The sequence below is a fragment of the Protopterus annectens genome, chromosome 14.part0 (assembly GCF_019279795.1).
Source record: "Protopterus annectens isolate FY-2018-M chromosome 14.part0, PAN1.0, whole genome shotgun sequence".
Classification (NCBI taxonomy): domain Eukaryota; kingdom Metazoa; phylum Chordata; order Ceratodontiformes; family Protopteridae; genus Protopterus; species Protopterus annectens.
Window position 1 is genome coordinate 17,107,338 of NC_056748.1, and position 72,089 is coordinate 17,179,426.

Below are 72,089 nucleotides of genomic sequence, written 5' to 3' on the forward strand. Positions count from 1 at the left end.
GGACCATAGTCATCCCCCCCCCCCCATAACTCCTGGATCTTGTCTGAATGTGAATATGGACATCTGTTTTTATGGATGTAATCCTGGATAGTTTCTCTGCCGATAGACTTTCAGTCTATCTCCAGAAGAAGAAGAATTGAAGAGCTTGGAAAAAGTGAAGTGTTTTCACCCTAGTTAGGCTGTCCAGGTAACTTATTACCATAGCTGTTGGCACAAAAAATCTGGACAAAACCAAAAGTAATGGGGGACAAAGCCCCAGCAATGACAGATTTTAAATATTACTCTTATGAAGTGAGAGGATGCCTGAGGAGTGGAGAAAGTATTTTGGTACCGATTTTTAAGAAGGGTGATGTGCAGAGCTGTAGTTAACTACAGAAGGATAAAACTGATCAATCACAGCATGACATTATGGGAAAGAGTAGTGGAAGCTAGGTTAGGAAGGGAGGTAATGATTCGTAATCAGCAGTATGGTTTCATGCCAGGAAAGAGCACTACAGATGTGATGTTTGCTCTGAGTGTGTTGATTGAGAAGGTCAGAAGGAGTTACATTGTGTCTTTGTGGACTTGGAGAAAGCATATGACAGGGTGCCTGGAGAGGAATTGTGGTATTGTATGAGGAAGTCTGGAATGGCAGAGAAGTATCTAAGAGTGGTACAGGATATGTACAAGGGTAGTGTGACAGTGGTGAGATCTGCCGTGGGAGTGACAGATGCGTTTAAGGTGGAGGTGCGATTACATCAGTGATCAGCTCTGAGCCTCTTCTTATTTGCACTGGTGATGGACAAGTTGACAGACGAGATCAGACAGGAGTCCCCATGGACTATGATGTTTGCAGATGACATTGTGATATGTAGTGAGCGTAGGGAACAGGTTGAGGAGACCCTGGAGAGGTGGAGATATGCTCTAGAGAGGAGAGGAATGAAGGTCAGCCGGACTAAGGTGGAATGTGTGTGTGAATGAAAGGGAGGATAGATGGTAAGGATGCAGGGAGTAGAGTTGGCGAAGGTGGATGAGTTTAAATACTTGAGATCAACAGTTCAGAGTAATGGCGAGTGTGGAAGAGAGGTGAAGAAGAGAGTACAGACAAGGAGTAGGTGGAGAAGAGTGTCTGGAGTGATTTGTAAAGACTAGTAAGAGTGAAAGGGAAGGTCTACAAAAGGGTAGTGAGTCCAGCTATGTTATATGGGTTGGAGACAGTGGCATTGACAAAAGGCAGGAGTCCGAGCTGGATGTGGCAGAGTTAAAGATGTTGATTTGTGCTGGGTGAGACGAGGGTAGACAGGATTAGGAATAAGTATATTAGAGAGTCAGCACAGGTTGGACAGTTTTGGAGACAAAGCCAGAGAGGCGAGATAACGTTGGTTTGGACATGTGCTAAGGGGGGATGCTGGGTATATTGGGAAAAGGATGCTAAGGATGAAGCTGACAGGTAAGAGGAAAAGAGGAAGGCCTAATATAAGGTTTATGGATGTTGGAGAGGACATGCAGGTGATTGGTGTGACAGAGCAAGATGCAGAGGACAGGAAGAAATAGAAACAGGTGATCTGCTGTGGCGACCCCTAACTGGGAAAAGCCGAAAGAAGAAGATGAAGACTCGAGTTGCTAGAATGAAAGGTCTTGTTGCAGAGCATTTTTTGAAGGATATGAAATCTGAAACTCTAATGCCTGTCATTATTTAGTGAATTCAGTCCCATTCAGAAAGCCACAGGTTTTGAGGAACAGACCAAAAATATGAGGTGAAAATCTGGACAATTGAGAAGTATACTTACTACTCTCACTCCATATTTTTTTTTTTTCTTACAACTTTTTGCATAAGAGTTGTACCTGTTCTAATATTAGTCTGCATTGTGGATGAAAACTAAAACTTTTAACTTCTGACTAGCCCATTTTTAATGGTCTCCTTTCTTACCCAGTCTTTTGAGAATCGCCAGTGTCTGTTCCCTCCATTAAAACCTGAGCATTCAGCTTAACGTTCATAATGTGCTCCTGCGCTAAACCTGTCTGACAAGATGTCTGTAACTCTCTCGTCACACTGTCCACTCCTTACCTCATTTTCCTTTCTTCTCAGTATTACTACTAAAAAAAAAAAAAAAAAAAAAAAAAAATAATACATGCGTATATATAAAGGAAATCTCATTTGTTCATACCTATTCTTTTAAATGTACATAATACTAATTTTATTTTTCTTGCAGTGATCTCCGTGATCTTTACTGAAATGCTGGTATTTTTTCTATTTTGACCTGTATCTACTAGAAAACCATGTTGAAGACTTCTTTGTATAGACAAAGTAGTTGATGTGTATTCTGTATCTTACTATATCTTATTATATGTATACTTCATTATGATTATAAGTTAATATTATCCCACAACCACTTAATCATGGCTTTTTGTAGAAGAAAATATGCCAATCTGTATTAAGTTTGAACTGTTTTCTGGCTCGTTGGTGTTACAGTAACTTAACCGGTCTGTAAACATTCAACACTGTTTTTTTATGTAACATGAGTCTGTTTGCATTTAAAGGTAGCCTGATGATTAAATTGCAACCAGCTCCATTTTTAAAGTGTATATGCATCCCTGTTCACCAGTATAAAGTAGCCAGAGTTCTGTCTCACTACATAACTGGTCAAAGGTAATTCAGCTGAAGAATCCCTTTTCCCATCAAACCTGTCTTTGGATTTTCCTCCCAGTCATTCCTCCCTTCTGACTTGAACTCCACTCCACTCATCTCTTACAATCCTACTTCATGAAGTGTGAGCAGTATAGCTGTCTACAAGCAGGGAATGTTACACTGGCTCTCCTGTACATAGTTCTGTAAGCTCACTATTTGCAGATTTCTAGGGACATCCATCTGTTGAGCTCTATTCTTAACTCCTTCCTCCTTGTCTGCATAACTGTAATTACTGCCATTGTTTGACATGCCCATGTTAACTGTTATATGCACTTCCAAAGGCAGCCATCTTCCTTCTTATTTAAAGACTGACTTCTTTTTCAAATGTTTCTGTTCAGAATGTAAATACACATTATGAACAAGCTGCTTGGTGGGCTGTGGTTCCCCAACCCTACTCGGAGACACCAGATAATGCAACTGGGGGAGTTACTGTTTTCCAACAGCTCAGCCCCTGTTAGATTTTCTGCAGGCCACTTTCCCTTTTCATACAGGTCCACCCCCTCTTTATTTTCACTATAACTGTTTTTGCAGAAGAAATCTAGTTATGAGATGAGAAAGTAGCAATAACTGTTCAGCAAACTCTCTCTCTCTCTCACTCTCACTCTCTCTTCCATGTCCCACTATGTTTAGTTTGTCTCAGTAAATTAGCCATGCCTCTAAAACAATTCCATGTCTTCCCTTTGGTTATTGTAATTTACCTCTGAATTCTATTTTAGTGTACCTCTGAATTATATTTTAGATGTACATTGTCACAAAGTTAAGACTAACTATATATTTGTAGTTCTTTGGTGATCCACTAGTCTGTTACAGATGGTACAAGCTCTTCCAAGATTGTTTCTACATTCTTGGGTAGTACAGTCTCCTGTTTTGAGAGGTGCTAACTTCCTTCTGCCTGGGTTCATTTTCCTTAAAAACATTGAAATGATTTACTGGTAACCCCTCACTTGGTGGTGCTGGCTGGGAAGAACTCTATACTGTTGGTCACATTTCTTGGTCTTTGGTTGCTTGCTGAGACCTGGAATTCTAGAGATGAGATTCCACTGGTCTTGAAATATCTGGATCTGAAAATCTTTGCTAAGTAGAAGTCTGAATTGCAAGATCATTCTGTTTACAATATTTCCTTCCATATCACTGTTGCAGTATTCTTTACATAAGTGATTTCCTGCCAAAGGCAGCCCAATGTCTGGCCAGTGTACCAAAGCCTTACGAAATTGTAGACTGTTTCATAGTATAGTACTAGGCTATTTGCCCTGGGGCATTTGTAAGTCTAGCCATAGTGATGTGGCTTTTGCCACCCCATGAAATGGTACAAAAAATGTACAGAATAAATTTAGAATACTGTGCCTCTGTCTAGTAGTGACACAGTGAAGGTCCCCTTATATAATAGAATTAGTTTACTGTGTCCCTGTCTAGCAGTGACACAGATGTGACCCCTGGGGTAAACTTACGATCTCCCATCCACTCATCAAGATTTCTCTTGAAGAGAGTGAAGGGCTCTGCCTAATACGAACTGGGATCTTGTTCCAAAGCATGGGAAGCCTCTGGGTTATGAATCTATCCCTCCAGCATGTCCTATTCATACTTGTGCCGAGGTTTAAGTCTTTAGCTCTCGTGGTCCTGATGGATTTGGATTTTTTGAGGTGGAGCATGTCTATCAGATCCTGATTGGACATGGCCTTGTACATCAGGCAGAGATCACATCTGAGCAGGCGGTATGCTACTGAATAGAGCTGAAGTTTCTTTAGTCTGGCAGAATAAGACATATGTTGGAGACCCTTGATCCTCTTGGTGAGGTACTTTTGTGGTTTCTCCAGCTGTTGCAAATGCCGGGTGAGGTACATACCAAATGGGGCATTGTACTCAATCATGGGTCTGATGAATGAGGAATATAGGGGTACAATGACATCCTTGGATCTGGATGTGAATCCCTTCACGATGAGGTGTGCAAGGTAGAATGTTTTTCTAACCACTTTGGCAACGTGGGTGTCAAATGAGAGGTCGCTGTCGGCTTGGGTCCCTAGGTCTCTGATTACTTTTTCCGTACTCGATGGGTTGCTGTCTATGTGATAATTTGTGGGTACTTTGTTTTTCCCAAAGGGGATGACTATACATTTTTTGGCATTTAGTTTAAGGCCGTGACTCCGGCACCAGTTGTCCATTTCTGTGAGGCCTTTTTGTAGGATGTGTGTGTCTGCTGGTGTATCGACTATGGCGCCTAGTTTGCAGTCATCTGCGAACTTTGTCAGCCACAGCCCTCCCATGTTTGCTTTAACATCTGAGAAATAAATGCCGAACAAGAGGGGTCCCAGGACAGATCCCTGTGGGACACCACTTGTGACTGGCTTTGAGTCTGACATTGCTCCAGCGATTTTAACTTTATGGGTTCTGTCCTTTAGCCAGTTTGCAACCCATCTAGTGACCTAAGGGTTTACTTTTAAGCTGTTGAGCTTATCTATGATGCCTGAGTGGGGTATTGTGTCGAAGGCCTTAGCCAAGTCCAGGTATGCTGTATGGACTGCTTTGCCCTCATCAATGGCTCTAGTGACTGTTTCGAAAAAGTCAACCAGGTTTAAAAGGCAGGATCTGCCCTTTACAAAGCCGAACTGGGTGGGGTTAAGTGTCTGTAGGTCCCCTATGTCTCTGTTTATGAGTTCCATAATGATTCTTTCCATAGCTTTGCAGACCAGGCTGGTTAAGCTTATGGGGCGGTAGTTTCCAGGGTCTGTAGAGGCACCCCCCTTGTGGAGTGGGACCACTGTTGCTGTACGCCAGTGTTCAGGTACATATCCCGAAGTAAGGCTAAGGTTAAATAGCATTTTTTTGTGTGGGTTTAGCTCCTTTTGGAGTTCACGCAACCAGGGATACCGTTGGGTCCCATTGATGCTGTGTTTTTTGCTTTGTTTAGGGCGGTTCTCACTTGGACATCTGAGATGACAGGGAGATTACATTCAGCTGGGATAAGTATTTCTTCTTTTGGGGGTGAGGGAGGGGAGAAATTTGCACTGAACCCGTCAGCCAGAATGTTGGCAATATCTGTGGGTTCAGTGTATTTTTTGTTGTTGTGAACCAACTCTGAGCATATCTGAGGGTTTCCACCCAGGTTTCTAATATAGCTGAAGAAGGCTTTGTGGTTATCTTTAGTGTTCTTAGCGATTTTTCTCTCAAAGTTTGCCTTGGATGTTTTTATGAGAGAACGTAGTTTTCTGCTAATGTTGATCAGAGATGTCTTCCCTTCATGGGATTTTGCTCTGACGTGCAGTAGCTTCCTTCTTTTGTTATACAATTTGTTTATGGCTGAGGTCCACCAGACAGGGCGCTTACCTTTGGTGGAGAGGGACTTGGATTTGTTTGGGATTGCGTGATCCATGCATTCTTGGAGATGTCCATAGAAAGCATTTGTGAAGGATTTGGCATTGTGTGATGTGGTATCCACTGGCACAGTGGGCTTAAAGGATACCATCTCAGTCTTAAGAGTGAAGTCTGCTTTTGAGAAGTTTTTCACTGTGGTCTTTTGTGCTGGGGGTGGAGGTGGGATATGTATATCCAGGGTGATTAGTTTGTGGTCAGATCTCACTAGTGAGGGGTATACTTCCGGTGTGGAGCATTTTGTCCCCATGTTTGTGATGTACCTTACTTGGATAGAAGGAAGTTTCTTTGCTCACCAGTGGGAGTGGGGAGCCTTGAGCAGCCTACCTGTCCTTGGGGGAAGTGACCTCAGCACAAGAAGCTGTAGTAATTGGTTGTTTGGGACCATTTCTAGCTCTTTTGTAGTTCACTGTTTAAAATCCACCTCTAGGCGTTCTTTTCTGGCTATACCGCTCAGACAACCTGCACGAGGGTTTACAGAGTGGTCCTAGCAGCAGGGAACTCAGAAAAGCGACTGCCTTCTGGATTTAAGTATCTTTGCTTTTTTTCACTTGAAATAGCTTCTGTAGCTTACCTTGAACTAGCCTGAAACTGTTTTTTTAACCGATTGCTGCATTATTTTAAAATCTGCACTTAAAGTTACATTTTAGTCGAATTTGATCGAAAGTTTGCTTGTTTAATTTAATTTAACTGTGGAGGCTGCCCACTAAAGTGTGCTAGCCTGTGTAACTAATTTATCACTGTTTCTGCATTTTCTGTGTGTTTCTACCAAAAAAAAAACAAAAAAATAATCCTTGTTTTCCCACCTTCCTCGACTAGTTTAGACTAGTTTACAGGCATTGCTGTATTCTGGGCTGTGGTGTAGTTCCTTTGTTGTCCATTACCTTACTTGGATAGAAGGAAGTTTCTTTGCTCACCAGTGGGAGTGGGGAGCCTTGAGCAGCCTACCTGTCCTTGGGGGAAGTGACCTCCGCACAAGAAGCTGTAGTAATTGGTTGTTTGGGACCACTTCTAGCTCTTTTGTAGTTCACTGTTTAAACTCCGCAGTTGTGCGCATAGCCAGTTAAACAAGCTTAAACTTTTTTCTGGCTCTGCCAAGTCTGCTCTTCAAATTTTCCCTTAAGGAAGCTCTACTCTTAGTATAACCAGACTACTCACTGTATTATAAGCCTAGCACTTGTTCTCAATACTTCTCTACTAAGTAAGCACTCTCGTACTAAGTAAAGCACTACATCTACTTACCACCCCTGTGAATATCCACTTCCCTTAAAGGTATACCACTCCCTTATACTGTTCTAGCATGTCGAGTGGTAGATTACTGGCGTAGTCTCCAGTTCAGCTGGTCAATCTGGGTATCTTGAGACAATGCTGCAGTTGTCTCATGTACACAGACAACCCTCTCCTCTTCCCAACAAACACAAATACATGTGAGAGATGCAACTATATAGCCAAACTGGAGGCTGAACTCTCTCAACTCAGGGCTGGCATGACCAGACAGGAGGAGATGGCAACCACACACACAACAATCCCAGTCCCACATCCTACCACAACTGCAAACCAAACACATAAAAACACAAAGACATACTCGGAGGCTCTAATAAAAAACTTACCAAAACAACAGAGGCTCCCAAAGCAGACATCCAAAAATCCACCACCTCAAAACAAAACACATGCAACACATACTTCAATAAATCAGTGTGTCGACCAATCGCAGCCCTTAAGGCCAAACACCTTGCCTGATACACTAGTAATAGGTGACTCCATAGTCAGACACACTGATGTCCCACTGACCAGGCTGAACAAGGAGAAGGTGACTGTGAGCTGTCTATCTGGAGCTAGGATCCGCCACATAACACATGCACTCAGGTCACTCCAAAGCAAGTACAAATATGACTCCGTCATTGTCCATGCTGGTGTGAATGACCTGAGACGTACCTCCCTGGAATACATGAAAAGAGACACAGAGGAGCTCTCCGATTATGTAGCCCAGACTGGTATGACCCTGACCCTGAGCAGCATCTTGCCCTCACCAAGAATAATACCACAATACAAAGACAAGATGACCAGCTTTAACAATTGGCTCAAGTACTGGTGTCATTCTAAGGGGATCCAATGTCTGTCTGCCTGGGATGATATGTTGGACAAGCCACGCTGCTTCGCAAGGGATGGCTTACACCTGTCACCACTGGGCTTCCAGATATTGGCTAAGGCTCTTGCCACCCCCATAGTGCCTTTTTTAGGCAAGGCTCAAAAGACAAACCCACCTCCTTAGAAAACAAAAATGGAAAAAAACTAAGGGTAATGCTGCTCAACGCTAGAAGTCTAAATCTCAAGATGCAGGCACTGGATGCACTCCTCAGCATGGAGAACATTGACGTCTGTGCAGTAACTGAAATCTGGTTCAAGGCTCCTGAGAGCACCCCAGCGCTACCAGGCTATACCTCGTATCATTCTTTTCGGCCCCAAAACCCAGGCCGAACCACAAAGGGAGGGGGAGTGTCCATATTCATAAAGGACACCCACACCTCCAGGTTAGTAGCAACACATGAAGCGTCAGAGACCATACAGGTGCAACTAACCATAGGCAAAACTGCTATACAACTGGTAGCATGTTACAGACCACCCTCCCAATCTCAATAACCCCACTCAGCCTTCCTGAAGACATTGGAGGATATGAATGTATCACAAAATACCATCATACTGGGAGACTTCAACTACCCAAACATAGATTGGGTACATTATTGTAGCCCTAATACCCTAGCCCAAAAGTTCCTGGAATTCATAATTTCAAATGCACTGGAACAACTAGTCACCTCTCCCACTAGGGGAGATAATATACTAGACCTGATCATCACAAACATGGGGACAAAATGCTCCACACCGGAAGTATACCCCGCACTAGTGAGATCTGACCACAGACTAATCACCCTGGATATACATATCCCACCTCCACCCCCAGCACAAAAGACCACAGTGAAAAACTTCTCAAAAGCAGACTTCACTCTTCTTAAGACTGAGATGGTATTCTTGCCAGTGGATACCACATCCCACAATGCCGAATCCTTCACAAATGCTTTCTGTGGACATCTCCAAGAATGCATGGATCATGCAATCCCAAACAAATCCAAGTCCCTTTCCACCAAATGCAAGCGTCCTGTCTGGTGGACCTCAGCCATAAACAAATTGTATAACAAAAGAAGGAAGCTACTGCACGTCAGAGCGAAATCCCATGAAGGGAAGACATCTCTGATCAACATTAGCAGAAAATTACGTTCTCTCATAAAAACATCCAAGGCAAACTTTGAGAGAAAAATCGCTAAGGACACTAAAGATAACCACAAAGCCGCCTTCAGCTATGATAGAAACCTGGGCGGAAACCCTCAGATATGCTCAGAGTTGGTTCACAACAAATACACTGAACCCACAGATACTGCTAACATTCTGGCTGACAGGTTCAGTGCAAATTTCTCCCCTCCTTCACCCCCAAAAGAAGAAATACTTATCCCAGCTGAATGTAATCTCCCTGTCATCTCAGATGTCCAAGTGAGAACCGCCCTAAACAAAACAAAAAACACAGCATCAATGGGACCTGACGGTATCCCGGGGTGTGTTACATGAACTCCGAGGAGCTAAACCCACACACAAAAATGCTATTTAACCTTGGCCTTACTTCGGGATATGTACCTGAACACTGGCGTACAGCAACAGTGGTCCCACTCCACAAGGGGTGTGCCTCTACAGACCCTGGAAACTATCGCCCCGTAAGCTTAACTAGCCTGGTCTGCAAAGCTATGGAAAGAATCATTATGGAACTCATAAACAGAGACATAGGGGACCTACAGACACTTGACACCACCCAGTTCGGCTTTGTAAAGGGCAGATCCTGCCTTTTAAACCTGGTTGACTTTTTCGAAACAGTCATTAGAGCCATTGATGAGGGCAAAGCAGTCCATACAGCATACCTGGACTTGGCTAAGGCCTTTGCCACAATACCCCACTCAGGCATCATAGATAAGCTAAACAGCTTAAAAGTAAACCCTTATGTCACTTGACACCACCCAGTTCGGCTTTGTAAAGGGCAGATCCTGCCTTTTAAACCTGGTTGACTTTTTCGAAACAGTCATTAGAGCCATTGATGAGGGCAAAGCAGTCCATACAGCATACCTGGACTTGGCTAAGGCCTTTGCCACAATACCCCACTCAGGCATCATAGATAAGCTAAACAGCTTAAAAGTAAACCCTTATGTCACTAGATGGGTTGCAAACTGGCTAGAGGACAGAACCCATAAAGTTAAAATCACTGGAGCAATGTCAGACTCAAAGCCAGTCACAAGTGGTGTCCCACAGGGATCTGTCCTGGGACCCCTCTTGTTCGGCATTTATTTCTCAGATGTTAAAGCAAACATGGGAGGGCTGTGGCTGACTAAGTTTGCAGATGACTGCAAACTAGGCGCCATAATCGATACACCAGCAGACACACACATCCTACAAAAAGGCCTCACTGAAACGGACAACTGGTGCCGTAGTCACGGCCTTAAACTAAATGCCAAAAAATGTATAGTCATCCCTTTTGGAAAAAACAAAGTACCCACAAATTATCACATAAACAGCAACCCACTGAGTACGGAAAAAGTAATCTGAGACCTAGGGACCCAAGTAGACAGCGACCTCTCATTTGATACCCACGTTGCCAAAGTGGTTAGAAAAACTTTCTACCTTGCACACCTCATCATGAAGGGATTCGCATCCTGATCCAAAGATGTCATTGTACCCCTATATTCCTCCCTCATCAGACCCATGATTGAGTACAATGCCCCATTTGGTATGTACCTCACCCGGCATTTGCAACAGCTGGAGAGACCACAAAAGTACCTCACCAAAAGGATCAAGGGTCTCCAACATATGTCTTATTCTGCCAGACTAAAGAAACTTCAGCTCCTATTCAGTAGCATTACCGCCTGCTCAGAGGTGATCTCTGCCTGACGTACAAGGCCATGTCCAATCAGGATCTGTTGGACATTCTCCACCTGAAAAAATCCAAATCCATCAGGACCACGAGAGCTAAAGACTTAAACCTCGGCACATTTATGAGTAGGACATGCTGGAGGGATAGATTCATAACCCAGAGGCTTCCCATGCTTTGGAACAGGATCCCAGTTCGTATTAGGCAGAGCCCCTCACTGACTCTCTTCAAGAGAAATCTTGATGAGTGGATGGGAGATCGTAAGTTTACCCCAGGGGTCACATCTGTGTCACTGCTAGACAGGGGCACAGTAAACTAATTGTATTATATAAGGGGAACTTCATTGTGTCACTACTAGACAGAGGCACAGTATTCTAGATTTATTCTGTACATTTTTATACCATTTCATGGGGTGGCAAAAGCCACATCACTATGGCTAGGCTTACAAATGCCCCAGGGCAGATAGCCTAGTACTATACTATGAAACTATGATCAGGTCTAGTATATTTTCTCCCCTAGTGGGAGAGGTGACTAGTTGTTCCAGTGCATTTGAATTTATGAATTCCAGGAACCTTTGGGCTAGGGTATTATAATGTACCCAATCTATGTTTGGGTAGTTGAAGTCTCCCAGTATGATGGTATTTTGTGATGCATTCATATCCTCCAATGTCTTCAGGAAGGCTGAGTGGGGATGTCCTTCAAGGATGCATCTGCAGTCCTTACAAATGGGTTGTCCTGTCGTCAGGCAGCCCTTCGGTCGGCCGGATTCCAAAGTCTGGGTCTGGCCTTGGCTGGTGTCGCACTTCACCCGACGTCATAGCGGCAGTTCTTCGGGTATAAAGGCATCAGCCAACACCATTTTCCTCAGTCTTTCTTGCTGCGTGGCTCCCGAAGCAGAAGCTGTTCGCAAGTGCCAGTCGGTCAGAACCAGAGATTACTACTACAAGTACCGAAGACTTCTAAAAAGCTAAGTACCCCGTTGGGGACTGTTTCTTGCCTCAGCCGATGTCAGAAAAAGTGAATAACTGTTTAACTTGTGGGAAACAAATACCTCATAAAGATTTCCACTCTTACTGCTTACCTTGCTTAGGCCCAGACCACGACGTAGCAGCTTGTCTAGCCTGTGCTTCTTTCAACCGACGGACACTTAGACGTCGGTCGGAATTTGCTGAAGAGTTTTTCGGCTCCGATTTCGCTTACATTATGCCGTCGGATACTCCGACGCAAATTTCTAAAAAAACGCAAGGAAAAGGACCGACACTCGCGGTCCGCGGTTTCGGCCGAAACCGCCAACCGCGAGTGTCTCTGTTTCGGCTGAAACCGAGTCCACGGTTCTTCCTTCGGCCGAAAGCTTGCCACTTACCGAGGCTTCATCCAGCCAGGCTGAATCTGCTACTGAAATCACACCTGCTCTTGCAGGTTCGCAGGATTTATCTGATACTATCCCTTTGGATATTTCTACCCCTGCACGTGGAGCTGCTAGGCCTCCTGCATCCATGTTGATTAAGGCCTTTGCCAGGGCTAAAGCAGCTAAAACTACCAAAACTGTGCCTGCTAAGACCCCCTCTCACAGGCCTAGCTCTAGTTCACAAATGCTTAGTCTAGCAGAGTATCTCATTTCTTTGATCCGGGGATCCCAGCCACATCCAGACAGGGCCTCTCACCCACCTCCAGAGAAGAGGATTAGAGTAGAGCCCCCTGAGCCAGTTTCTTCAGATGGCTCCTCTGATGAATCAGATGATTCTCTTCCTCCGGCCCCTGCTAAGCCCGATAGGTACTACAGGGTTCCGGACACACATTATCATTTGTATAAGGCCCCTTTTGCAGATCCCGAAACTATCTCCCAAGGGACCCAAGGCTGTAGCAGCTTCTTCTACCAAAAACTCCCTCCCCTCTGAAAGGGAATCTAGGGCCTTAGAGAGATGGGGTAAAAAAGTTCAGCTAGGGCCTTGAACTGTCAATTCCACATGATTCAGTATCAGGAATTTATGTTAGACCAATTAACTAAAAAACTGTCCTCGGATGAACCATTAGACAAAAAATCTGTACAGGAAATGGTACATAACATTCAGCAGGTCAGTAATCATTCCTTAAAATGCGGCTATGATGCACTGGAGGCTTCCTTTAGATCAGCCATGACTGGCACAGTGATCAGAAGACATGCATGGTTAAAAGAGCAGTCCTTACCAGACCATGTTAAATCAAAGCTCCTAGATGCTCCCATGGATAAGCTCAATTTGTTTGGCTCCCTGCAGCAGGTGCTGAAGAAGGTGGAAGAGAAAGCAAAATCTGTCCAGACAGTCAAGGATTTCTTGCAGGTCCAGCCTCCAAGGTTTAGCAGGAACTGGCCTTCCAAGAATTGGTCCTTTCCAGACACCGCCAGAGCTCCGAGAGGCAGGAATAGGTGCTCAAGAGGCAGGGGTCAATCCAGAGGTGCCTACAGGGGACTTCAGTGGCAGGATAACAACCAACGAGGTACAGCCACAGATCCAGCCACCACCACTTCCACAGGACAATCACAGTGACTTGGCTCTAGCACCGCCTACCAGGGAACAACTAGAGGCACCCTTAGGTGGGAAGCTAGCCTTATTTTCAGTAAACTGGCATTACATCACGGGAGACAAATGCATTTCACAGACAATAGACCAAGGTTACAGGTTTCACTTCCATACTCTACCAAGGAAGAGAGGAATGCCAAACCTACCTCCAAATCAGAAGACAGAAGCTCTAGAACAAATAACTCACTTACTAAGGATGAGAGCTGTAGAAAGGGTACCATCTATGGAACAAGGGCAAGGATTTTACTCCAGACTCTTCCTGGTACCAAGAAAAGAAAACCAATGGAGACCTATTCTCGACCTGTCCGCTTTAAACACATACCTCATTGTTCCAAAATTCAAAATGCTGACCCTACAGCAGCTTCTTCCCATGCTGGGCAAGGAGTCTTGGCTGGTAACTCTAGATCTCAAGGAGGCATACCTGCACGTCCCCATACGACCAAATTGCGGAAGATACCTCAGATTTCTTGCAGGATCAGAGCATTATCAATTCTCAGCATTGCCCTTTGGCTTATCTACTGCGCCCAGAGTATTCACGAAATGCCTGGCATCATTAATTGCTCATTGCAGGCTTCAGGGAATTCAAATTTACCCTTACCTGGATGACTGCCTGTTACAAGCGGACAACAACATCAAATTAACAAAAGATTTGGAAAGGGTTATTCATCTACTACAAGCCATGGGATACACAGTCAATATAAAAAAGTCAAGGCTGATACCATCCCAAAGGATAACCTTCTTGGGTGCAGATTTGGACACAACAAAACAAATGGCATTCCTGACAGTAGAAAAACAGGAGCAACTACCTTTCTACTTCATGGCATTAACAAAGCAGAACCAGCTAACAGCAAGAAAAGTCCTGCAAGCTCTCGGTTACATGGCATCCTGCATTATATTAATTCCACATGCCAGACTACATATGAGAAAGTTACAGTGGTACCTAAGGAATTTATGGTCTCAGCACAAGCACAGCCTAGAAACCCAAATTCCAATAATTCCATGCCTGAAACAAGAATTCCAATGGTGGGCCCAGGCCTGTCAATCAAACAAGGGACTGCCCTTCCACAGCACTCAACCAAGCCAGACCATCACAACAGACGCCTCAGACCTCGGTTGGGGGGCACACATGCTGGACAAGTGCATACAAGGCTTATGGACTCAAGACCAGCTGCACCTACACATAAATCAAAAGGAAATGCTGGCAGTAAAACTGGCAATTCAGGCATTCAGACCATTTCTTCAACAGGGTCAACTGCTGATAAGATCTTTCAGTTGGACAAACCCTCTTCCTTTGATGCACAAGGTGCTACTGAAGATCAAAGAAGACCGTCCAAGGATCATCCTGATAGCTCCAGACTGGCCAAGGCAACATTGGTACCCATTACTGAGGAGTATGTCTCGGGAACAAATATGGCCTCTGCCCCTAGTTCCCTTGCTGTTAACACAGAACAACTTCAAAACCCTGCATCCAAACCTGAAAACACTGCAGCTGACTGCCTGGAACATTGCATAATTGCATAAGACCAAATAACCCAGATTTATCTTGAAGGGTTAAAGACATTATCTTGGAGGCTCGCAGACCCTCAACAAGAAAAAATTATTCAGCAAAATGGAAAAGATAACTCATTTGGAGTACTGCAAAAGGAGAGAATGTGTCACTGGTAAAAATAGCTAACATCCTGGAATACTTGGCAGAGCTCTTCCACAACGGCCTGTCCTATTCTTCCATTAAGATTCATGCATCAGCTATTTCAGCAGAATACAACTTGGATCCTCCAGTATTCTCACATCCTCTGCTCAGGCAGTTTCTGAGAGGGATTAAAAATGTAAAGCCACCCAGGAAGCCGCCATTGCCAGCATGGGACTTGAACTTTGTGCTAGAAAAGTTGACACTCCCTCCTTTCGAGCCAGCAGCAACAGCAGAATTACAGTACTTATCATGGAAAACTGCTTTCCTGCTTGCAATCACTTCAGCAAGAAGGGTATCTGAGCTACAGGCATTAATGGCAGTACAGCCCTTCCTGATCTTCCATCAAGATAGTGTCCATGAGAACTAATCCTACTTTTATGCCAAAGGTGGTCTCCAGGGTATCTTTAAATCAAGCTATCCACCTGCCTACATTCTTCCCCAACCCACAAAACAGGGGAGAAAGACTGCTGCAAACCTTGGATGTACATGGACAATTACGTTACTACCTGGACAGGACCAAGAGCAATAGAAAAACTGACCAGCTACTGGTAGCATATGCAACAGGAATGGAAGGAAAAGCAATTTCAAAACAGACAATCTCTAAGTGGATAGGAAATTGCATTAGATTTTGTTACTCCTACCATGGAAAGAAAACTCCAGAAAACATCAGGCCTCACTCTACAAGGGCTACAGCCACTACCACAGCTTTTTTACGAGGAGTGGCTACCAAAGACATTTTAGAGGCTGCTACTTGGAGCTCTGTGCATACATTTGCCAAGCATTATAATTTACCTTTATACTCCAGATCCCGAGCAGGTTTTGCCACTGCTGTTTTGCAAGGGATTTTAACTACACCATAATCTATTTCTCCTCCTCCCCCAGTTTGCATATGGTATTCTACCCATTTGTAAGGACTGCAGATGCATCCTTGAAGGACATAGTACAGTTTTGTACCTACCATAAATGTAGATGTCCGATAGGCATGCATCTGCAGTCAGGATTACCCACCCTCCTTCCCCTCTGTGGTATTCCTAGGGTATTTGCCCATCTTGTAGCTAGCTGGGGGAATCTATTATGGTGTATTTGTTTGTATATATGTACATACATGCTTATTTTTTGTTTGCTCTCTACTATTTGGAACCATTTGCATTTATCCAAATTTAGCCTTCCTAGAGGGCACCTGGCATCTGGGGCAAGAAACACTGAGGAAAATGGCATCGGCTGATGCCTTTATACCCGAAGAACTGCCGCTATGACGTCGGGTGAAGTGCGACACCAGCCGAGGCCAGACCCAGACTTTGGAATCCGGCCGACCGAAGGGCTGCCTGACGACAGGACAACCCATTTGTAAGGACTGCAGATGCATGCCTATCGGACATCTACATTTATGGTAGGTACAAAACTGTACTTTCTTGAGATTGGGAGGGTGGTCTGTAACATGCTACCAGTTGTATAGTAGTTTTGCCTATGGTTAGTTGCACCTGTATGGTCTCTGATGCTTCATGTGTTGCTACTAACCTGGAGGTGTGGGTGTCCTTTATGAATATGGACAACTCCCCCTCCCTTTGTGTTTCGGCCCGGGTTTTGGGGCCGAAAAGCATGATACGACGTATAGCCTGGTAGCACTGGGGTGCTCTCAGGAGCCTTGAACCAGGTTTCAGTTACTGCACAGACTTCGATGTCCTCCATGCTGAGGAGTGCATCAAGTGCCTGCATCTTGAGATTTAGACTTCTGGCGTTGAGCAGCATTACCCTTAGTTTTTTTTTCCATTTTTGTTTTCTAAGGAGGTGGGTTTGTCTTTTGAGCCTTGCCTAAAAAAGGCACTATGGGGGGTGGCAAGAGCCTTATCCAATATCCGGAAGCCCAGTGGTGACAGGTGTAAGCCATCCCTTGCGAAGCAGCGTGGCTTGTCCAACATGTCATCCCAGGCAGACTGACATTGGATCCCCTTAGAATGACACCAGTACTTGAGCCAATTGTTAAAGCTGATCATCTTGTCTTTGTATTGTGGTATCATTCTTGGTTAGGGCAAGATGCTGGTCAGGGTCATACCAGCCTGGGCTACATAATCGGAGAGCTCCTCTGTCTCTTTTCATGTAGTCCAGGGAGGTACGTCTCAGGTCATTCACACCAGCATGGACAATGACGGAGTCGTATTTGTACTTGCTTTGGAGTGACTTGAGTGCGTGTGTTATGTGGCGGATCCTAGCTCCCGATAGACAGCTCACAGTCACCTTCTCCTTGTTCAGCCTGGTCAGTGGGACATCAGTGTGTCTGACTATATAGAGTCACCTTTACTAGTGTATCAGGCAAGGTGTTTGGCCTTAAGGGCTGTGATTGGTTGACACTGATTTATTGAAGTATGTGTTGCATGTGTTTTGTTTTTGAGGTGGTGGATTTTTGGATGTCTGCTTTGGGAGCCTCTCTTGTTTTGGTAAGTTTTTTATTAGAGCCTCCGAGTATGTCTTTGTGTTTTTGTGTGTTTGGTTTGCAGTTGTGGTAGGTCTATGTGGGACTGGGATTGTTCTGTGTGTGTGGTTGCCATCTCTTCCTGTCTGGTCATGCCAGCCCTGAGTTGAGTGAGTTCAGCCTCCAGTTTGGCTATATAGTTGCATCTCTCACATGTATTTGTGTTTGTTGGGAGGAGGAGATGGATGTCCTTCAAGGATGCATCTGCAGTCATCACATATGGGTTGTCCTGCCTCAGGCAGCCCTTCGGTCGGCCGGATTCCAAAGTCTGGGTCTGGCCTCTGCTGATTTCGCACTTTCCCCGACGTTAGAGCGTCTGGGTTATAAAAGCATCAGCCGACGCCATCTTCCTCAGTCTTTCTTGCCACGCGGTGCCCGAAGCAGAAGCAGTTCGCAAGTGCCGGTCGGTCAGCTCCTGTGTTTCAGCTACCGAAGACTTCGAAAAAGCTAAGTACCCCGTTGGGGACTCTTTCTTGCCTCACCCGATGTCAGATAAAGTTAATAATTGTTTAACCTGTGGGAAACAAATACCTCATAAGGATTTCCACTCTTACTGCCTCCCCTGCCTAGGCCTAGACCACGACGTCTCGGCCTGTTCAGCCTGTGCTTCCTTCAACCGACGAACCCTTAGACGTCGGTCGGAGTTTGCAGAGGAGTTTTTTGGGGCTAGTTTTGCTTATAAAATGCCGTCGGAGACTCCGACTTCGCATTTAGTCAAAAAACGGAAGGACAAGGACAGACACACGCGGGCCGCGGTTTCGGATGAAACCTCGGTCAGGCTTATCGCGAGTGTCTCGGTCTCGGCTGAAACAGAGTCCTTGGTACTTCCTGCTACCGAAACCACACAACCGACTACCTCGGCCCTGGAGGCCCCGGCCGAGTCTGTCATTGAATTACCTACTGAAACCGGTGTCCAGGAACCTTCCGACACCATTACTTTAGATAAGTCTACTCCTGCACATGGTGCAGCCAGACCCCCTGCTTCCATGTCCATTAAGGCTTTCTCTAGGGCTAAGGCTGCTAAACTTTCTAAGGCTTTGCCTCCCAAAGCTTCCTCTCTGAGACCTTCTTCTAGCTCTCAGATTCTTACCCTAGCAGAGGATCTGATTTCATTAATTAGAGGCTCCCAACCTCATCCGGACAGGGGCTCTCAACCACCTCCAGACAAAAGGCCCCGGGTTGAGCCCTCTGATCCACAGTCCTCAGATGAGTCCACGGATGGCTCTGCTCTGTCAGACCACCAGGAGGAGGCTTATTCGCCTCTGAAGATTCTGATGCTGAAGAATCTATTCCCTCGGCCTCCCCTCCTGAAGAGTTTTCATTTGGAGAAACATTACACACTATGAGAGAACACTTTCAATGGCAGGGTCAGGAATTCTCTGATTCCAGAAAGAGATTAAGGACCTTTTTACATTTACCTCAGCACAGGCCCTTGGCTATACCTCCTGTTTTGAATGTAATTGATGATGTCTATTCAGATGCTTGTACTGCCCCTGACTCTCTCCCTACGGCTCCTGCCAAACCTGATGGGTACTACAGGGTCCCGGACTCACATTTTCACCTATACAAGGCCCACTCTGCTGATCCAGAAACTATTTCCCAGAGCCCTAAAGGGGTTGCAGCTGCCACTGCTAAAAATCCTCTACCCTCTGAAAGGGAGTCCAGAGCATTAGAGAGATGGGGTAAGAAAGTGTATACTTCTGCGACTCTTTCCATGAGGGCATTAAACTGTCAATTCCATATGATACAGTATCAAGCGTATTTACTAGATGAATTGCATAAGAAACTGTCCTCTTCTGAACCCCTTGATCGTAAATCCCTTCAGGATCTGGTGCATAACTCCCAGCAGGTTAGTAACCATTTCTTGCAGTGTGGTTATGATGCATTGGAAGCTTCATGTAGATCAGCTATGACAGGTGCAGTTATACGTAGGCATGCCTGGCTGAAGGAACAATCTCTGCCAGACCATGTGAAAGCTAAGCTTTTGGATGCTCCTATGGAAAAGCAAAAATTATTTGGTTCCACTGCTCAAGAGGTTTTAAAGAAATTTGAAGAAAAGGCAAAATCTGTGCAAACAGTTAAAGACTTTCTGCAAGTCCAACCACCGAGATTCAGCAGAAATTGGCCTACTAAGAATTGGTCCTTTCCGGACTCGGACAGATCTCAGAGGCAGGAATAGGCGTGCCAGAGGTAGAGGGCAAGCTAGAGGCTCCTACAGAGGCCGTCAGTGGCAGCCTCCCAACCAGAGAGGTAGTGCAGGAACTACAACTGCTACACCAGGACAGACTCAATGACTTTATTTGGACTCCGCCAACCAGGGCTCAATTAGAAGCACCTTTGGGCGGAAAGCTTTCTTTATTCTCAAAAAATTGGCACAGCATTACAGGGGACACGGACACTGCAATTAATAGACAAAGGATACAGGTTCCATTTCCACTCATTGCCAAAAAGAAAAGGCATGCCAAACCTGCCACCAAATCAGAGGGCAGAGGCTTTGAAGCAAATTACCAACTTAATGCAAATGAAAGCCATAGAAAAGGTACCTCTTTCAGAACAAGGTCAGGGATTTTACTCAAGATTATTCCTTGTTCCAAGAAAAGAAAATCAATGGAGGCCTATTCTCGACTTGTCCGCACTGAACACGTACCTCATTGTGCCAAAATTCAAAATGCTGACTCTACAGCAACTCCTTCCCATGCTGGGCAAGGGGTCTTGGCTGGTGACTCTAGACCTCAAGGAGGCATACCTGCATGTCCCTATTCGACAAAGCTGCAGAAGACACCTCAGATTTCTTGCAGGGTCAGAGCATTATCAATTCTCAGCATTTCCCTTTGGCTTATCTACTGCACCCAGAGTATTCACGAAATGCCTGGCATCAGTAATTGCACACTGCAGACTTCAGGGGATTCAAATCTACCCCTATCTGGACGACTGCCTAATACAAGCGGACAGCAAGCAAACTTTGTTAAAGGACTTGGACTATATGCCATCCACCTGTTACAGGCCTTGGGATATACAGTCAACATCCACAAATCAAGACTGGTTCCATCCCAAAGAATAACTTTTCTGGGTGCGGATCTAGACACAACCACCCAGATGGCTTTTCTCACAGAAGAAAAACAAGAACAGCTACCAGTTTACTTTCAGAATCTCACAAGACAAACTCAGATGACTGCAAGGAAAATCCTGCAGGCCCTGGGTTACATGGCATCTTGCATTCTTCTGATTCCACAAGCAGGGCTTCATATGAGGAAATTACAATGGTACCTAAGAAGTTTATGGACTCAGCACCGTCACAGCTTAGAAACTCTGATCCCACTCATTCCTTGCCTTCAAAAGGAATTCCTGTGGTGGGCTCAAGCCTGCCGGTCGAACAGCGGGCTGCCCTTCAGCAAGCCAAGAGCCAACCAAACCATCACCACGGACGCTTCAGACCAAGGTTGGGGAGCGCACATGGAGGACAGATGTATAAAAGGGCTATGGTCACAAAGAGCTGCACATGCACATAAACCAAAAGGAATTGCTGGCAGTGATACACGCAATCGAGGCCTTCAAACCTTTCCTTCAGCAAGGCCACCTGCTCATAAGGACAGACAACACCACAGTTATGTGGTACATAAACAAGCAAGGAGGCACCCATTCCTACCCTCTTTGCAGACTGACAATGAACCTATGGGAACTGGGATTGAAACTCGACATACAGCTACAGTCCCAATTTGTGCCAGGGAAAGACAATACACTGGCAGACAGCTTAAGCAGAACTACCATGGATGCACACGAATGGATGCTGCACCCAGACATCATCTTACAAATCATACAATCATGGGGAAGGCCGGAAATAGATCTGTTCGCTCCCCCCCCTAAAATCATCAACTGAAGAAATTCTGCTCGAGGACATACCACCCACAAGCATGGAAAGTGGACGCTCTCTCTTTCAGCTGGAAAGCTCTAACAGTGTATGCTTTCCCACCTCTTCCACTAATGACCAAGGTCCTACTGAAGATCAGGACAGAGCAGCCCAGAGTAATCCTGATAGCCCCAAACTGGTTCTGATAGCCCCAAACTGGCCAAGACAGCACTGGTACCCACTGTTAAAGAGCTTGTCACAGACGAAACCATGGCCTTTTCCCCCTATGGCCACTCCTACTGACGCAGCACAATTTCAGGACTTTACACTCCAACCTGAAAACCTTGCAGCTAACTGCCTGGAGAATACCATGACTCCTCCTCAGGATAACCTATCCCAGAGAGTGAAGGATATTATTATGGAAGCTTGCCGACCTTCCACAAGGAAGGCATATACAGCAAAATGGAAAAGATTTCACACCTGGAACACAGCAAAGGGCCTAGATGTGACTGTGATGAATATGGCATATATACTGGAATATTTGGCAGAATTGTCCCACAGTGGCCCGTCTTACTCTTCCATCAAGATACATGCCTCCGCAATCTCAGCAGAATACAATCTAAATCCACCTGTCTTCTCACCCTCTACTAAGACAGTTTCTAAGAGGAATCAAAAACATTAATCCTCCAAGGAAACCACCTCTACCTACTTGGGACCTGAATTTCATGTTGGAAAAACTAACACTTCCTCCCTTTGAACCAGCAGCATCGGCAGATGTACAGTTTTTGTCTTGGAAAACTGCCTTCCTTCTGGCCATAACCTCAGCAAGAAGAGTATCTGAGCTACAAGCTTTAATGGCGGTGCAGCCATTCCTTATCTTTCATCAGGACAGAGTTTCTTTGAGGACCAATCCTACATTCATGCCAAAGGTGGTATCCAGGGTATCTTTGAACCAAGCTATTCACTTGCCTACATTCTTCCCACAGCCACAAAATAAAGGGGAGAGACTTCTGCACACTCTGGACATACACAGACAACTACGCTACTACTTGGACAGAACTAAAAGTTACAGAAAGACTGACCAGTTGTTTGTAGCATATGCTGCTGGGGTACAAGGAAAAGCAATTTCCAAACAGACAATTTCGAAATGGATAGGAAATTGCATTCATTTTTGTTACTCCTTTCATGGAAAGACTGTGCCAGCTAACATTAGACCTCATTCCACGAGAGCCACAGCCACCACCACAGCCTTCCTAAGAGGGGTGGCTACCAAAGACATTTTAGAAGCTGCTACATGGAGCTCCGTGCATACATTTGCCAAGCATTACAATTTGCCTTTATACTCCAGATCCAGAGCAGGTTTTGCTACGGCAGTCCTGCAGGGTATCTCAACTACACCATCCTTCACTTACTACCTCCACCCCCAGTTTGGCTATGGTATTCTACCCATATGTGATGACTGCAGATGCATCCTTGAAGGACATAGTACAGTTTGTACCTACCATAAATGTAGATGTCCGATAGGTATGCATCTGCAGTCAGGTTTACTCTCCCTCCTACCCCTCTGTGGTATTCCTAGGGTGCTTACCCCTCTTTTAGCTAGCTGGGGGAATCTATTATGGTGTATTTGTTTGTATATACATGTGTGTGTGTGTGTGTGTGTGTGTGTGTGTGTGTGTATATATTTTTGCAAATGTTTGGAATTTTATTGCATTTATCCAAATTTAGCCTTCCTAGAGGGCACCTGGCATCTGGGGCAAGAAAAACTGAGGAAGATGGCGTCGGCTGATGCTTTTATAACCCAGACGCTCTGACGTAGGGGAAAGTGCGACATCAGCCGAGGCCAGACCCAGACTTTGGAATCCGGCCAACCGAAGGGCTGCCTGAGGCAGGACAACCCATATGTGATGACAGCAGATGCATACCTATCGGACATCTACATTTATGGTAGGTACAAAACTGTACTTTGCCTGTGTACATGAGACAATTGTAGCATTGTCTCAAGATACCCAGATTGACTAGCTGAATTGGAGACTACGCCAGTAATCTACCACTCTACATTCTAGAACAGTATAAGGGAGTGCTGTACCTTTTAAAGGAAGTGGATATTCACAGGGGTGGTAAGTAGATGTAGTGCTTTACTTTGTACGAGAGTGCTTACTTAGTAGAGAAGTATTGAGAACAAGTGCTAGGCTTATAATATAGTGAGTGGTCACGCACACGCTCCATGCTCAAGGCGTGGGACATAAAGGTGACATACGGACATATACACCTCAGAACGTCTTTGCCCCAGTCCAAACCATTGATCAGCAGTCTGAATGCTCCTCCTCCTGTGCTGGTTACCAAGCTGTGTTTCAGATAAGTGCACCATTGGGGTTCCTTATCTATTTTTACTTTAATTTGTGTAAGCTTACATGTCCAGAAAGTAAAATATCAGTGTGAGAAGCAGATTCCCCATAAAGATCATCGTGAGCAGTGTCTCTTCTGTTTGGGTACTTCTTGTGACAATATGCAGTGTTCTGTCTGCCAAGTGTTTATCATAGTTGGCTTTCCTTGTCAATTTACCTGAAGAACCAACATAAATTGTTTGCGGAAGGTCCTATGGTGGAATCCTCCCATCCTGAAGGTCAACCGCCTTCCAAGAAAAAGGTAAAGTATCTGATCTGAATCTGCTGCTGCCCTACCTTCACTGGATGTCAACACTGTTGAAAGCATAGAGGATCACCTGGCTGTTTAGGATTCCTCTGCTGTGACAGTCCGAGGCCAGCTTTTATTTGGTTTCTTGCATTTTCTCAGAGGCTCTGTAAATGTCCGCTCCAAATGTTGAGGGGGAACTTTGGCTGGTTTTTCAGAAGGACCGAGGGGGGTACTTCAAATCCTAGCTTTGGAGGAGATTCCTCCTACATTGAGTGTAGGCAAGAGTCCGAATCTCCTAGGGTTTTGAGGGCAGGCATCCTTCAAAAGAAAAAACAAAAAAAATCAAGCCTGTTTCCCAGTATTTTACCCAGGAGTTGCTTAATGCCTTAATGAACTTAAAGCCTCTCCAGGGAGTTTCTGTGCCTGCTTCTCCTTGGTCCTCTACACCACTGAAGAGGCCAAAAGAACAACGTTCCTCTGAAGAGGGCTCTGTATCTGTAGAAGAGTCTTTAGCTTATTCTCGGATCCCTTCTCCTTTGGATTATTGATCTGAGGAGGAAAATTCTATTACTCAATACTTTCCCTTGGAAGCACTGTCTCTCTCTCTCTCTCTCTCTCTCTTTTGGGGACACTGTTGTGCAGGAAGGAATATTTCAAATTGGACTGTTCCCAGGTTTCTAAATTGGACTGTTCTCAGGTTTGTAATATTCAAAACTCATCCAAGTGGAGTCTCCTTAGCCCTGTGCTGTACCTGCTGTCTTGGCTTCCCTTCTAGGTACCCTTTCAGCAGCCTTTGTGGCCCTTGATTCCAAGCCTCCAGTCCCCAAGAAAACTGGTAGATTTTACAAGGTGCCTGATGATTTAAGTTCTTGTGCAAATGTCCTTCTATTGATCCTTCTGTATTGTCTGTCAAACTTTCTAAACTTTCTACAAAACTATTTCTTTCAGACAAGGACAGTAGAGCTGTGGAATGTTTAGGCAAAAAGGTCTATACTGTTGCCACCCCTGCTTTTCAGGCTGTTGATTACCAGACCTATATGCACGGGTGTGTTCTAGCCCTTCTTTCTCAAGCTCTCTCATCTCCTTGATTCAGAAGGGAAGATTTCGGCCCTTTCTCAACTGGGTTCTACCTCTCAAGTGGCTCGTCACTCTATTTAAATGTAGTTATGATGCAGCTGATGCCTCCTCAAGGGCTGCTGCCCTCAGTTCTATTTTGAGATATTATTCTTGGCTTAGTCTTCATCCCTTTTATCCACCAGGGAAACTTCATGGTTTGCAAGTCTCTTCCCCCTTTTCTGGGTTTCCATCAGGCTTTTTAGGAACAGCTTCCTTTCTTTGCAGAATTGCTTCAGGGCCTTTTGGTACAGAGCACTAAAAGTCAAGAAGGGAAGGGGTTTTATTCCAGGATAATTTGGTTCCCAGGAAGGAAGGTACCTGGAGACCCCTTATGGATCTTTCTTGGTTTAATACCTTTCTGAAGGTCTGTTTCTTTTGGATGTTGTCTCTTCATACCCTGTTCAACCCCCCCCCCCAGCTTTCTTAGTTTTCCTGGACCTCAAGGTTGCTTATCTTCACATCCCAATTTAGCCCCTTTTCAGGAAGTTTTTACATTTGTGTCTTTCCTTATACTTTCAGTTCTCAGCTTTGCCCTTTAGCCTTTCTGCTGCCCCAAGGGTATTCACCAAATGCATCACTTCTGTCTTTGCATTTTTTGCAGGATGAGAGGGGTTCAAGTCCTTCCTTATCTGGACTTACCTGCTCCTTCAGGCTCTACCCCCCCCCCCAAGTCTTGTGTCAGCACCTCCATTTTACAGCCTCTCTCTTACAAAGCCTAAGGTTTGCCATAAATATTCAGAAACTCTTCCTGGTGTTTTCTTGCTGTTATGTTTTTCTAGATTGCAGGATCTAGGCCATTCACATACTGACATCCCTGCCTCCACCAAAGGTTCGCTGTCTCATATCACGTTTTTTTCAGTCTCCTCTTCCTCTAGCTTCAGTCACAGCCATGGATTTTCTCAGGGTTGTAGGATTCATGGCCTCCATAGTTCCTGTGCTACCTCTAGCCAGATTCCATATGAGAAAACCTCAGTAATTCCTGAAGTCAGTGTAACTTCAATACTGTCATCGACTGGATTTTCTAGTTTTTTCCTTTCATGCCTCAAACTAGAACCCAAGTGGTGGACATGGCACTGGGCTTCCTTTTCAACCCCAGTCCCATTTCAGGAACTTTTTTAGATGCCTCGGAGAGAGGTTAAGGAGCTTCCTTTGGTTCCCTCAAAGTCCAGGGTGTCTGTTCTCATCGGAGGTCGGACAGCATCAACATAAAGAAGACAGGTCTTTTAGCTCTTCAGACATTTCATTCCCCATTTTTCCAGGGTGCCTCAAAATCTTTACAGACAACACCACAGTGATGTGGTATATCAACAAGCAAGCAACGGGAGACAAGGTCTTAAACTCTTTGCAGACTTGCCCTTCAGGTCTGGGACCTAGCTGTCCAATGTCAAGTGACTCTTTGGGCTGTTGACATTCCTTCACAGCAAAATGTGGCAAATTCTGAGCAGATCCAGTCCCCAGGCTCACGAATGGCTGCTTCAAAGAGATGTATTTCTGGACATTGTTCAGTAGTGGAGCACTCCACAGTTAGATCTTTTTGTGCCTCCCTTTTAAACAGACAGCTTCCTCTTTTTTTGCCACAGTCCCAAGTCCTGTGGCTTGGAAGGTGGATGGCCCTGCCTTTTCCTTCAAAGGGGATGTTTCTGTACTCTGTCCCTCCCCCCTGTGATTCCGAGAGTCCTGCTCAAGATCAAGCAAGACTCTCCCAAAATCTTGTTGGTAACTCCATTTTGGACCACACAGCATCTGTTCCCCCTTCACCTAGCCAGGGGCAGTCAAGTTATCATAGTTTGGACCTTCTCACACAAGACAGAAGATCTCTGATCCATCCTCACTTGTCCATTCTTTAGCTGATGCCGTGGGTGATAGGGTTTTGACCCTTAAGTATTGTCATTTTTCCTGAGGGCATGCTTAAGGTTTTGCAGAAGGCCAGGACTCTCACTACCCGGAAATCATATTTGTCCAAATGGAAGAGGTTTTCTGACTGGTGCCTTTCTAGTAATCCAGATCCATTTACTGTGAGGATCTTTCTGGTTCTCTCATTTGTATTAATTGCTGCATGCTGGGTTAGTATATTCTTAGGTTAAAGCTTCCCTTTCAGCTGTTTCTGCTTGTCTGCTATAGGTTCCTCCTTTTGCCTCTAGATTTGTGGTCAGACAATTTCTTAAAGGTGTTTTTCATATCGAGCCTCCCAGGAAGCCTATTCCACCCTCCTGGGACCTTAATTTTGTACTTGAAGTTGACTGTGGCAACTTTTGAGCCTGCAGCTTTAGCTTTCTTGGGACATTGTATTTGGAAGACTGTTCTTTTGACCTTTACTTAGCCAAGAGAGACTGTGAAATCCAGGCTTTTACCACTGTTCCTCCTTTTTTGTTTTTTCATAGGGGCAGGGTGTTTTCTTTGCACTAATCTTTTTATGGCCAAGGTGGTTAATGAAGTGTCTCTTAATCTGTTAATTTGCCCCCCTCCCCTTTCATTCTCCGCAGTCTGCTAGGGAGAAGTTTCTTCACACTTTGAATTTGCATAGACAGCTCCGTTGTTGTTTGTATAAGACTAAGGCTATCTGAGCAACTTTTTTTTTTTTTTCTTTTTATCCCAGGTCTCTAGGTTTGGCTGTTACTAAGTGAACCATGTTCTCTTGGATCTCTAAGGTCATTTCTTTTTGTTCATTTCATGGTAAATGTCTTTCTCTGTTAAAACTCATTTTCTTAGAGCTGATGCTTCCTCTGATGCTTTTCAATGCACTGGATACAAATGCCATCCTTGAGGCTGCTAACTGGAGTTCTGTCCATACCTTCACTAAGCATTGCAAGTTGGATATTTACAGAACAAGGGCTGGCTTTGCCAAGGCTGTCCTGCATGGGTTTCTAGAAGGTTCCTTTATGCCTTCCTCCTCATAAATTTCCTTTTGAGCTTTTGTACTCTCCTTTATGTAAAGTATACTGTAACAATGAAATGGAAGGACGTAGTACAGTTCATAAAACCTCACCCTAACAGTAGATGTGGTTCTCTTCACTGTTGCAGTACTCGCTCCTTCCCTCCTGCTCTGCCTTATTCCTTTTGTCTTCCTGGCATGGAATTCTTTTCCTGTTTTTCCTTCCGGATGCACATGTCCCTCCTAGTCCCTAAGAATATTTGTTTCCCTTGGGGCTTTACAGTTCTGATATATGTAACATATGTCCATACATTGCCTTAATGCCCTGTGCCTTGAGCAGTGATCATACGTGTGAAGTACATCTGTAATTTCCCAAGACTTTGGTATACTGACCAAATGTTGGGCTGCCCTTGGCAGGGAATCCCTTGTGTAACGAATATTGCAACAGTGAAGAGAAGGATATCTACGGTTATGGTAAAATTTTACACAACTGTACTGTCCTTATAATGCAGTCTATTAGGCGTTCTGCGTGTGAGCATTGAATAATTATCATTTGTATACACCCTAGCATCATTCACTTTGACTGATGAAAGGAAAAAATGCTAAGAGCATTTGTTCCTTTGGTTAGAATGTTTGTTTAAAACCTGACCAGATTTGATTGGAGTGATTTTTTTTGGCATTGAGTCCCTGACCATACACCCTGTGTTGTGTATCCACTGTCAGATATGTCAGAGGGGAGATCACTCACTCACTCTTTTAGCTCGATCCTTAACGTCCACCAGTTTTTTCTTTTCTTTGTGTTCTCATGAGCACTCTCCAGTTTGGCCTTTCTTTCATGGCCTTGTTCTGCTTCTGCAGGGATTTCTCAGTGTTGCAAATGTAATGATGCCCTTTGTTGTTCACTATTGCAGTATTTCTTATGATACGGATCACCTACATTGGATAGCTGTACATTTCACTAGTATATCAAAGCCTTGGGCCCTTCCAAGTGCTTCTCATCAGATGAATGTCCTTAGTCCAAGGTTTAAGGTACATAAGACACGTATAAGTACCAAATCTGTGGAACTTCTTTGCCACCAGTCTGAAAGCTGTGCTGTGAAATTCTTTTTGAAAGGCCATTTGTCTCAGCTACGATAGGGCAGATAAGTACATCATTGGTACGTAATCCAGAAAGGGGAAATGCAAGTGTGGAGACATTTGTCTTACAAGGATAGACACAAGAAGTGCCTTTCTTTATGTGGGGTAAGACCATGACCCCAACAGTGAGATAGTTGGTGAGCATTTGTGCTAAGACTCTGTGCAGTCTTCTCTCTGTGTATTTAGAGAACCTGTGGTTGAAGTTAACTCTCAAGGGACCATGGCTTCTGATCTGCTCTCTCCAGTGTCTAGCCTCCTTCAAAAATGGCATCTAAAGTTGCTTCTGGATATTTATGCTGTCCAGCCTCTGATAGATGTCTGTAGGTTCAGATGAGCCAGAGGACTGTCCAGTCCTGAAGCCTGCCTGTGTTGACTCTTTTGGAGGCTGACAACAGGATATGCCATTAGCACATCATCTGAAGCTGAACCAACTTCCTCTGCAGATCAGAAATTACCAGCAGCAGTTCCTTCTTAAGGGCATAGGGGGATTCCACAGATTTTTGTCAAGGAAGGAAAAATCTGCTTCCCTTGTAGTAAGACAGGGTTCAGTGCCTCTTAAGTTCCAAAAAGAAGCAGAAGACTAGGCATGTGGTTCTCCTGTTCCTTAAGTGCTCCCCCCACACACACAAATGAGTAGGAAGACTTCATCCAAGGTCTTAATAAAGCCTTCTGGCTTTAAGTTCTCTGCAAAGTTTCAGTACCTTCTGTTGGTTTCCCTTTTTCTATTCTCTCTAAAAGATATAGGGATTCTGATTTATCTGCTAAGGATTTGGATTCTTGGGAGGAATCTTTGTTCTACTTCTCCCAGATTCATTGTCATCATTGGCTTTTGGCTCTAATGAAGAAGGTACTCTATCCCCTGACTCTAATGTTGAAGAGCAGTCTTGGGGACAACGTTATTAAAATGACAGCTCCCAGATGTCTGATGTCCAGTAGAGATACTATGAACCCTTAAATGTGGATTTTCCCAGACCTTATGCCATTTCTCCTGTTTTGGAAGCTCTTTTAGACACTTGACCTCTGCTTCCCAAGCCTCTGACTCTCTGGAATGGACACCATTCCTAAGTCAAAGTCTGATTAAAGTTCTTGAAATTAGTATTGTTTCAGTCTTTGGTATCCAGAAGTGCTCTTTGCAGTGTGCCCAGTAATGACTACTCCTGCAATTTGTACAAAGCTGCATGTATCTGTAACGTATCCCAAGTATGATTTTAAATTCTTGTTTACAAGACCCATTGCTACTGCTATTGTTGGAACTATCAGAGTATCCTCCTTCTATATTGCCCTTGTTTCTGTTTGTAAATCCTGATATTTTGACTTTGTGTTTGTATGCACGACAATGTAGTCATTGTGTTCATAGGTAGGTACGAGGCTATCGGCCCAAAGACCTACGTAAGCCTAGCCAACAAGGTTCCCTGGCTTATGCCACCCAAGAAAGTTATTTTCCTGTGCCACTGTCGAGCAGAGACACAGAAATGATCCCCGGGGTGTATTTCCTATTTCCCATCCACTCGTCAAGATTTTTCTTGGAGTGCTAATCAAGAACTTTGCTTGACATAGATGGGTAGCCTGTTCCAGAGTATGGGAAGTCTTTGGAATCTCTCCCTCCAGCATGTCCTGTTTATTGTGGTGACAAGGTTTAGGTCCCTAAAGCGTGTAGCTCGGAGGGATTGGGATTTCTTTAGGTTTAGCATGTCCAACAGCTCTGGGTTTGACATAGCTTTTATATGTTGGGCAGAGATCACCACGGAGTAGGCGATATGCTACGGAGTAAAGCTGGAGTTTTTTGAGGCGGGCAGTGTAGGGCATTTGTTTGAGGCCAGTAATCCTCATTGTGAGGTACTTCTGTGGCCTTTCCAGCTGCTGCAAATGTCTTGTGAGGTACATTCCAAAAGGGGCATTGTACTCTATAATGGGTCTAATGAGTGTCGAGTAGAGGGGAACAATTTCAGTGGTCAGTGCTACTTTAGTCTTTTCAGGGACTACTATATCTGGTTTCCTTGCATCTGTTTTTTGAACTGTTGGTAATGGGTGATCCCATGTGATATAAAGTTCATCAGTTTTTTCCGTAATGCTTTGTGGCTCATATTTCCAGTGTTTTTCAGCTACTTCAACATTATAATGTTTGCACAATCCCTAATCAAAAGTCTTACCACATTTATGCATTTCAATATACAGTCGTCCTGCCATTAGTTTGTCAGCCAGCAACAACATCTGCGACCGTTTCCAGTTCTGTTTTTACAAAACCTGTATTTGTCTGTTTCTCCCACATGTTCAATGGACTTAGTGGACTATGTACACGTTGTTTTACAGTCTTGGGCTGCCAGTGTTAACATTTCATCTTTTGTTTTTAAAGTCACCTCTCCTTAACCATTCCTGCGTTCGATCCTGAACAACATGAGGTTGTTCAGAGTTTTCTGTACTTGTGACTATATGCATTTTCCACATTTTTTGCCTTCTCATCTGAACCTTCAACTTGTATTCTTTCTTTTCTTTGACCCATTCAGTTGCTGCCTGATTATCTACTTCTGATTTGATTTCCATTTCTGCTGGACTGTGATGTGCTTCTGCTAAACTAAGCAGGGAAGTCCTCTTAGACTTCTCATGTTTCAAAACTTTGACTACGTTTGGGTCCTGATGTCAGCAAATGTGTATGCAGTCCCACAATTGCAGAGTTATGCTTGTAATCAATTTGGCGGAGGCCTACACCTTGTTCAGGATGAGGAATATATAGTCTTGGGTATACACCATTTTTTTTTTAAGTCATTTGATGAGGATGAAGCATCCCTTGTTTTTTTGTTCAACCTATCGAATACCTTTTGGAGCCAGTCACTGCAAAACTTTTTGGAGCCAGTCAGTCACTGCAAAACTGTACATTAGGACAGGAAGAGCAAATTGGTTTATAGCTTAGACTTTGTACCTAGATGTCAATGCTGTTTTCATTTTTAATTGTACTTTTTTAAAATATTCCTTACTAAATTTTATTCACATTTGTTCATGTTTTGTTGTTGATCCTATCCGTTCCCAAATATTTATACACTTCCTCTTGCAAAGTTCTTTTATATCACATTTCTGTCCCAGGCTGCTGATTTCTTGGTGATGCAGCTTTCTTGCTTTTAAAGGTTACTTTTGCACATTTATGAAGACCAAATAACATTCTTATAGCATCTGACAAAGTTCTGACCATTTGCAGTTGTGCTTTCAGTTGCTCATCTGATGAACTGTGCAGGTTTAAATAGTTTACAAACAGGAGATAAATCTTTACACTTTTGTTTTCTGGGACCCAAGTTGTAGCTATGGCCTAATCTGTTAACCCAGTAAGCTGTTTACTTAAGAGCAAGACAAAAGAGCAGCAGTGACTAAGAATCACCTTGTAAAATCCACCTTTGAATTTTTATTCCTGGAATAATAATTTTATCTCTCTCATGGCTTAACTGCAGAGTGGTTTTCACTGTTTCATGTTCGTCGTGATGTAATCGATCAGAGTAACTTGTACATTTTTAAGCAGTCTTTTATCCATGAATGTTTGATACAATCAAATGCTTTTTTTTATATATAGTCTGTCTTTGCCATACTTAGATTTTTCCCCTTTTTACAGTTCTGCATTATGACTTTAACAACAAATGATCCTTTGTTCCATATAACTTTTTTATTACCCTTTTGTTCTATTGCCTTGATTGAGTTCTTATAAATGACTAGAAACTCTGTCGGCATCTATTCCAGTGTATAGTTTATATGTTGTTGGAAGGCAAGATGTTATGTTGTCCCTATCTAGCCTTTCTTCTTGGTTGGGTTCAGAGCTGATCTTCTGCTCTGACCCGGCTGTAATCTAAAGCTCGAGAGCTTCCACTGGCTCAAGGCTAGACCCTATCCCATCATGCCTAGTGGCAGTTACCCAAATCTCATTTGCTGCTTGAAGCTTCGCGATTGCTGGAGACCGGTTAGGCTAAGTTTTAATTTTCTTATTCTTTGCTAAAATCTTAAAATCTTTAAGGAAGTTTTTATTGTAGATTAGTAGTTTGTTCTAGGACTCCTATCTTCATCTCTGTTGTTGTTCAGGCTGTCGTTTTTCCTTGAGGCCTATCCCCCTCCCTTTGCATCCGTTTTTAGTTAGAGGAGTCATCCTTGCTTTCAGCCAGCTTCAGTTAGAGGGTTCCCCTTATTCTCTCCTTCTCCCTTTTCTGCTTAAGGAGTTTGCCATTTAAGTTGGAGGCTCTCCTCAGTTGGGGGAGCTGTCTAACTTTAGAGGCTCTCTCCCCCTTCCGTTACCTTCAGTTACTTTGCGTTATTAAAAAAAAAAAAAAAAAAAAAATATATATATATATATATATATATATATATATATATATATATATATATATATATATAATTTAGATGTTGTTGAAGAGTGGTATACTTCTTTTTCTAGATACCTATAGCTATAGTTTATTGTGCTTGTTGCTATTTGTGCTTTCAACAGTGTCAAAAGAAGCGCCCAAAGAATTCAAACCTTCTGGATTCAAAAAGTGTGACTCTTGCTCCCAAAAAAATGTCCCTGACTGACATATGATCTGTGTTTTATTGACTAGGAGCAGTGCACCTGCAGGGATAGTGTTCCATTTGTCATTCCTTCAGCGCCAGAGTCCTGCAGGAGTGCAAAAACAAACTTATATTGAGAGGCTTATTAAAAGGGCCCTTTGACACACCAGCGGAAGGGAATCCGGCAAGAAAACCAGAAAAATCCTCCAAACCGACATCTCTGTCGGTTCCGATATCGGAGCAGTTGAAGCAGAAAGAGAAATCTTCCAGTTTTTCGGATCCGAAACCTCTCATGTCTGACGAGACTTTATCTCCTGTGGTTCTGTCAGTGTCCTCTGAACCATCTAGGGATCACAAAAGGACTAGGTCTCCTCCTTTGGAACCGATGCAGGCTGCTCCACAGTCGCTGCTTCTCCAGTCAGGTGGCCAGTCACCGATCGTCCACCCACTCTTCTGTGTCGTCCAGGAGCCTTTCAGACGATTATGTGGAGAGGGTGGTGAAGAGGCTACTCAAGATACCGGCTCTCACTAAAATCTTATAAAGCACAGCCCGTATGTCTACATATGGTAGTCTAGTTTTATGGGTTATCACCAACGAAATCTGGGTAACTACCGCTAGGCATGATGGGATAGGGTCTAGCCTTGAGCCAGTGGAAGCTCTTGAGCTTTAAAATATGACTGAGTCAGAGCCGATCTTCGGCTCAGACTCAATCAACAAGAAGGAAGGCGAGATAAAGGACGACAAACATGGAACATTATGGTGAGTGCATAACTTCTTTTTATTATTGGCCTGTAGCTTTTAGGATAGCTTGCAGATTCGCTCTTAAGTAGGAGTATTGTTTTTTCCTGTTAGTCAGGCTGGTGTCTGTCTGGGGTGCGCGCACAAATAGTTCTTACTCCTGGCTAAATCTTGTAAAGATGTTAAAACTTTTAGCCAGAAGTTAGGTGCTGCATGTAGGCTTGGGGTTTTCTAATGAGGGAGGAGCTTTTCGTCTCTAGTTGTTACTTCATCCCATTTCATATCCTGTACATTAGACCTTCTTATTTTACTTCTATCCATTTAGCATCTTTGTTCCACAGGATCTTGGATATTTCAACAAAATGTAGTTATTTCTTTTTTTGATGGTGGTTCAATTCCTTTTTGTCTTGTTTCCCAGTTCTCTATAAAACTTTTTTGGGTCATCAATAAATTATTTTGTACTTTGAATGTATGTACATATCTTCTAACTGCCTGTGCTGATATGTTTAGTTCATTTGTGATGATGCACAATAAATCCATTCCCACTTTTTAATTTCTCCAAATGTTTTGGGTTTTTAATACCATGACGGGAATGGACCCCATTCCCATGTCAAAGAATGATTACATTTCATGAAATTTGTATTGTTTCAGTCTTTGTCAACTAGAAGTGCTCTTTGCAGCACCTGCAATGTGCTCCGTAATGACTATTACTGCATTTCATATGGAGTTGCATGTATCTGTAACTTGTCAACTAGAAGTGCTCTTTGCAGCACCTGCAATGTGCTCCGTAATGACTATTACTGCATTTCATATGGAGTTGTATGTAATTTCTCCAAATGTTTTGGGTTTTTAATACCATGACGGGAATGGACCCCATTCCCAGGTCAAAGAATGATTACATTTCATGAAATTTGTATTGTTTCAGTCTTTGTCAACTAGAAGTGCTCTTTGCAGCACCTGCAATGTGCTCCGTAATGACTATTACTGCATTTCATATGGAGTTGCATGTATCCGTAACTTGTCAACTAGAAGTGCTCTTTGCAGCACCTGCAATGTGCTCCGTAATGACTATTACTGCATTTCATATGGAGTTGTATGTATCCGTAACTTATCTAAATACAATCGTAGATTTTTTATATATAATAATATATATATATATATATATATATATATATATATATATATATATGAGAAAAAAAAGTTTTTCTGCCTGGAAATCCTGATATTTTATGGCTTTGTGTCTCTTTCTGCGCAAGACATTGTAGTCACTGGGTGTAGCGATTTCTGTGATCAGTGCTACTTTTGTCTTCTTTTCATGGACCACTCTGGTTTTCTTCTATCTGTCATTTGAACTGTTGGTAATGGATGATCCCACGTGATATAGACTTTATCATTTTCTACGATAATTTGTGGCTTGTGCTTCCAGTGTGTTTCAACTACTTCAGTGTTACACTGGGGATTGTGCAAACATTAACAGTTTTGCCACATTATGCCTTTCAGTATGCAGTCCTTCTGCCATTAGTATCTCACAACCAGCCACAAGGCGTGCAACTGTGTTTTTTTTTCCTTCAATTCTGTTTTACAGGACCTACATTTGTCTGTTTTAAACTTCTTCAATGGACTTTGTAAACCAACGTGTGTAGTCCACCGTCTTGGGCCGCAAATATTAACCTTTCATCTTTTGGTTTGAATTTGCCTCTCCTAAACCATTCCTGCATTCGATCCTGAGGTTGTTCCAGGAGTTTTCTATACTAGCAACTATATCTGTGCATTTTCCACATTTCTTACCCTCTCATCTGATCCTTCACCTTATATTCTTGTGTTTTTTGGCACATTCAGTTCCTGCCTGATTTTTTATCTACTTCTGGTTTTATTTCCATTCCCACTTGATGCTGGCATGCTTCTGATAGACTAAGAAGGGAAGTCCTCTTAGATTTGTTCTCCTCATGTTTCAAAACTTTCACTATGTTTTGGGTCTCTTGAGGTCAGTAGATATGTATGCAGTCTCATGATTGCAGATCTATACATGTAATCAATTTCATGGAGGTCCATGGCCCATACCGCCTTCGGAATGGGGAATATATAATTTTGGTATGCACTGATTTTTTTGTTATAAATGATTTGATAAGCATGAAGCATCCTCCTTCTAGTAAAAAAAAAAACAGAACTTTTTATTAAAATAAAAATAAAGGTGTGTGCTTTCATAGACCAATCTACTTCATCAGAGCAAATCTTACTTAATTCAAGAACATGTTTTATATTAACCTCCAGAATCCAACAACCAGTACAAATTCAAAAACAAATTGTGATCACATCTCATTATCTAATCTGTAAGGTTTCCTTTTTAATTTCGCTCTTAAAGAGACAGTCATTCAGACCACCTTCTTTGTCAGCCTGCAAATTTAAAATCCAGAATTAACTCTCTCCTGTGTTTAATATATTAATCACCCATTCTGCCATCATCTAATATTTCCTCCACTACTTGAAACCTAAGTTTGTGTTCTTGTGATGTTTCTTTTATACGTTTGGCTAAAGAATTATTAAAATTACATTGCTTTATATGTCTAGCATGTTCCCCCATTCTCTCCATTAATGTACGATTTGTTTTTCCTGTATAAAATTTTCCACATTTAGAACATTGTGCGAAATATACCAAATTCATTGATTTTTACAAGTTGCTTTCACTACAAATGTATATTCCTTTCCCATTCTAGGATGTATAAAGCTATTAGTGGTGTTAATTAAATAGCAGAAATTGCAACTTCTCCAAGGGGGAGCGTGCCTGACCTAGGATCTGAATGGTCGTCTTTCTTGCTATAACATAAGAGTTCATTAAAAGGGATATTATTTTTAAAACTACACAGTGGGCATGAGCGTAGAACACCATTGATTTGGTAATTTTGATGTTAAAATGTGCCAGTTTCTCTTGATGACCTCCGACTTCTGCTAATTATTTGAATAGGATAGGCAGATGTTGGGTGCCTTCCTTATAAGCCCATTCTCATATATGCCTTCCTATATTCATGTACAGTCAAATAATCTGGAGCTGCTAAACCATCCCTTAGGCACTCAGTATCTTTCAACTGTGTGTCTGTCTCATTAGGTCTATAACTCCTTTGCATTAGCTCCATTTTAATTTAATTTCTTTGTTTTATTGTCTAATCTGTCAGGCTCCTTTTGCGTCCAGTCAATCACTCCAGAACTGTAAGTTAGGACAGTAAGAGAAAATTGGTTTATTGCTTGAACTTTGTTCCTAGATGTCAGCGCTGTCTTCAGGATTAATATGTCTTCTAAAATATTCCTTACCGAGTTTTATTCGTATTTGTTCATTTTTGTTCCTTCACCACTTCCCAGATATTTACACATTCCCTCTTGCTCAAGTTCTTTTGTATCACATTCTTGTCCCAGACTGATGTTTTCTTGGTGCTGCAGCTTTCCTGCTTTAAAGGTTGCTTTTGCACATTTATCAAGACCAACTGACATTCTTATATCATCTGAAAAAGTTTTGACAACTTGCAGATGTGCTTTTAAGTTCCTCATTTGATGAGCTGTACCAATTTTAAATCGACAGAGAAGATGAGTCCTTACACTTTGTTGCTTTCTGGGAGCCAAATTACAACAAAGACCTAATCTGTTAAGCGGGCAGTTTAATGGGTTAAGGGAAAGGCAAAAAGAGCAGTGGTAACAGAGTCACTTGGAAAATCCCTTTGAATTTTTTTCCTTATAATTTGTCCATTATCTAATCTTAGTGGTTTGCCATTGTTTCATGGTCACTGTGATGTAGTTTCAGTGTAGTGAGTGTCTTTAACATTTTAAGCACTCCTTTTATCCATGAATGTTGGATACTGTCAAATGATTTTTTTGTAATCTATCCATGCCATACTTAGATTTTTCCCCTTTTTACAGTTCTCCACTATGATTTTAACAACAAATGATCCTTTGTTTCATATGACTTTCTTTTTTATTACTCTCTTGTTCTATTGCATAATTGAGTTTTCTTCTAAATGACGGTCAACTCTGACATCAATTCCAGTGTATTGTATACAAGTCTTTGGAAGGCAAAGTTATTGGCCTGTAATTTTTAGGGTAGCTTGCAGGTTCATTTAAGTAGGGCATTGTTTTCCTGGCTTTTTAATTTCTCCAAGTCTTTTGGGTTTCTAATACCATGACAGGAATGGACCCCCATTCCTAAGTCAAAATATGATCAAAGTTCATGAAATTAGCATTGTTTCAATCTTTGTCAGCCAGTAGTACTGTTCGCAGCACCCGCAATGTGCCTAGTAATGACTCCTCCTGCAATTCGTACGGAGTTGCATGGATTTGTAACATATCTAAATATGATTGTAAATTATGTTTTAAGACCCATTGCTACTACTACTGTTGGAACTGTCTGGGTTATCTTTCTTCCACATTGCTCTAGTTTCTGCCTTCAGATCCTGGTATTTTATGACTGTGTTTCTGTACGCAAGACACTATAGTCAGTGGGTGTGGCGAGATCAATGCTACTTTTGTCGTCTTTTCTTGGACAACTATATCCAGATTTCTAGCATCTATTTTTTGAACTATTGGCAATGGGTGATCCCATGTGATATAAACTTCATCATTTTCTATGATGCTTTGTGGCTCATGTTTCCAGTGTTTTTCAGCAACTTTGATACCATAATGTTTGCACAATCTCCAGTGCAGCAGTTTTGCCACATTGTTATGCCTTTTAGTATACAGTCCTTCTGCCATTAGTGTGTCGCAACAAGGTGTGACCATTTCAATTCGGTTTTACAAAACTTACATTTGCCGGTTTCTCCCACATGTTCAATGGACTTTGTATACCAGAGTATACGTAGCCCACTATCTTGGGCTGCCAGTGTTAGTACTTTGCTTTTTCCACATTTTTTTGTCTTCTCATGTGGTCCCTCACCTTATATTCTTTCTTTTGTTTTTTTTTTGGTATGTTCAGTTACTGCCTGGTTTTTATCCACTTCTGGTTTGATTTCCATTTCTGCTTTACGTCTATATGCTTCTGCTGAATTAAGCAGAGACGCGCTCTTAGATTTATTCTCCTTGTGTTTTAAAACTTTCACTACATTTGGATCTTGTGAGGTCCGTAGTTATGTGTACAGTGCCACGATTGCAGATCTGTACATGTAATCAATTTCAAGGATGCCCATCCCTCCTTCAGAACGGGGAATATATAATCTTGGTATACACTGATTTTTTTATAAATCATTTGGTGAGCATGAAGCATCCTTGTTTTTAATATCCAATCTAGCCAACACTTTTCTGGGGCCAATCACTCCAGAACTGTAAGTTAGGACAGGAAGAGCAAATTGGTTTATAGCTTGGATCTTGTTCCTAGCTGTCAATGCTGTTCTCAGGATTAATCAAGTATTCTAAAGTATTCCTTGCAGAGTTTTATTCGCATTTGTTCATGTTTTATTTTTGATCCTTCATCAATTCCCAAGTATTTATACACTCCCTCTTGCTCAAGTTCTTTTATATCACATTCCTGTCCCAAACTGGTAGTTTTGCTCTTTTAAAGGTTGCTTTTGCACATTTATCAAGACCAAATGACATTCCAATATCTGACAAAATTTTGACAGCCTGCAGCGTTTTTTCAGTTTCTCGTCTGATGAGCTATACAGTTTTAAATCCTCGACAGAGCGAAGATAAGTCATTAGACTTTGTTGTTTTCTAGGAGCCAAGTTGTAGCCATGGCCTAAGCTGCTAAACAACTTAATGGATTAATGGCAAGGCAGAATAGCAGCGGTGACAGTCGCCCTGAAATGTCTCCCTTTGAATTTTTAGCCCTGAGATAATGTCCTTTATCATGACTTAATTGCAAAGTGGGCTGCCATTGTTTCATGGTTCCTGTAATGTAGTTAATCAATGTAGGGTGTAACTTATCTTTTATCCTTGAATGTGGGATACTATCAAATGCTTTTTTGTAGTCTATCCATGCCATACTTAGATTCTTCCCCTTTTTACAGTTCTCCACTCTAACTTTAACAAATGATCCTTTGTTCCATATAACTTTCTTTTATTGCCCATTTGTTCTTCTGCCATAGTTTAGTTTTCTTCTAAATGACGTCAGAGAAGACAAGTCCCAGACACAGCAGCTTCCACACAGAGGTTTAATAAACGCGAAACAAATATCACTTTAAGCGCTTTTCGTCTGCTACCAATGCAGACTTCTTCACCTCTGTGTGGAAGCTGCTGTGTCTGGGACTTGTCTTCTCTGTTTAATATGTTTTTTGTGCCTTCTTGTTTACATGACTAAACTCTGTCAGGGGTCAATTCCCGTGTATAGTTTATACATCATTGGAAGACAAGTTATTGGCCTGTAATTTTTAGGGTAGCTTGCAGGTTCAATCTTAAGAGCATTATTTTTCCTGTTAACCAGTGCGGTGTCTGTAAGGGGTGCGCATATAAGTCGTTCTGACTCGTGGCTAAATCCTTGTACAAAGATCATACTTTCAGCCAAAAGATAGGTACTGCATCTGGGGCTGGAGTTTTCCAATTAGAGGCGCTTTTTAACTTCATTTCAATCTCTCTGGCTGTTCACCCCATTTCTTATCCTGTACCTTTAACCTTCTTATTCTTTCTTTTACCTCTATCCATTTAGCATCTTTATGTTCCACAGAATCTTCATAGATACTTCTCCAAAATGCATCTATTTCTTTTTCTTTGGCGTTTTTTCAATTCCTTTGTGTGTACTTGCTGATGTCCTTCCATATCACTCTTGCAGTATTTTTTACCAAAGGGATTCCCTGCCAGGGGTCACCCAATGTCCTGCTAGTATACAAGAGCCTTACGATTTTATAGATGTATGTCAGACATTTGCTCCATGCCCAAGGTGTGACATATGGGCATACATACCTCAGAACTTCTTTGCCACCAGTCTGAACGCCATCATTGGTTGTCTGTTTTGAATGCTCCTGCTGTGCTGGTTACCAAGCCATGTTTCAGATAAATGCCCCCGTTGGGGTTCTTCATATTTTTCTGTTTTAGAATTTGTGTGAGTTACCTGTCCTCTGGAAAAGGAAAATGCCAGTATAGGAGGCAGTTTCCACATAAGGATCATCACAAGCAGTCTTCTGTTTGGCTGCTTGTCGCGACCATATGCAGTGTTCTGTCTGCCAAGAGTTTGTCCCTGTGAGTCTACTTAGTCTGTCTTTGTCCATTTACCTGGAGAACCAATGTCTTAAGTTGTTGGTGCAGGGTGTAATGGCAGAATCTTCCTGTCCGGCCTGACAAACTCTGGTCTGATACAGTACTGCCCCACCTCCCACAGATGGTCTCTGAGACTGCTGAAAGCCAAGAAGATCACCCGGTTATGTCTGATTCCTCTGCCACGACCCTATTGGAGGCCAGCACGGATCCTACTTCTCGCATGTCTTCGGAGGCTCTGCAACCATTCTCTCTGGATGTTGAGGGTTACCTCTGCTGCGTATATCGGAAGGACCGAGGGGGATACCACAGGTACTTGCTGTGAAGGAGATTCCTGCTATGTTGGTTGAGTGTAGACAAGGGTCAGAACCCTCTAAGGTATTTAGGGCAGACATCCCTCAAAAGAAAAAGCATAAACCAAGCACGCTTCCTTTGCTGCTAAAGATCCCCCAGCATGCATGGTAGAGTTGTACTCGGGGAATTATTTAATGTGCGTGCTGATGGCCTTAAAGCCCCCCAAAGGAGTTTCTCTACCTGCTCTTCCTTGGTAATCTACCACAGTCAAGATGCCCGGAGAGCAGGACTCTTTTTTTTTTCTCTAGAGGAATTGATTTCTGGAAAAAAGTCTTTGGCATATTCCTCTCTGATCACTTCTCATTTGATTTATGGCTCTGAGGAGAAAGAGTCTTTGGCCTATATTCTCTCTTGGAAGAACTCTCTTTTGGGCATACTGTTTTTCGGATGGTGGAATATTCTAAATGAATCTTCTCTGGTTTCTGATATTCAAAAGCGGTGTTATGAGCTCCTCCATCTGGAATTCCCAAAGTCCTCTGCTCTACCTCCAGTATTGGCTGCCCTTCTAGATACTGTCAGTATCCTCTTTGGCCCCTGATTTCCATCCTCCAGCCCCTAAGAAGCCGGTTAGATTTTTACAAGGTGCTTGTTTGAGTCAAAGTTCATCTACAAATGTCGTCCTGACCCTTCTGTAGTGTCTGTATTCTGACAAACCCTCTAAACTTTTTTCTTCTACTGAACTACTTTGTTCAGACAAGCACAATTAAGTTATGGAATGGCTAGGCAAATAGGTAAGTACTGCTGCCACCTGGGTCTTTCGGGCTGTTAATTAGCAGACTTGTATGACCAGGTATGTTTCAGCCTTTCTATCTTAGGCTTCCCAGGCTGTCTTAGACCACCTTGATTCTGAAGAGAAAGCCTCTGCCCTTTCTTTCCCGGTCTCTGTTTCTTAAGTAGCACACCACTGTATTTATTAAATGCAGTTATGATGCAGCAGATGCCTCCTCAAGGGCTGCTGGTTTGGTGCTGTATTGAGATGTTAGTCTTGGCTTCATCTCCAGCCTTTGTCTGATACGAAGGCCAAATTGTTGGATGCTGCTATTGATAATTGGAACCTATTTGGTTCTGCGGCTGTTGAGCTTATTAATTCTCTTCAGGATAAAGGTATGGCTTTGCAGGAAGTGAAGCATGTTTTTCTCCTGTTCCTGAGGAATTATCTACTCAAATCTGGCTTCATTTGAGCACTGCCTCACCCTCCTCCCAACGGTGACAAGGGTTCTAGGCGGGTTCCTATTGCCAAGTCTACTCAGATTCCTACTTCTCAGAAACCTCCTTTTTCAAGACAAGTCAGGTTCTATCAGAATGTTTGCTTCCCCTTTTTCTTGAGATAGATTCCGTTATTCCTTCATCTTTCCTTGTCCCTTCCCAGTGGTGGTTAAGGGTCATTCAAGATTCTTGGGTCCTTTCAGTCATCTTTAAGGGATACTTCATGGTATGCAAATCCCTTTCTCTTTTTTCTGGGCATCCCTCTGCCTCCTCAGGAAGAGCAGCGTCTCTTTTTTCCCTCCGCCACCTCAGGAAGAGCAGCGTCTTTTTCCCTCCGCCACTTCAGGAAGAACAGCGTCCCTTTTTCCCTCCGCAGCCTCAGGAACTGCTTCTGGGCATTTTGCCACAAGGCACCATTCAAACTGTGCACCCTTCCCGGGAGATGAAGGGAGCTTTTATTCCAGAATGTTACTGGTTCCTAGGAAGGAAGGTACCTGGAGACCCATGCTGGACCTTTCTCAGTTCAGTACCTTTCTGAAGGTCCTTTCCTTTCAGATGCTACCCTTCAGACCCTGTTTCCTCCTCCTCCAAGCCTTCCTAGTCACCTTGGATCTTAAGGATGCTTATCTTCACATCCCAATTCATTCCCTTCTCAGAAACTTTGCGTTTCTCTGTCGCTTTCCTTGCATGTTTAGTTCACTGCTTTAACATTTGCTTTTCTACTGCCCCAAGTGTATTAACCAAATGCCTCACTCCTGTGATTGCTTTTTGCAGGATGAGAGGGGTTCAGCTCTTTCCTTATGTGGACGACTTGCAGATTCGGAATTTCTCCCCCGAGACCTTGCTTCAGCATCTCCAGTATATTATTTGTCCCTTACGAACCCTGGGGTTTACAGTAAACTTCCTGAAATAGATCTGTTTCTTCACAGAATCATGTGTTTCTCGGTTGAAGATTCCAGACCATCCATATGCTGGCTTCCCTGCTTTCTACCAAGGTTCTTTTTCCAATCCCTTCTTCCTCTTGTTTCAGTTACAACCAGGGAATTTTTCAGTGTGCTAAGATTCATGGCTTCCACCATTTCTAGGCTACTTATGGCCAGACTTCATATGAGAACTAAAGTGTTTCCTAAAGTCAGTATGGCTCCAATACTCTCATCCACTAGGGTTTGTAGTCCCTCTTCTTTGCTGCCTCAAGCTAGAGCTTCAGTGGTGGTTTCATCAGCTGTCGCTCAACCCAGGACTTCCTTTTCTGCCCTTAGTCCCTTGTCGAGAATTTTTCTCTGGTGCCACAGACAGTGGGTGGTGAGCCTTTTTCGATCCCTTCAAGATCCAGGGTCTCTGGCCTCCTCATCAGAGATCAGACCACATTCACGCTGAGGAGATGTGAAATCTCCTTCTCACCCGTCAAACCTTTCATTCCCTGTTTCTTCCAGGGCCTCTCAAAATCTTCAGACACCGATACCATGATGTGGTATGTCAACAAGCAAGGAGTGACATGGTCCTACCTTCATCTCAGACTGGCTCTTCAGGTTTGTGATCTAGCTCTCTAGTGTCAAGTGACTCTTCAGGCTGTATACATTACATTTCTTCAGTGCAAGTGGTATCAGGCTCTTTGAGCAGGTCTGAAACACAGGTTCATGAATGGATGCTTCACGAAGATGTTTCTGAACATTGTCCATCAGTTTAGCACTGCTCAGGTAAATCTTTTTACCTTCCCTTTGAACAGAGAATGTCTTTTTTTTTTTTTTTTTTTTTTTTATTGCGCCAGAGTCCCAATTCCTTTGACTTGGAAGGTGGCTGTCCTGTCTTTTTCTTTGGAAGGGTATGTTTCTCTAAGCCTTCCCTCCCCTTCCTCTCATTCTGAGGGTCCTGCTTAAGATAGAGCAGGTCTCCCCCAAAATCTTATAGGTGACTTCCTTTTGGCCCAAACAGCATTGGTTTTCCCCTTCTGCACCAAGTCGGGTGCAGTTGCCCCAAGATGACTCGCTGGGTAGACCTACTCACACAAGGCAAAGGGTCCCTGATCCATCATCACTTGTCCACTGTTGAACTGACATTGAGAGTGATGGAGTTTGATACTTTTTAGGCACCTTTTTTTCTGAGGATATGCGTAGGATTCTGCAGGAGATCAGGAATCCCACTACCAGGAAAAAAAAATGGAAGGGATTTTCTGTTTTGGTTCTTTTGCTGATATCCAGGATCCAGTTTTTGTGGCGATCCCTCTGGCTCTCTCTCTGTGAATTGCTGCATGCTGGGTTAGCATATTCTTTTGTTTTAAAGCTCGCTTGTCAGCTATTTCTCCTAGTCTGCCATTAACTCCTCCTCTGACTTTGGTTTGAGTCCAGCAATTTCTTATATGCAGCCTTCATATCTGGCCTCACAGGAAGCCTATTCCACCTTCTTAGGACCTTAATTTTGTATTTGAAAGATTGACTCTGACTCTGGCTCCTTTTGAGCCTACAGCTTCAGCTTCCTTACAACATTGTACACAGAAGACTGTTTTGGTCTGTACTTCAGCTAAGAGAGTATCTGAACTTCAGGTTATTGCTCCTTTTTTTTGTTTTTTTTCACAGGGACAGGGTGTCCCTTCATACTAATCCTTTTATGTCCAAGATGGTTAACAAATTCTCTCTTTTCTCTCTCTCTCTCTCTCTCTCTCTCTCTTCTCTCTCATCGGTCTATTAATATGCTCTTTCTTTCTCTGCATTCCGTTAACAAGGTTCTTCACACCTTGGATCTGCATAGACAGCTCAGATATTTAGACAAGACTAAGGCCATTTACAAGTCTCGGAAACTTTGTTTCTTTTCATCCCAGAGCTCTAGGTTTAGCGGTTTCTAAGCAAGCCATTTCTTTTTGTTACTCCTTTTATGGAAAAAGCCTCTGTAAATGCTCATTATAACAGTGCTGTAGCTTCCCCTCTTACTTTTTTCAAAGGATTGGATAGCAGTTCCACTCTTGATGCTGCTACTTGGACCTTTGTCCACACCGTCACTAAGAATTGGAATTTGGATGTTCTTTCTTGGGCTAGAGCTTACTTTGTCAGGGTCATCCTGCATGGGTTTCCGTAAGGCGATTCTCTGCTGTCCTCCTTTCAAGTTTCCTCTTGGGCTTTTGTAGCCTCCCTTTTGGAGGGAGGGAACAAGTACTGCAGCAGTGACGTGGAAAGACAGTACAGTTGTGTAAAATTTTACCATAACTGTAGCTGTCCTCATGTACTATTGCAGCATTTGTTCCTTCCCTCCATCTTCCCCCTTTTTGCTGTGCTCTTTCTTTTTTCTCCTCCTGGGTGCATATATTCTTCTTAATTCCTTCGACTGTTCCACCTGGGGCTTTTCAGTTTTGAAGTATGTAGGTCCGTATGGCACCTTAAGCCCTACGCCTTGAGTGGGGAGCATGCATGTGACGTATGACCTCTATAAAAATCATACTACCCTTGGCAGGGAATCCCTTTGATAAAAAGTACTTCAGCAGTGAAGATAGGATCATCTACTGTGATGGCAAGTTTTTATACAACTCTGCTTGCCAAACTGTGGACCTGCTGGCTCACATGCCAGACTCTAATTCCAACACTTCAGCCCTTTCCTTGCTGTGTTCTGCTTCACAAGTAAGTCCTCATTCCATCAAATGCAGTTAAGATGCTGCTACTGACACTTCATCTAGGGCGACTGTGTTAGGGTCAGTCATTTGGAGACTTTCCTGGTTTTGGCTACAATCTCTCCTGGAAGATGTGAAGGCAAATTTATTGGACTCTCCTTTAGACACCGCAATTTTTTTTGTTCTGCTACTGCAGATTCCCTTGTCATGCAAAGCTCTAAGATGAAGGTCATGTAAGATGTTAAATGTTCCATTCGCTCGTACTCCAGTATCAGCGGAATTATCCCTCCAAAGCACCTTTTCTTGTGCAAGCTTCATTAACTGGCTGTGAAAGGTAATGAGTCTAAGACTGTCTTTTTCTGAAAAATCTGCTCAGTTTTACAGGGAACAAATGTTTTCCTTTCCAGCAAAGTCATAATCTATTTAAAAATCACCTTACTCTTCCCTCACCAGATTCCTCTTTCCAGAAGTTTAACTTTCTCTCTTCCTGTTGAGCAGCAAATCACCACAGAATCTTGGGTCACAAGATTTAATTCACAGTGGTTATATCATTGTTTGAAAGTCATTTTTCCTTTTCAGAAAATCCCTCAACCCCTCTTCTTGCCAGCTGCCACATTCTTCTTCTCTTCAGGACCTCTTGGCATAAAGCATTATTCAGCCTATGTCCCCTTTAGGAGGCGCAGGTTTCTGTTCCAGAATGGTTTAGGTTCCCCAGGAAGGAGGACTCTTGGATTCCAATTCTAGACTCTCTTCTTTCTCAAAACCTTTCTGAAGGTTCCTTTTCTTCAGAATGTTTCTCCAGTTTGTTTCCTATGTTTTTACTCAGGCTTTTGTGGGGTCTCAACTGGATAATGCGTTTCTACATATTCTTATGCACCCTGTCTTCAGGAAGTATTTACGGATGTTAGTCATTGACCACTCATGCTGTAGCCTAAACTATATGGGTTATATATCTTGCCAAGTGTATAACAGCTGGCCACCTTCCACGTGCCCAAAATGTCGGGCAGGTCAAAGTGAGCTGACTAAGAGACAAGGTTTGGCGCAAAGCCTCTCTGATCTTTACTACCACTGAAGAGTGTGCTGTTCTAAAGCTTTTTAGGATCGATGGTCAGCTTCTGCTGGACAGATGAGTTCCCTTTGAGGAGAGAGGACTTCCATTTTCTTAATTTTGTTTTTTCTCTTTCTGCTTTAGGAAAGTGATTTTAAAGCTCGGAGTGTTTTGTATTTTAATGGGTTGCTAGAGACTACCTTTTTAATTCATAGGTGTGTACTAGGCTAATGACCCTGGGGCCTTTACAAGCCTAGCCATATGATTGCCCTGGCATAGTGCCCCCCGACCTCTGTCAAGTAGAGCCACTGGAGTTACCCCCAGGGTGAATTTTCTGTTTCCCATGTACTCCTCAAGATCTCTCTTGAAGAGAGGGTCAGCGAGGTGTTCTGCTTGACATGTATGTTCCATATAATGGGCATTCTGTGGGTTATGAACCTGTCCCTCCAGCATGTTCTGTTAATTGTGGTAATGAGGTTGAAATCTCTGGAGCATGTGGTGCGGAGGGATTGGGATTTCTTTAGATGTAGCATTTCTAACAGCTGGGTCAGACATGGCTTTGTAAGTCAAGCAGAGATCGCCTGTAAGTAGGCGATATGAGACAGAGAATAGAGTTTTTTGAGTCTGTTCATATAAGACAAGTGTTTAAGGCCTAGGATCCTCTTTTTATGAGGTACTTTTGCTGCCTCTCCAGTTGTTGCCGGTGTCTAGTGAAGTACATGCCAAATGGGGCATTGTACTTTGGTCGAATGAGGGAATAGTAGAGGGAGACTGACCTCTTTCTTCCTGGATGCAAAACCCTTAGTAATGAGATGTGCCACATAGAAGGACTTTCTGACCACAATGGCAATGTTGTGATCAAAAGAGAGGTTGCTGTCAACCTGTGTTCCCAGATCTCTTATAACGCCTTCTGTGTTCAGTGGACTACCATTAGTGTGGTAATTCATGGGAACCGGGTTTTTTACCAAAGGGGGATGACTACACATTTTTTGACATTGAACTTAAGACTGTGGTTCTGACACCAGTCATTGGTCTCGGTGAGGCCATTCTGTAGGATGCCAACATCACTTGGGGAGTTAATAATAGCTCCCAACTTGTAATCGTCTGCAAACTTTGTCAGCCAGAGTCCCTTCGTGTTGGCCTGGACTTCAGAGAAGTAGATACCAAACAGGAGAGGTCCCAGCACCGAACCCTGTTTGACTCCACTCATCACTAGTCGACAGTCTGACTTGGAGTCGGCTACTTTCACACTATGGATTTTATCTGTGAGCCAGTTTGCAGCCCACCTAATGATACAGAGGTTGATGCCAAGCTTAGTGAGTTTTTCTATGATTCCTGAGTGGGGAATGGTATCAAAAGCCTTTGCCAGATCAAGGTAGGCTGTTTGAACTACCTTGCCTTCATCCACAGCTCTGGTGACTGACTCAAACAAGTTGGCCAAGTTGAGCAGGCATGCTCTACCCTTCACAAAACCAAATTGTGTGAGATGCAGAGTTTGGAGATTTCCTGTATCCTTGTTTAAGTCCATGATTATGCATTCCATAGCTTTGCATATCAGACTCTTCAGGCTAATGGGGCGATAGTTCCCAAGGTCTGTAGTCACTCCTCCTTTGTGGAGAGGGATGAATGTAGCAGTATGCCATTCGGTAGGGACAAAGCCTGAGGTGAGGCTGTGGTTGAACAGAGCGCGCAGGTAAGGTGCCGGTTCACTCTGTAGTTCATGTAGAACACAACCAAGGATATTGTCAGGTCCCATAGAAGCTGTATTTTTGGCCTTTGATAGTGCTGTTTTAACTTGTGCAGCAGTAATACTGGGTGCCTGGCAATCTACTGGTATTGTGATTTGGTCCTTTGGGGAGGGGAGAGAGGGGTAAAGTTGGCACTGAATAAGTCGGCCAGTATACTGGCAATATCTGTTTGCTCTGTATAGGAGGGTACCATTGTGCAGTAGCTCCGAGCAAATCTAGGTATTGCAGTGGAGATTCTTTACATAACTATAGAAGGCCTTGTGGTTGTCTTTACTATCTGCTGCAGTTCTGTTTTCATAGCTAGCTTTAGTGGATTTGATGAGGTATCTCAACTTTTTGTTGAGGCTGATAAGGGAGTTTTTCCAGTCTTGGGACTTCACCTTATTCCTCATCAGTTTCCTCCTTCTGTTGTAGAGTTTATGGCAGGGGACCACCAGATTGGCTTCCTTTTTTTGGAGGAGGGTGTCTTGGTTCTATTGGGTATGGCGAGATCCATGCATTTGTGTAAGTGTTCGTACAGTGCATTGGTATGTGATTCTGCAGTCACGCAACTATTCTCCATTTGCATGGGTGCTGTGAAGTTGGCCACCTCTGTTTTTAGGAGGCCAAAGTTAGCTTTGGAGAAGTTTTTCATTGTTGTTACTTTTGTGGGGGGTGGGATGGAGAGCTTGTTTTTTTCTGTCTGCTTAAAAGTGGTATAAAGCAACTGAAATTTTTTTTTTCTGCAGAGGAATTGTTTATTTTACTTTTGTGGGGCTGGCAAAGTATTTCTTTAAACTCCTTTTTTGTTCTTACTTTTCTGACAAAATACATTTTATAGACTGGCCATTTTACCAGTAATTGTTCCTTGTCTTCCCCATGAAAGAGGCACCATTTTCAGCTTGGTAATAGAATAGTGTATGGGTCCCATGTTTGATCCTTCTAGATGCAAAAAAGAAAAAAAAATCCAATAGCTTTTGCCATTACAGTAGGCTAGCGATTTGCCTCCTGTATAGATAGGTGACTGCTGTGGCAATTTGTTGTACCTCAGACCACTCGTCTTTTACCTAGGATCCCTCTGGTGCAACATTTTCAGTCACTATAACCTGGGGCTTAACCTTGTCTTCAGCAGCTTTGGGGTCCCCTCAATGGACAAGGGAGAGGTACTGTTGTTGGTTCTGGAAGTGGGAACAGGGAATGTTTCCCTGTTCAAGAATGCTATGCCTATCCCTGGAATAGAATTAGTTTACTGTGTCTGGCTCTGGGTTTAATTCAGGCTGTTGATCATTCTTGTTTCTAAGAAAAAGAGGGATTCCTCTTTTCCCTGATGAGATCCAAGATTATAAGTCTGAACAGGAAGGTGCAGGGATGAATTCAGTTTTTTTCCTCTTGATTCTGATTTAAATTCATCAGAGAGCTCTTATTTCTGATTTCTTCCTGTGGAGGGTTTCTTTTTTTCTCTGAGTATTGCTAGAATGTGCCAGTGTTTCAGTGAGAGAGCACTGAGGTCTCAGTCCCTCAAAGTAGAATGAGTTGTTACAAAAGGTTTTTCTAGAGCCTACACCCATTCCTCCTATTCTGCCAGCGGATGTGTGTGTGTTGCTGCATATAATTTTCCTGTTAGCCAGTGTCCCGTAAAAAGGCAGATAGGATGTATAATATTTCTCAGTCTTATGTATAGACACTATTGCCAAAGCTGGCCAAGCAGCTAAAGCCTTAGTTGATCCTACTCCTGCTAAGCACTTTAACTTTCCCATCCTTAACTGTGGGGAAAGTGTATACATCGGCAACTTTGGTTTTAAGAGTTTAGAATGGTCAGGTTTATACTTGGTTAGTTATGACAAATTGGGAAAGTATAAGGAATGTTTTTTATCTACACTTTCTTATTGTGTGGAAAAATCTGCTTTAAATAACTTGGTTTGCACGGTGTAGGTATGGCTCAGATGCTCTTTTTATCAGGGTTATGGCCAAAGTACTGTTTTAAGAAGGTTTGCACGGCTGCATTTCCAGAACCTTGTAGTTGATGGTGAAAATGAGAATTTAAGTTCTCCCTTGCATAAAGATTTAGTGTTTGGCCCCTGTTATGCAGAGGTGTGATGAAAGGGGCAAGCTTATCCAGGGGATCTCAAGATGCTTCAGCTCTCTTTTTCCAAACTGTCCAAGGGATTTTCATTATCCTGTTTTCTGCCACAAATGCAAGAGAAATGGTCTCAACAGAGTTCAGGTAAGAAGAAGTTTGAGAAGGAATGGTATAGGTGTTCCAAAAAGTCCTAACATCCCAATAGCAAGAACACTCCAATATCTGACTGTTCGAGACCTTGTGACCCACTCCCACCCTGGACCCCTTTTTCTTCCAGAAAGTCTTAATCTCCATTTTTCTCTGATAACATATTGCTTCAGACAGATGTGTTCTGTGTTCTGAATATATTTTATCAATGTTACAGATGGCAGTGGGAGGACATTCCTCCTTTCCAGGGGGGGGGGGGGGTCGCTCTTCAGACTGCTGATAGGACTGTTTCCACCTGTTCATATGCTGTCCCAAGGACTGATAGAACACTTTCCCTCCCCAAGTTAGGAAGAGTTTTTATTAAAGGATGTTCCTTGTGCCAAAGAAAGAAAATGCTTGGAAACCAGTTCAGGATCTTGCTTTCCTAAATCTGTTTGTTGTAGTGCACGTACTCAATGTCAATTCACAACTTGATGTTCTTCTACTCGTATGCTGCAGTATTCATAGCATGAGGGGGTCTGCTTCCAGCTGACTTGTACGTTTGAACAATATACAAAAGTCTGTTGCTACTGTGAGGTATGTGCGATATTGCACGGAACTAAAACATACGTCTGTCATAAAGTGACAGGTGTAAAATGGGGGTCGGCATGTACCAGACCTCAGAACTTTTCTGCTGCCTGTCCGATCGTTTGCCTGAGGTATCTCCCTTCTTTCCATTCCTTCCTCTGCTTCTCAAAAAATAACTTCTGAGGAGTTTTCCTCAGGTGATGAGGAATCGCCAGGGGATGCATCTTTGGCTTATTCAGCTGAAATTTCTTTCCCTTTAGGTTATGCTTATCCAGAAAAGGAATCTAATGGCATTGATTCCCTTGGGAAGATGTCTCTCTTTTGGCAAAACTATTCTTAAGATGAGGGAGTTTTTCAAGTGGCGTTGTTTTCCGGTATCAGACATCTAGAAAAGGTACTATGACCTGCTTCGAATGGACTTCCCTTCCCCATCTGGTATAACTCCAGTTCTGCCAGCCTTCCTAGATGCCTTTGCTTCTGCTTCAGAGTGCTCGGATTCTCAACCTCCAGCCCCCAAAAGGCCAGATAGATTTTATAAAGTGCTGAAGGACTCCAAATTCCTATTCAGATGTCCCTTAGCAGACCCTACTACCATCTCAGTATCTGCAAAAAAGGCATCCAAGATGCTGCCTTCTCCTTCCCTGGTCCCTCCAAATAAAGGAGAGCAAGGTCATGGAGAGAAGGAAAAAAGTTTTACACTTGAGCTATTCCTGGACTTCAAGGCCATTAACTATCAGACACATATGACCAAATTATTCTTTGGCCCTTCTTTTGGATGCTGGCAAGTTACTAACTGAGCTCCCCGGCTCTCCCACTAAGACTAAGCTTAGCTCTGTCCTAAACGTCTCCGCTTGGGTTACACGGCATTCCTTAAAGTGTAGCTATGATGCCGGGGAGGCATCAGCTAGAGCGGCTGCATCTGGGTCAGAAGAGAGGTGTTCTTGGCTCAGGCTGCAACCTGTGCTTGATGACATTGAGGCAAAAATCATGGATGGCCCCCTGGACAAAAAAGGCATTGTTTGGTATCTCGGCTGCAGAACTCTTCAAGAGAAGGGCAAGGAGCTGCAAGACCTGAAACATATTTTTGTTTCCCTGGTGCCCAGTTTCAGAGGAACTACCCAACCAAGACCACCTTTGTTAGAAAGTCTGCGAGGCCCCAATCTTCCAAAGGTAAGAGATTCCAGGAAACAGTTTTCTTCAATCTATCTTTTCTACTCCCACATAGAAACAGCCCTTTCAGGCTTAGCAAAGTAGTCCGTGACTACCCACCTCCTGAGCTGTTAACACCTTTGTCCCTTTGCCCCTGTCTTTCTCTCCCTGCTTGGAAACCGATAACTCTGGACTTTTGGGTCCTATCCGTCATCCTGCAAGGATACTTCATGGTGTGGAAGACTCCTCCCACCAGAACGGCTGGAACTCTTTCCCCAAATCATTTCCAACCTCCTTTCTCAGGGCACTGTTCAGGTGTTATCTTAGATAGCTGTGTTTTTCTCTTTAGTCATGTCCAAAGAGCATAAACCCTCCGGGTTTAAAAAATGCACGAGGTGTGGTTTTAAGATGTCCATAATGGACGACCACTCCTCGTGCGTTTACTGTTTAGGCGCCAAGCACCTACAAGAATCATGTAGCCTGTGTCACGCCTTCTCATCAAGGGTCCTCCAGGAGAGGAAAAACAAATTAATCCTTAAGGGGTTAATCGAGCCATCCTTCGAGGAGGCTTTATCTTCTTCTCCCTCTCCTTCAAAAAAGAAGAAAGCGTCGGCTCCGACCAGTCAGTCGGAACAGACTGCCAAAAAACCTAGGCAGACTTCTCCATCGGCTCCACGGACTTCGGAGCCGAGGGCGGAACGGTCTGCCTCGATGCCTTCAGTCTCGACCCCTCTGGTTTTGGAGCAGAGGACTGGGGCATCGAGAGGCGGGTCACCTTCATCGGCTCCACTGATATTGGAGCCGATGAGGGTTGCCGGATCAGACTCTTCCCCTTCGGAGCCGAAGTCCTCATCGGCACCGAGGGAGATTGCCTTGAGATCTCCCTCGGAGCCAATAGTTATAGAATCCATTCAGAGCTGGTCCCCTAGTCCTTTGGAGCCGATGGAGAAATCGGTTCGGACCCGATCGGTATCATCCAGATCACCCAAGATGTCCGATTCGGACATCGACAGGGTGCTCCTAAGACTCTTCCAGTCTCCGGTGTTCCAAAAGTTAGTTTCGGCTCCAGCCCATTCGGCTTCGGAGCCGATGGTCCACCTTGCTACAATGGTTCCTCCTCCAACAGCCACGGCACCGTTGGAGCCGGTGCTGGTAGAACCGGTGGAGGTTTTAGGGTCGGGCCCGACCCTTACTCCAACTCCGGCTCTTGGGTCGGAGTTCGGTATGCGGACTTCTTCCGTCGGCCCCGGGGGGGATGCTTCGGGACTGATGTTTTCGGTCCCAAGCCTTCCTCTCGGTGTGTCTGCTGCGGGGGTGCCGTCTACCATCGTGGCCACGGAGGTGGGACCCTCCCAGGATTCTGGTGGTCCCGCCTTCAGGGCTATGAGGAGTGCGTTAGCCAAATCATCTTTGGCTACCTCCACGGTCTCCCCAACTCCTTCCCTGCATACCGAGACTGGGTCTTTGGCAGTCCCCCTGTCCTTAGACAGCGGAGCCCCGGGGCCTGAGGTTACCCCCACTGGGGTTCCCCCCCTCCTGGAGGTCCTTCTGAAGCCTCTTCGGAAGAACCCCCCAGGAAAAGATCGTGCAAGAGGAAGCACGTTGACTCCCCTGATGAGTCTCTTACATCAGACACTGATCTCGATGATGCAGAGGGGTCCCCTAAGTCGTCCTCGGATGATGTCTCCTTTGCAGACATCCTGGAAGCCCTTAAACAACGAGGCGGCTGGCAGTCCAAACCCCCTTCTGCTGATGAGTCGGTGTTCCTTAAGGCCTTCGGGGCTCAGCCCTCCGCCTCCTGGGTGTCTCCGCCCTTCGAGCTCTTTGATTTGATCTGTCGAAGGGCGTGGGAATACCCAGACTCTGTGGAACCGGTGCCTGCTCGTCCGAATAAGTTCCTCTCGGCACCCCCTGAAAAAGAGTTTCTAACTATAAAGGGTGTGGCTGTAGATGCTTTGGTGGTGGCATCTGCTACCCAGCAAGATGTAGCAGAGGCTTCGACGTCCGTCCATCCTCCTAATAAGGAGTCTAGGAGCATGGATTGGTACGGAAAGCGCACCCTAAGTTCAGCGGCCTTTACATTAAGGTCCTTTAACTACCTTACGCACTTTACTAGATTTCAGAGGGATCTGATTAAAGAACTATCCGATACCCTCTTGGGTAACCTGCCTGAGGAGCTGGCCCAGACGGTTGGCTCTCAGCTAGCTACATTGTCGTCTATTTCAAACTCGTCCATGAGGCTCATTTCTTATGCGGCCGAAGGGGCGAGTAGAGCGGCGGGTACAGGCATTGCTCTACGGAGACTAGCCTGGCTCCGCCTGTGTCATTTCGCGGAGGCCTTTAAGTCTTCCTTTGCCGACGCCCTCTTTGATGGGTCCTCCCTGTTTGGACCCAAGGTAAAGGACACACTGACCCGCTGTGAACAGGAGGGTAAGACTCTGACTGCCGTAGGGGCACGATTTTCCACTCCCTTTCGGCCTTATCCCAAGGCTAAAAGAGGAGGGAAAATGTGGTTCCGTAGATCTCAGAAGCCTTACCCCTCTCAGCAGGAGGATCCCCCTTCCAGAGGCAGGGGAGGGGGAAATTCTTCCGGAATACGCGGCGGTGGCAGAGGCCCTCGCAACACTGGAGACCGCGAGTCCTTTCGTGGCTGTTCAGCCTTTCACAGTCCCTGAGGGATTGCCCGACTGTGCAGCTCCGGAGCCAGTCGGGGGTCGTTTCTCGAAGCACCTAAAAGCCTGGGAAGGTATCACTCAGGACCTATGGGTGCTTCGAATTATCGCCGGAGGTTACACCATCCCTTTCTCTCACTCTCCACCTCAGTCCAAAACAATCCCGGACCCGCCACCCAGTCAACGGGATACTGCAGCCTCAGAAGTTTCAAAGCTGCTGCAAAAAGGAGTCATCCAACCGGTCCCCGCAGACCAGATCGGACTAGGGACTTACTCCAGATTCTTTTTGGTGCCAAAAAAGACCGGGGACTTGAGGCCCATTTTGGACCTCAGCATTCTAAACCGTTCAGTCAAAGTCCAAGTTCCGAATGGTCACCCTACAAACCATTCTCCCATTGCTGGAGAAAGGTGTTTGGATGTGCTCCATAGATCTCAAGGACACTTATTACCATATCATGGTACATAAAGCGTCCAGGAGACATCTGCGCTTCAGCCTAGGAGGCAGTCATTTTCAGTTCCGCGCGCTGCCCTTTGGTCTCACCACAGCCCCCAGGGTGTTCACCAAGTGCTTGGCAGTCGTGACTGCTCACCTGAGAAGTCTAGGATTCCAGGTGTTTCCGTATCTAGACGACTGGCTCCTAACTGCCACCTCCAAGCATCTACTACTGCGGAGCCTACAAGCCACTATATCACTGGGCAATTCCCTTGGAATCACCTTCAACTGGCCAAAGTCTGTGTTGCTGCCGTCTCAGCGAATAAGATTCATAGGGGTAGAGATAGACTCAAACCGAATGCGGGTCTATCTACCTACAGACAGAATACAAACCATACAGACTCAAGTTCGAGCCTTACTTCCCAGGTCCAAAGCCCCAGCCAGAATGGTCCTGCAGCTATTGGGATCCATGTCCGCCACGGTTCTTCTAGTCCCCTTGGCAAGGTTGCACATGAGAATTCTCCAGTGGCTTCTTTCAGCTCAGTGGTCCTTTCAGGAACTCCCTCTCAGTCACTTCATATGGATCACGGAAACATGCAGACGGGACCTTCGCTGGTGGCTAGTGCCCTCCAATTTGGATCAGGGACGACCCTTTGTTCCACCTCCTCCTGTGGCCACTTTGACCATGGACGCCTCCCAGATGGGGTGGGGGGGGCATTCCCTGGGCAGGTCAGTCCAAGGCAAATGGCACCCAGAAGAGACCCTACTTCATATCAACATCCTAGAAATGAGGGCAGTGCTTCTGTCCCTTCAAGCCCTTCACGATTACCTCCCTCAGGGTGTAATTGCCGTTCACTCAGACAACATGTCAGTTGTCTGGTACCTGAACAAACAGGGAGGGACCAGATCCTATCCTCTTTGCAGAGAGGCCATGAGAGTCTGGGAATGGGCAGTCTCGACCAAACGCTTTCTAGTGGCTACTCGTATCCCGGGCAAGTCCAATGTGATAGCCGACAGACTGAGCAGAACCATCCTCTCTCCTCACGAATGGTCTCTGAACATGACAGTTGCAAGTCAGATTTTCAGCAAATGGGGAGTTCCGTGTTGCGACCTCTTCGACTCCACTAAATGCGAAGTGCAAAAAATTCTTCTCCCTAACCCCGGCTCCGGGGAAGAGCCCCATGGACGCACTAGCCCGTCCTTGGCCCACCGGCTTGCTTTATGCCTCCCCCCCCCCCCCAGTTCCTCTCCTTCCCAGGGTGATCCAAAAGGCATCTCTCTTGGGGAGCAAAATGATCTTAGTTGCTCCTTACTGGCCTCGTCAAGTATGGTTTCCCTATCTTCGGAAATATGCTCTGGAAGGTCCATGGTTCCTGGATCAGATCCCAGACCTTTTGGTTCATCAGTCGGGACTATTCCACCAGTTCCTGCACACCTTAAAATTGACGGCTTGGCTCCTCCTCTTCCGACTATAGTCAGGAGTCATACATTGGATCCAGAGGTTGTACACACATTATCTTCGGCCCATAAGTCTGCTACAAAGAAACTGTATTCTAGCAAATGGAAAAGATTTGCTGTTTGGGCTCAACTCCGGGGCCTGGATCCCATCTCTATTCCCGTGGCAGAAGTACTACAATTTTTAACTTCTCTTTTCAATCAAGGCTCTTCAGTCTCTGCCATCAAGGTTCAATTGGCAGCGATTTCCAATCTTCACGAATCTATAAACCCACCTTTAATGAGCAACAGATTGTGTAAGACCTTCTTGAAAGGTGCTGCGCTGTTAAGATCTCCGATTTCTCATCCTGCTCCTCCATAGGATCTCGATGTGGTGTTACGCGCCTTAACTTCCTCCCCCTTTGAACCGGCAGCTACATGTGATCTAAAATTTCTATCATGGAAGACTGCTTTTCTGGTGGCGATTACTTCTGCCAGAAGAGTTTCAGAGCTTCAAGCTTTGTCTGTAAAACCCCCGTACTTGGTTTTTCACAAAGACAGAGTATCTCTCAGGCCAAATCCTTCCTTTGTCCCTAAAGTTTGTTCCAGTTTCTGCCTACAACAATCGTTAGAACTTCCAGTTTTTTTTCCAAAATATTCTAACAAAGCGGAATTCATATTCCACACACTAGATGTCCACAGGCAGTTGCGTTTGTATTTAGACAGGACCAAACAAACAAGGAAAACAGATCAGTTGTTTGTATCCTTTGCAGACAATAAATTGGGCAAAGCTGTCACAAAGGTCACTATTGCCAAATGGATCAGGGACTGTATTACTCAAGCTTATTCTTATTCTAACAAAGAGCTTACCACCTCTGTCAAAGCTCATTCTACAAGGGCTATGGCTACTTGATAGCATTTCATTCTAAGCTTGCCATTAGTGACATTTGTGCTGCGGCTACATGGTCTTCCCCGCACACTTTCATTTCCCACTACAAATTGGATGTGGCATCTAGAGGAAGAGCTTCATTTGGTTCCACAGTGCTCAGGAGTGTTTTCCAATGAGCCACCCGGGATTTAGGTGCTAGGGACGTTGTCCCATCAGTACAGAATGTAGGCGAGATAGGATCACATAACATCTTTTAGTTATGTACTTACCATAACTTTAGATGTTTGGGATCCATCTCGCCTACATTCCTAATAACCCACCCTCCTTCCCTCCCCCTTCCTTGGAGATCAGAGGATATCAGAAGGTCCGAATCCTGTTTCATCTTGAAACATCTAACAATGTTATATAAACAAGTTGTGCATGTGTGCATGAATGCGGACAAACAAGATCTGGGGGATTAGTGGTAGTGCATCCTGGGATAAGAAATAGATCAGCCAATAAAAGGCCTCGCTCTATAGCATAGCTTGCCGAGTTGGAGACGAGGGATCGGCTCCGAGCCCATCAGTACAGAATGTAGGCGAGATGGATCCCAAACATCTAAAGTTATGGTAAGTACATAACTAAAAGTTATCACCTTTCAGGTATATTGTCTAAGGAAACCAGTTGTAGGGTAGTTCTCAATGGCCTGCAAATTTTGCTGATTATTTTGGTGTTTTTTTACTGCATTAGTAAGTTACTAGGTTAAGATTTGCACAGCTCTGCCCAACAAAATCAAGGGGCAACATTGTTTTGATAGTAAAGTCTGAATTAATTCAAAACCTGTTTAAAAGTTGTTACTTGTGGCACCATTGTAAATGCAGGTAAAGGTGGAAATAGGAAAAACAAAACAAATACATATTTTACTAAGTACAATCTTCCTGCACATGACAAAGATGTTAGGAGCAAAAGGCTGAAATAATTCACCTTGTTTCTTAATATGCATATAAACCTCGAAGTAGCATCCTCACTCTAGTTACATAAATTTCTTTTTTTTTTTTTTTTAACACTGAATTTTAAATCACCGTTAAGTTTTCTCCAGTCAGATCCAGAAGACTGGTTTAGTAAATTTCAGTCCTTACCCATGGTCTTGCAAGAGTTCTCCGATATTCCTTGAGGGCAGTAACACTTTAGCTAGGAAATTCTGGGAGATATAAAAAGCAAAACTTTATATCCATCTTTCATTCATAATCGTACGTGTGTGTGTCAAAATTTAGCCTGGTAATGGTAGGCCAATAATAACGTAAAACAGTAATTAACAGATCTGAATATTAAACAGTTGTCAGTAATATAGACATGACGTGTCATGCAAATTGGCATTCCTGCCAGTCATCTGTCATTTCCATACCCACTTCCCCTGTCAAATCAGTACCGACATGCCCATAGCTGCGCAGAACTAAGCGCGAGTTACTGTTGTATACCTGTAATTCTCTTAGATTAAGTCAGGAATGTAGTGAAGTATAGTTTAGATGTTTTTCTTTCTTTGGGACTGTCCTGCAATGTTTTTAACTCTGTTGGCATGTGTGTGTCTCTTTCTCCGTATATGTGTATGTCTGTATGTAATGTGTGTGTGTGTGTGTGTATGTATGTATGTGTGTGTGTGTATATATATGTATATATGTATATATATATATATATATATATATATATATATATATATATATATATATATATATATAGTAAAAGTCAAAAATTCACCAATCCAAAAAACAAAGTACAAGGTTCTTCTCTGAAATAAGGCAACACCAGCTTCAAGAAAGGCTATGCAAGCACTTTCGTTCCTTTATTTAACCATAAAAACTGAACTTCATCAGATACAAAGAATATCTCATTTCTTTCCATTTAAATACTACACAACAGTCATGTGATCTAAACTTCAAATTAAATGTCATTGTTAAAAACAATTGTACCTTTAACTTGATATTGATACAATAAAGCCAACTCTAGTAAAACCCCTACATTTGAAACTGCACCCTAATCTGTTAAAAGTTTACTTAAAATATAATTAATACATTTACACTTCGTACACAATCCCCGCTAAAATTCCTAATATACCTTTTATGGGTAAAAAAAAGTTAATAATTGTAAACTATATCTTTTACCTACCAACAGCATCCTAACCATTTGGTACTTTTTTTTATTTATTTATTTTTTTATATTTCTGCCACCCTTAAATTCAGCAGACTACTAATCGAAATTCTATTGTTTAAGCCAGCCAGGGTACTTGCATTTAATAAAACCTGCCAAAACGTTTCCCTATATTCTAGAAAATTTGACCAGTTTCCACCTCTTTCCTTCCTTCTAACCTTTTCTAACACACACAGTCTAAATTTTTACATATAATACTATGCCTAAATAATGCATTAGTACCATTCTGCCTCCTAATAACATAGTTGTGTTGTTACACCCTTTTTCTTAATTCATTTTCCGTTTTTCTTATGGAAATGGAAGGGAATGAGTTATTCTTTGTATCTGATGAAGTTCTGTTTTTTATGGTTGAGTAAAGGAACAAAAGCGCTTATACAGCCTTTCTTGAAGCTGGTGTTGCCTTATTTTGGAGAACCTTGTACTTGTGTGTGTGTGTGTGTGTGTGTGTGTGTGTGTGTGTGTGTGTGTGTGTGTGTGTGTGTGTGTGTGTGTGTATGTATGTATATATATATATATATATATATATATATGTGTGTTATGCATGACTGGTGGCAGTAATAACTACCTTATAGTCTTGGCAGAAGGGGGCATGGCTAGTAAATGTGTGCCAGCCTTTCCCGTGTGTGTAACTGGTTTGGCAGAGACTAAGCACTGGTTGTACAGAGAGGGCGCTGGAGGTCTTGGCTTGGCCACTCAGCTGAGATCTTAACCCTATAGCTGTGTCCGTGAGGAGTCTTATTGGGGATGTGGAAAAAGAGAGGGGAAACCAGGCCTGGACTGACAGGGATCTGTGTGTGCTCTTAAGGGAAGTTGCAGTTGATGCAGAGAGCTACATCTGGAAATACTGTGTGTACCTATCATCCTCACAATGTATGTCCCCCACTGGTGTTAGTGCCGAGGACTTTGGCTCCTTGATTACTGTTGCCAGTGGTGGGGTGTTACACTCCATATGATCATGCAGTATGCAGCCCTTGCAAGAAAGTGAACAGTGTAGTCCTGTGAGCTTCTGAAGGTGCTATAACCACTATGCATTTGTATGCTTTAAGCTTGGTATGGCTTCTTTCCGCCTTTTCATGGTCAGCATATACTCTTGAATTTACTTGAAAAAAGGTGTTAATAGAACCCTGGTAAAATCCTCCATGTATGTTTGATGTTTTCTAAACTTTACCTGCTTGCATCTGTTGTGAAATATTTGCTTTCGTTTTTCTAAACTGGGATTTCAGGATATGAAAATGAAATGCTGTTGCCTTCATCAGTTGACTTGTACATGGGCACTGATGGTGAGTGGTTAGAATTGTAAGTACAATCAGAAAATGAGAACTTCAGTGAAATACAGACTTGCAAGGTCCACAAATCCTAAGTATCCTAATGTAAACGTGGTGTTTTCTTTCAGGGTTGTACAGTATAACTAAGGTCTGCAGCTGTTGATGTGTAAGCTGTTGGCCAGAATGTTCAACTGTCTAGAGCTGCTAATTTCTTGCAATTGTTTCAGCAGCAAGGTAAAGGAGTTGGTGTTTTTAGGTAGGTAAGAACTGCACAGACACCTTATTGCAATATTTATGTAGACACTGTCTTAATCACTTGGTTTGTCTTGCAGCTTGCCATCTTACAAGTTGAACATTATATGAGACTGTGATAACACTGTGCTTGTGTTATCATGCATTTTTACTGCATGTTTAAACTTGTGCAATTCCCGATAGAGCAGCCAAATTCTAGCATGAAGAGGAGAGAAAGAGGCCGGTATTAAAGCAGCTTGCACATTCTTTTGTTCAAGAATTGAAACAGTCTGCCATTAGTGAACAGTGTGTTTCGGTACCCATATTCTGAGTGGCTAGCTTAACTCCAGAGTCTTTGTAGTTTTGTTTTTTAAAGCTAATAGTAAAAGAAGCTGTGCTTGCTACTTAAGTTGTGTGTATTATACAGTTAGGGAGTATTGACTGACGAAATGACACTTTGGTGGTAAGACTTTGTTGGAGTGATCCTTGTTGCTGGTGTTTTACTACATACAGTAGTAGATGTGCCCATAACCCTCTTCTTAATGGTGTATTATTGCACTGGTTTTTATCACAGCCATTAGCAGGAGCCTAGGTTGTCTTTTCTGAACCACTTTGTAAATGTTGATTCCCATTCCCATTAGTCTGTGTGCTTTCTCTTTTGTACAAGGGCATTGTTAATTTCCTGTACTGGCATTTGCTCTTAAAGCTTCTGTCTTTTAAGAATGTGTATAAAATGTTTCTTCCTGTATTAGTATTATGTGCTTTCCAGGTTCATTTTCCCACTATTGTTCATTATCAAAAATGTTCATATTAACTTGTATCCACCAGCATGCCAGAGCAAAGTATGAGGTATTTGGATTACTTTTCAGTTGAGAGACCCTAACTGTGTTTTCATAACAATAAATACGTGTCCACTCCACTGTTACTGCGAATATAAAAGATGTCCCGAGGCTTGTGTTCCCCTATAACGAAGCAGATAGCCATGAACGGATGAAGCTGATATGGATCAGCTTAGGTTTTTCTTGTAGTTTTAATCGCACTGGTTCTTGTAACAGAATTTATGCTGTTTCTGTCTTGCAAATTTGCTGTTTTTACTTGTATGCATTAATGTGTGTGGCTATTTGCTAAACAGAAGAAAATGTGTGTATTATGTAGGTGTATATAGGATGAGCAGATATCCCTTAATCCCTTTTGTCCTGTTGACTTAAAGCTAGGTTTTTATCTTTGTGTTAAACACATTGTGGGTTCTTTTCCCACCCTAGATGCATAGCTTAGCTTACATTACAACAATGCGGCACCTTTAAAAAAGATTAGAGGATGTTCTCAGGTGCCCTGGCCAGATTTCCCTTGGTCAATAATGAATACCATCTTCGGTCTTCCATAGAATGAGTGAGCAGCCTGTTGAATAACTGTCAACATGATGCAAGTAAAGTCTTTGGGTCAGTTAACATATTTCATCCTGGGGAAAATACTATGCTAGTTCATTAATGAAAAGCAGACAGATTTTTGGTGGAGCAGCTTGGGTTTTCCACTACCACTATTCAAGCGTATGGTTTAACATGAGCCTTTTGTCTAACTTATGGTTACAGATACAGGAGTGTTTGTTTATAGTAGACTTAGAAGGGGAAAACATGCTGCATGCTTTCTTCCCCATCTGGTGAAAGACATTTTGAAAAAGTACCAGTGTGAGGAAAATTCCTGATGTTTAGCTTTATAGTTTAGAAGTAACAAATCTTTGCCTGTGCATATAATCTTTGCCTGTGCATATATATATATATATATATATATATATATATATATATATATATATATATATATATATATATATATATATATATATATATTACATTGGGTTGGATGCTGTCACCTCTTCCATGACGTCAGGTTGTCAGGGGTATAAAACATGCAGCCAACACCATTAAATCAGCTTTTCTTGCTGAGCGGGAGCCCAAAGCAGAAGCAGTTCACAAGTGCCGGTCGGCCGCTACCTGAAATTTAGTTTCAAACCTGAAATCTTCTAAAGCCAAGTACCCCGTTTGGGATCCTTTTTTCTTGCTCTAACCGATGTCAGAAAAAGTTAACAATTGTCTTGCCTGTGGAAAGCAAATACCTCACAGAGAGTTTTATTCTTACTGCATCACCTGTTTAGGCCCAGACCAATGATGTTCCTCGCTGTCTGTTTTGTGCTTTGTTCAAAGCCCAAACTATTCGTCGTCAGGCTATCTTTGTCACTAAATTCTTTCACTCTCGTTCTCTGTATTCCGAAATGGCTTTGATAAGCCATCCGACTACTGATCTTCCAAAAAAACGTAATGATAATGACATACTGCATAGGTCCAAAACTGACGACGATGCTTCCATTAATCTAGTTGCCTGGTACTCAGTGAGATGGTTTCACAGCCCCTGATACGCACTTCTTCAGATTTGCAGGCCTCTACTGAGACTCTTTTGGAGTCCGGTATGCTGCGAGATGCTTCGACTATGGGAACCTGTGGATGTCTCTACCTTGAATGGGTCCAGAGCTGCTGTGCAAGCACCGGCTTCTGAGGGTGTATTCAGACCTTCCGATGTTCGTATTAAACAGACTACTTTGTTTCCAACTAAAACCACTGAATTTCTCAGGCCCAAAGTTCGCACTATGTCTAGGAAACAGATGACCAAAGCTCATTCTCAAGCTCCCATGCCACAGAAACAAATGCTTAGAAGGACTGAAAACCTTATCACTTTAGGGGAAGCCAGCCTTCCCCCTCTAAAAGACAAAGAATTGATTTTCCTTCTGATCTTCAGACCATGAGTCTGGTGACTGAGCCTTATGATTACCAGGACATACCCTTATCTACCTATGAGGATTCTGATGCAGAGGATTCAATTCCATCTGCCTCCCCCCCCCCCCCCCCCGAGGATTTTTCTTTCGGTGAAACCTTGCATACCTTAAGGGAGCATTTCCACTGGGAGTGCCAGGACAACCCACATTCAAAAGAGACTGGGAATTTTTAAACTTGCCTCAGCACAGGCCTCTAGCTATTCCCCCTGTTCTGGAAGTTGTAGATGTCTTGAATCCAGTCTTACCCCTGATACTTTACCACCAGCTCCTAGAAAGCTTGACAGGTGCTACAGAGTACCTGACTCCCACAAATTTCTATTTAGAAATCCCAGTGTGGATCTAGAGATCATTTCCCAGGGATCTAAAGGTATTAAGGCCACTACAGCCAAAAACCCTACCCCTTCGGACAGGGATTCTAGGGCTTTAGACAGATTGGGAAAGAAGGTATATACCTCTGCAGCCCTTGCCATCCGGGCTTTAACTTCAGTTTTACATGTTGAAGTATCAGCAGCATATCCTGGAACTTGAGCAAAAAAAGTTGATTGCTGATTGTGCAGAAAATAAAGATTTGCAAGACTTGATACATTCTGCAAACCAAGATGATAAACATAATTTACAGTGTGGTTTTGATGTCTTAGAAGCACCTTGCAGGGCTGCTGTCACTAGGTCTGTATTGAGAAGGCATGCTTGGCTGAAGGAACAAATCTTGCCAGACCAAGTCAAAGCAAAATTACTAGATGCTCCATTAAACCAAGATTTATTGTTTGGCGCAAAAGCAGAAGAACTTAAAAAGATGGAGGAAAAAGCTAAATCTATGCAAACTGTTAAAGATTTCCTACAGGTGCAGCCACCTAGCTTCAGTAGGCATTGGCCTTAAAAAAACTGGTCCTTTCCAGTCCATCCCAGGCCTTCTCAGTCCAAACCCAGGGGCAACAGACCACAAAGACTACAATCTCAGGGTATGCACAGATCTAAACAATGGAGTGCTCCCACCTCAAAAACAGGGAGTGGTAAGCAACCCCCTTATGGAAAAAGTTCACAATGACATGTTCCTTATCCTGCCCAGCCATGCCCAAATACTTGCACCCCTAGCAGGAAAACTCACCCTGTATGAAAAAAACTGGGAGCACATTATCCAGGATCAATGGATCTTAAACATTGTATCCCAGGGGTATAGAATTTACTTCCACTCACTGCCACCCACAAGCGGATTGCCAGACCTTTATCCAAACCAGTGGGCAGAGGCCCAAAAGCAAGTACTTTCTCTTCAGTATCAGGGCTATTCAACCTGTTGCAGCAGAACAAAGGGGGTAGGGTTTCTACTCCAGACTGTTTCTGGTCCCCAGAAAAGAGAAATCTTGGTGCTCTATTCTGGATCTGTCAATTCTCAAAACCTCCGTGGTGGTACCAAAGTTAAAAATGCTTACACTCCAACAGCTGCTTCCTATGCTAGCCAGGGACTCATGGCTGGTCACCCTAGACTTAAAAGAAGCTTATCTGCACATCCCCATAAGGGAATCTTGCAGGAAATGTCTGTTTCAGGGCAGGCTCTATGCACTATCCATTCTCTGCATTTCCCTTTGGCTTATTTACTGCGCCCAGGGTATTAACGAAGTGCCTGGCTCCAGCCATTGCATACTTCAGGCAAAGAAACATTCAAATTTACCCATACTTGGACAATTGCTTGATTTCAGGTGGACAGTCAGGAATTGCATCTTTAGCACCTGATCTTTATAAAAAGACTCCTAACTTCTCTGGGGTAGACCATGAATGAAATCTCATCTGGTACCCAGACAAAAAATTATATTCCTGGGAGCAAGCTTGAACACAACTTCCTAGATGGCATTCCTCACTCCAGAAAAGCAGATTTATTTGACAAATGACTTCAACTACTACTGGCCACCCAAACCCAGCTATCTGCAATAAAAATGCTGCAAGCCCTAGAGTTCATGGCCTCATGCTTTCAACCAATTCCATATGCAAGACTGCATATGAGGAAACTTCAGTGGTACTTAAGTCTCTGGTGTCAACATTCTCAGGACTTGGAAACAGTGAATCCTGTCATTCCTTGCTAAAGGACAGAGTTCCTTTGGTGGGCAGAGGCCTGCAACCGCAACAAGGGACTCTCTTTTACTCAACCCCCCTGTTGCCCAAACCCTGACAGCAGATGCATCAGACTGCATGGGGGCTCACATGGCAGGCAAATGCATTCAAGGCAAATGGAGCCCAGGACAAATGCACCTGCATATCAATTGAAAAGAAATGTTAGCTGTACAGAATGCACTTGACAGCCTTCAAATACCTTCTCCTTCCAGGACAACTCATGATAAAGACAGACAACACCACAGTTATGTGGTACATAAACAAGCCGGGGGGAACTCATTCCTACCCACTCTGCAGGTTAGCCATGACTCTCTGGAACACAGAGTTGAGCAACCAAGTGCACCTGCAAGCTCAATTCCTGCCAGGCAAGCAAAATTCAGTGGCAGATGACTTGAGCAGAAATCTAATTGGACCCACACGAGTAAAAACTGGACCCCACGTCATTCAAGCTTCTAATCCACAGGTGGGGGACACCAGAGGTGGAGCTTTTTGTTTTTCCCAAAACCATCAATTGAGCAAATTCTGCACCAGAAATCCCCACAGCCAAGCATGGAAAGTGGATGCCCTATCCTTTTACATGGGAAAACCTCTCAATCTGTGCCTTTTCCCCTCTGCCCCCCTGCTCTTGAAGATACTACTCAAGATCAAACAGGACAGGTGAAGGGCAATCCTTATATTACCAGACTGGCCACGCCAGCACTGGTACCCACTTTTATGCAGTCTGACAACAATGCCACCCTGGCACCTGCATCAGACTGTCCCAGCAGGAGGGCCAAATTTTGAATCCTCAGCTGCAAACCCTGAACCTAGCAGCATGGCTTTTTCCCTGAATACATCACCAGCAAACAGGTGTTGGATGTCATCCTTGAGGCCAGGAGGCCTAGTACTAGGAAATCCTTTTCAGAAAAGTGGAAAATATACTGTTCTTGGAGCCAGTTTCAGGGAAAGGACATAGCCATGGCCCACCTTACCTCAAATCCTAGATTATCTAGCGGAACTGATCCACAAAGGCCTATCCTTCTCATCAATTAAGATTCATGCCTCTGCCATCTCAGCTCATTACAATACCCTCTTCTCTCACCCTCTGATCAAGGAGTTCCTGAGATGAGCTAACAGTTTAAGACTTCCAAGGAGAGATCCCACTCCTGCCTGGGAGCTTCTCTTTGTACTAAAGAAGCTCAAGCTTTCACCTTTTGAGCCTGCTGCTACAGGTACTTAAATTCCTCTCTTGGAAAACAGCCTTACTTCTAGCCATCACTTCAAGCCATCACTTCAAGAAGAGTGTCTGAGTTACAGGCCCTTATGGCTGTGGAACCCGTCATTATCTTCCATGCGGACAGGGTTTCCCTCAGGACTAACCCATCATTTATGCCCAAGGTGGTATCCAGTATGGCTTTAAACCAATCCATCCATTTACCACCCTTTTTTTCCTAATCCTCAGAATAAAGGGGAAATTATCCTCCACTCCTTGGATGTACACAGACAACTTAGATTATACCTTGATAGGACTAAACATTTCAGAAAATCTGACTAGCTGCTAAGTCAGCTTTGCTACAGGGGCAGAGGGCAATGCCATTTCAAAGGAAACCCTCTCCAAATGGATAGCACACTGCATCCATTTCTGCTACAAATACCATGGAAAACCTACCCCACAGGGGATCAGAACCCATTCCACTAGGCCTTCCTCAACTTCTGCAGCATTTCTAAGGGGAGTCCCTACCAGGGGCATCCTGGAAGCTGCAACCTGGAGTTAAGTACACACCTTTACCAAACATTACCACTTGCCTATATTTTAATAATCCAGAGCTGGATTTGCTGTGGCGGTCTTACTAGGCCTGCTAGCCAGCCCTAATACTTCTCAACTGCCTCCACCCTTCCTCAGCTTTATGAATCAACCCAAATATGATAACTGCAGCAGTGAAACACTAAACATAGTACAGTTATGTCCACTTACCATAAATGTAGATGTTCAAGTGTATTCACTGTTGCAGTCCTGGTTACCCTCCCACCAGCCCCCCTGTCTTTTCTATACTTTCTACCTATCCTCTTTTTTTGGCCTTATCTTATGGCAGTGATATTTATTTCTTTACTGGAGGTGTTCCACACCATATAATTGCTTCCTATTTTGGGGGCTCCTGACATCTGGGGCAAGAAAAACTGATGTAATGGCTGCATGTTTTATACCCCTGACAACCTGACAGGGATGAGGCAACAGCATCCAACACAGAAATCCTAAGACACTGTTATTCGGGCCAACTGAGGGCTACCTTCAGGCAGGTAACCCAAAAGTGATAACTGCATCAGTGAATGCACACCAACATCTACATTTATGGTAAGTGTACACAACTGTACTATGTGTATATGTATATCTACATGTATATGTGTGTGTGTGTGTGTGTGTGTGTGTGTATGTATGTATGTATGTATATATATATATATATATATATATATATATATATATATATATATATGTGTATATATATATATATATATATATATATATATAAATATATATATATATATAAGTATGTATATGTATATATATATATATATATATATATACACACAAATATATGCACACACATTATATATATATATATATATATATATATATATATATATATATATATATATATATATATATATATATAGTGTGTGTGTGTGTGTGTGTGTGTGTATATATGTATTAAAAATAGAACTTCCAAAAACGAACAGATGATGGAGCCAGTAATTAGCTTTCATCATTTAATAGTGGATAAGACTTCTTCAGACAATACAAGTATAGTGAAAACCCTGAATTATATAAAACAGTAAGTGGGTGTTCAAAAAGGCAGTGGACAGTAAAAATGTCATGACATGAAAAATTAAACAGTGAGTGTCAGAGCTAAAAATTAGCATATAGACTAAAGTAAACTGTGAGATGTAAGATAAGTATAATTACTCATGTTACACATGCTACTAATATTATAGTAAGGTTAAATAGCAGAAATCAACATAACCATCCGAGAGCACATTTGATATTCAAATTCTCATTAATGCCTGGGGGCCTCAGCATTTAATTTTAATTGCCAATGTAATTCTTTAAATTCTAAAAGGGAGTTGACATCACCAAAAAAAATAGTAATTTTGTTGTCAAAATTTCCATGGTTTCAAATTTTTAAATTTACAAGTGAGACTGTGTTTAGCCAAAGCATTCCTGGAGTCCTTATTTCTAACTGCAGCCAAGTGTTCCTTTATCCTAGAAGACAGTTTCCTGGTAGTTTTTCCTACATAGAAGGCTGGGTATGATTTTCAAACTGCTGTATAAATGACATTGCTAGACTTGCAGTCAAAATGACCCTGAAATACAACTGGATAACTATTGTGCATAAACTTGAAATTGTTTCCTTCAGCAATGTGAGGACAAGTCACACAACTGCCGCAAGGAAACATTCCTTGATCTAGAATTTCAGAAGACTGATCCATATGAAACAGAGTCCCTGTTTTCAAAGAAAGTCCTCGGGGATCTTTTGTAGAGAAAAGAAGGTGTCTCACCCAGTTTGTTAGCAACTTCTTGGCTGTTAGTGAGAATGTCCCAGTTGGATTGGATAATGCTTCTTATATCAGAGGAATCTCTACAAATAGGGACTGGAAAGGCTGTGGTTCAATCTTTCTCCAACGTGTTAATCCGAAGATGCAGAAGGTGTTGACGCTAGAGACGTGTGTGTGTGTGTGTGTGTGTGTGTGTGTGTGTGTGTGTGTGTGTGTGTGTGTGTGTGTGTGTGTGTGTGTGTGTGTGTGTGTGTGTGTGTGTGTGTGTGTATTCACATAGACCTACCACGACAGCACACAAACACATACTCGGAGGCTCTAAATAAAAATCTGCCTAAGCAGTGGAGTCCTCTAATGCAGACACCCAAGCAACCGCTACCCCAAAACCAAACACGTGCAACACATAGCTCACAAAGCCTGTGTGCCGAACAGTCACAGCCCTTAAGGCTAAACAACACACCTGATACACTTGTAATAGGTGACTCTATCGTCAGGCACACTGACGTCCCGCTCACCAGGCTGAACAAGGAGAAGGTCACGGTGAGCTGTCTGTCTGGCGCTAGGATCCGACACGTAACACAAGCCCTCGGGTCACACCAAGGCAAGTACAAATATGACTCTGTCATTGTCCATGCTGGTGTGAATGACCGGAGACACCTCCCTGGACTACATGAAAAGCGACATAGAGGAGCTCTCTGAGCATGTAGCCCAGGCCAGTATGACCCTGACCTTGAGTAGCATCTTACCCTCACCAAAAATGATGCCACAATATGAAGACAAGATGATCAATTTCAACAATTGGCTTAAGTATTGGTGTCATTCAAAGGGGATCCAATGCCTGTCAGCCTGGGATGATGTGCTTGACAAGCCATGATGCTTCGCTAGGGACAGCTTGCACCTGTCACCCC